Here is a 72,089-nt window from a genome sequence, read left to right on the forward strand (position 1 = left end):
GATGGATTTTCACACTGGAAAGAAGAAAAGACATTGTGAAAGTATGGTTTATTGGTACAAGAAAAAACAATACAATGTCCTAGTTTGTAGGTTAGATATAATATTCTGATAGAGCTAACGCCTGTATTAGTATAACATTTGTAATGTACTAATATACGAAGAAATCAAAATAGATTGAAATAGGTAAGACTAATGTGTTATTACTCTAATTAAACCAAATAGAGTTAAACAGGCGACATGGCTATAAGTAACACTACAAGGTCTTGTGTCATAAATGGCTTAAAATGCAACAGGATAAATAGAAATCTGTAAACAAATGTGTTAAAGTAGTTCAGAAACAAATCGCGTAGGGTGGGAAGAGCAGAAGGGAGGGAAAATATTCGCCTTCTGTCTTTAATAAAATTTAGATTATTCGGTCACGAAGCTAGAATAATACCTAATTTTATGGCAAGACAGGAGACTTCATATTTGATATTTTAAAGCTGAGAAATCATTGATAGAGAAGCATGGGACACATGTCTGAAATAGAAGGTCCTGAAAGTAGCTTCCCTAGACGAATCTGCCGAGGATAAGATGTCGGTCAGAGAACCTCCTGCGTCCAAGGCAGAAGATGCAGCCACACCTCTGACTGAATGAGCACCAAAAGAGGGGTCAATCCCTGCTAGAGTGAGTAGCCACCTAATCCAATGGGCAATAGTCGGGCAGGAGGCTGGTTTATGAAGTCAGATATATGACACGAATAGAGGACACAAGGGTGCTCTGAGTGGAGTCGTAAGAGAGATGAATTGGCGAACGCATCGAACCACGCAGAGGGAAGGTCTATCCGGAAAATTGGGATAGAAAACCGATGACAAACTAACTTTAGAAAGTCTCGTAATGGTAAAGTGTACCCCCTCCAGGGCAAAAGTAACTGAGTGGAAATCAAAAGCTCGAATGTCATAAACTTGACAAAAGGACACTAAACAGAAAAACAGTTCCACCTTAGTGGAAATCTGGCACAAGGAAAGTGCATTATTGGGGTGACAAGCTTCCAAAAAAGAAAAAACCTGTGCGACATCCCAATACTTGGAATATCCAGGGGCAGGGGGTCTGGCCAGAGGAATTCCTCTTAAAAGCCTGCAAATGGATGGGTGTTTGCCCACAGGTGAATTATTAATTGGGGCATGAGCGGCTGAATTGGTGGATCTGAAGACATTGATAGAGTGATAGGATTTGCCTTTATCATACAGGGATGAGAGGACATTCAAAATGTGTGTGAGAGATGCTGAAACTGGATCAGTGTTCCTTCCCACACACCAGCAGACCCAAATCTGCCAAGCGAAGATGTAGGCTTGTTGAAGAGAGATTGAGCCGTGTTCGACAAGTCCTGCGACATGCCAGGATCCCCTGAAATGGTACAGGCTATGAGCCGTAGATGACTCTGACGAGCGAGTGGATGGAATTCGTCTGCTGGATTCCGGAGTAGATCCTCATAACGAGGTAACAGCAGAGGGAGATCTATTGACATCTCCAGGAGGGTTGGGAACCATGACTGTGCTTGCCATAATGGTGTTATTAGAACTATCTAGACACCCTGAACTCGTAAAAGGTGGGGAGTACGTGGGATCATGGAAAAGCATAATTCCCCCGTCATCGGCCAGATTTGGAGAAATGCATCTACCGCAAGGGAGAATGGATCTGGTAGCCAACTTAACAAGTAGGCGACCATCTGATTCAGATGAGACATGAAGAGATCCATGTTGAGTGGTCCACGTAATAGATGAATGCTGTGGAAGATCTGTGGATTCAATTGCCAGTCACTTGCATCCCTCCAATGTCAGGAGAACCAGCGACTAGATTGTCGGGACCTGGAAGGTATTCTGCATGAATGGACAGAGATTCCCTGAGGTGGTTCACATAACGAGGAGATATTGTACATGTCTTTTGGGAAGCTGCAGATCGCAAAGGAGCCTGCGATAAGCTCCAAACAGTTGATATGGAGTGCTTGTTCCGCAGGGGACCAAAGGCCTCCAGTTGAAATTTTGGAGCATGTTGCTTCCCAGCCCAGAAGACTGGCATCTGACTCCAGAACAAAATCTGGTTGGGAGCCGAATATGGCTTTTCCGTTTCAGGTGTACATGTTGTGGAGCCAGCAATAAAGTTCCAGCCGTACTTTGTTAGTTAAATTAGTTGGTCATATGAGGTGGACCGATGTAGGTAAAAAGTCTTCAAGCGTTGCATTGCTCGATAATGCAGTGGTCCTGGATAGATGGCTTGTATGGAAGCCGAGAGGAGACTGATCATGTGTGTGAGATCTGATAAGTGAATGTGTTGAGAGGACAATAGTTTCCAAATGTCATTTTTTATGGCTCTGATCTTGCATGAAGGTAGTTGAAGGATAGCTTGTATGGAGTCTATCTGAAATCCAAGAAATTGCGGAGCGGAGTCTATAAAATTTATGATAAATCCTAGATTTTGGAGTAATGCGGAGGTCATGTCCGCTTGGTGGTGCAGAGTCTGCCAATCTAGAACCATAACTAGTTTCATCAACTTGGTGATACCCTAAGGGGTGGAACAAAGGCCGAAGGGGACACAGGTGAACTGCCAAATGCCTTCCATCTTGAAGTGCCGAAACATGATGTGTTGGTTCAGGTCCCTCAGATGACTGGACGGAAAACTCCCGTCTTCTTGCGGACCAGAAACATATTGCTGATGAATGTGTGTGGGGAGGACGATCGCTCAACAGCTCCTTTTTTTTCTTCTTTTTTTACAAGCAGTTTAGTTTGTCGTGGACATCCACAATGGGGTCCTTGGATTGGATAGGTTGTGAAACCTATTTTGAAACCTCTTACTGTGTTTAATATCCATGGGTCCACTGCTGTCGGGGGCGGAGCTAGCTGCAGACCAGCAAAGATGCATTATGTACAGCTCCGTACCAACGCAGGCAAAATACCCGATTTACCGGCGGAGATCGGGCACCTACCTCTCCCGAATCTAGCCCACGGGTAGGAGAAGTACAGATGGGTAAGAAAAACAAAAAACCGAGGCCAGACAAACCTCCTTTCAGCCATGATATCGGCGAACTCCTGAGGAACTCGCAGAAGGCCGCGTGGGAGAAAATGGCGCTGGGGAAGCTGAGTACTCCGACTCCTCAGAGGATTTCTCTCCGGACCTGGGAGAAGGTGCATTGGCAGCCCAGTCCACCGGACACACAACCAAAGCACCCCCAGCAGGGGAACCGGTCACCACAGCCCTGTTAACAAAAATGTTCACAGAACTCATGCAGGACTTAGCTGCCGACCGGGTAACCTTTAAAGAGGCTATGGAAAGGGCCAACACAAGGCTTACCTCTCTAGAGACCACCGCAAACGCCCAAGACGCACGACTAACTACTCTGGAACTGAGACTGTCAGACCTCCGCAAACAACAACTCCACACAGCAGAAAAAGTGGAAGCCTTGGAGGAACACAGACGGAGAAGCAACCTAAAGCTCAGAGGGGTGCCCGATGACATTGGGCTTGCCGACCTCCTGTCACGATTCCGGGAACCCAACACGCTAACAGACACACACACACAGAAAAGGTGCCGTACCGGACCTTAGAGTGGCCGGGCTAAGCACACACAGAATAGTCAGGAGACAAGCCGAGTAAGGGGAACCAGAAAACAGGATAACGATAAACAAGCCGAGGTCAAAGGGTAGGAGAAAGTCACAAAGTCAGATTAACAAGCCAGAGAGTACGTAACCAGAAATCACAAGTTCAGAATCAATACTATACAGCAAAGACCACAACAGGGCAGGGAGGAACAGGAAAGGTGAGTATAAATACCCTAGGTTAAATTCTGATTGGATAACTTCCAAACAGTATTAACAATCACACGTGGGAGATATCTAAGCCTCCCACTGTGATTGTGGTACTGTTGCTTTAACGCCGGGTCACTCATGTGACCCCGGCGTTTGCATAAATCAACGACCTTCCAGCGTGCAGCGTTATACATGCTGCCGCTGGGAGGCGTGACGGATGCGAGCGGCGGAGAGGAGACGCCGCTCGCCGACAGGTAGGAGGAGGGGAGACCGCGGGCGGCGATGGACTGAGGGTGAGTGCTGCGAGCTGCGAGCAGCCTCCCCTACTAGCCGCCCGCGGACCCCTGACATAACCCTCCCCTCGAGGACCGCCCAACGGGCGGGAAGCCGAAGGCTTCAAAGGAAACCGCGCATGAAAGGAGCGGACCAAAGAGGGCGCGTTCACGTCAGAGGCAGAAACCCAGGACCGCTCCTCAGGACCGTATCCCTTCCAGTCAATCAGATACTGCAAGCGACCCCGAGAAAAACGAGAATCAAGCAGGGCAGCCACGTCGTACACGTCACTAGAGGCTGCGCGGAGGGAAACTGGACACCTGAGAGGACCAGAGAATCGATTACAGAGCAGGGGCTTCAAAATGGAGGTGTGAAAGGTGTTAGGAATACGCATGGAAGGAGGTAAGGCCAGGGAGTAGGACACAGGATTGACCCTACGCAATACCTTGAAGGGGCCAAGGAACCTGGGTGCGAATTTCATTGAGGGGACCCTGAGGCAGAGATTCTTAGAGGACAACCAAACCCTATCACCCGGAACATAAGAAGGAGCAGCACCTCTACGGCGATCAGCAAATCTCTTCTGAGCAACAGCCACCCGAGAGAGTAGCATGGACCTGATCCCACATCTTCCGTAAGGAGGTTAGGTGCTCGTCCAAAGCGGGTATTCCCTTGTCGGAGAATACGCCGGGAAGGACAGAGGGTTGGAACCCATAAGCAACCAAAAAAGGACTTAAGCCAGTGGACGAATGAGTCACGGTGTTTCTGGCGAATTCAGCCCAGGGAAGGAGGTGAGACCAGTTGTCCTGGTGTGCATTCGGGAAGCAGCGTAAATACAACTCCACAGATTGATTCGCCCGTTCGGCAGCTCCATTGGATTGTGGATGATAGGAGGAGGTAAATGACAAGGAAATCCCCATCTCAGCACAAAAGTCCCTCCAAAACCGAGAGACAAACTGAGGACCCCTGTCGGATACGATATCCTGTGGTATACCATGCAAGCGGAAAACCTCATTGGCAAACACCCGAGCCAACTGAACCGCAGAAGGTAGTTTTTTGAGTGGAATAAAGTGTGCCATCTTAGAGAACCTATCAGTCACAGTCAAAATTACTGTCATTCCATCGGATGAAGGAAGATCAACAATAAAGTCCATGGATAGGTGGGTCCATGGTTTCTTGGGTACGGACAAAGGCATCAGGAGACCCTGGGGTTTAACAGTAGGGGACTTACACTGTGCACAAACACGACAAGCCTGCACATAATCCACTACGTAAGTGAAGGCCACCAGAATTGTTGAAGGAGACCCTTGTATGTTTTGGTAACCCCTGGGTGACCAGCCGTTTTGGCGGTGTGAAATAAAACCAACAATTTCTTTCTCTTTCTTTCACGTATAATCTATCAACAGGTGTCTCAGAGGGTGCTTGGGTTTGGTATGCCTTGATACCATCCAGGAAAAGGGACGAAATAACCAAACGGGTAGCGGCTATTATCTTAGACGTGGGTACAATGGGTTCAGGAGCGGGGGCAATAGACTCCAAAGGTTCGTATTGTCGGGAGATAGCATCAGCCTTGACATTACGGTACCCAGGCCTATATGTGATAATGAAGTGAAAGCGTGAAAGAAATAAGGACCATCTGGCTTGACGAGAGGACAATCTTTTAGCATCAGCTATATAGGAGAGATTCTTATGATCAGTTATAACCAGGATTTCGTGTCTGGCTCCTAATAAGTATCTCCACTCTTTAAAAGCCATCACAATAGCTAATAGTTCCCTGTTCCCGACGTCGTAATTTTTCTCCAAATCAGATAGTTTTTTAGAAAAGTAGCAACAGGGATGGAGGGGTTCGTTATAGGATAGTCTTTGTGATAATACAGCTCCCACACCTGATTCTGAAGCGTCTACTTCCATTACAAAGGGAAGGGAAGGATCGGGATGGTGTAACACAGGGGCAGTGGCAAATGCCTTTTTGAGAGTCTCAAAGGCTTTAATGGCTTCAGGAGTCCATACCCTGGGGTGCAAACCCTTTTTAGTCAGTTTAGTGATAGGAGCAATGACTGATGAAAAGTTTTTAATAAACCTGCGGTAATAATTGGCAAAACCTTTAAATCGCTGTATTGCTTTAAGGCCTTGAGGAAGAGGCCAAGACAACATGGCTTCTAATTTTGAAGGATCCATGCTGAACCCCTGTTCAGAAATGATGTATCCTAGGAATTGTACTGATTTTTGGTCGAATAAACATTTCTCCAATTTACAATAAAGACCATTTTGTAGCAATCTCTTAAGTACCTTCCTCACATGGGCATGATGAGACTCCAGATCAGGGGAAAACACAAGTATATCATCGAGATAGACCACGGCACAGACATGTAGTAAATCTCTAAGGACATCATTGATGAGGTCCTGAAAGACAGCAGGAGCATTACACAGTCCGAAAGGCATGACTAGATACTCGTAATGCCCACTGCGTGTATTGAACGCTGTCTTCCATTCATCGTTTTCTTTTATACGAACCAAGTTATAAGCCCCCCTGAGGTCTAGTTTGGTAAAAAATCTAGAACCTTTGACACGGTCAAACAACTCAGTAATGAGAGGGATAGGATAAGCATTTTTAACTGTTATATTATTCAGGCCTCTATAGTCTATACATGGCCTTAAATCGCCCTCTTTCTTGGCAACAAAAAAGAAACCAGCACCAGCCGGAGAGGAGGACCTTCTGATAAAACCTTTACGTAAGGATTCCTGTATGTACTCCTCCATGACCTGGTTTTCTTTCTCAGAAAGCGGGTAGACCTTGCCCCTAGGAGGCATCTTTCCAGGTAACAAGTTTATGGCACAATCATAATCCCGATGTGGGGGTAGTCTATCAGCTTCCCTTTTTTCAAAGACCAATGCGAGGTCTGCATAGACAAGGGGGACAGAAACAGAAAGGGGTTTAGCTGTAGGCACATTGAGTAAACAAACGGGACGTAAACGGACCATACAGTCTCGTTGACAGGATTCCCCCCAGGAGAGTATATCCAAACAACCCCAATCAAGTACCGGGTTATGCTTAACTAACCAGGGGAAGACCAGTATGATGGAAGCTGTAGGGGAGTCAATTATTTGGAAGGTTATCCTTTCTTTGTGTAAGGCACCCACGGCCATTACCATTTCTTGGGTCTCATGGGTCACCAGGGGTTTCTCAAGTGGTCTACCATCTATGGCCTCAACGGCCAAGGGTGTGGCCTATTGGATCAGATTCAAGGCTGCGGTTTTAGCAAAGTTCTCATCGATAAAGTTATCTGCAGCACCTGAATCGATAAAGGATTTAGTTGAAATCGTGGTTTGATTGACCAAAAGAGTAACCGTAATGAATGGTCTGGAGATGGACACATGAGGGGAAAAAACCATAACACCCGAGGCCGACCCCTCTCTAGGCCTTAGGTGCTGTAGTTTCCCTGCAAACTAGGACAGTTACTTCGGAGATGCCCCCTCTTACCACAATAAAGGCACAAGCCCTCCCTTCTGCGGTATGTCCTTTCAGCTTCAGATAAGCCTACAGCACCTAATTGCATGGGTTCGAGAGGTGGTTGAGTAGGGGGAGGTAACGCTAGTAGTGCAGTACTGGGTAAAGCAGGTAACCCCTGTGTATTCATTCTTCTTTGACTACGCCTCTCTCTTATACGGTTGTCAATTAGAATGATATAATCTATTAGATCATCCAGAAGAATAGGCAATTCCCTGGATGCTATTTCGTCTAATATGTAAGCGGCCAAACCCTCCTGAAAAGCTGTTACGAGAGAGTCGTTATTCCAAACCACTTCAGCTGCCAGAGTGCGGAATTCAATGGTATAATCCGCTACTGATCTACTGCCCTGTCGGATCCTGAGCAGAGCTTTGCCAGCAGAAGCAACCCGGCCGGGCTGATCAAACGTACGTTTGAAAGCTGTTAGAAAGTCTGCAAAGGACATTGGGGACGTGTTCTCCCACATGGGGTTGGCCCATGCTAGAGCTTTTCCTGACAAATGGTTGATCAGAAAAGCAATTTTGGCTCTGTCAGTGGGGTATGAGCGCGGATTCATCACCAAATGAATATCAATTTGGTTGAGGAAACCACGGCACGATGCTGGCTCACCGCTATAGCGCTGAAGTGGCGTCATGTGAACCACGTGAGCAGGAGCGGTTACCGGATCAGGGCTGGGTTCTGGCCCAGCAGCAACAACTTCTTGAACGGCAGGTTGCAAGTGGGCAGTACGAGCCAGTATGGTTTGTAAAGCCTGGGCAAACTGATCCATACGATGGTCTAAACCATCCATTCTAGCCTCCTGATTAACTAGGAGCTGTGGAATGTCAGCAGGTTCCATAATGGCCCTGTTGTAATGTCACGATTCCGGGAACCCAACACGCTAACAGACACACACACACAGAAAAGGTGCCGTACCGGACCTTAGAGTGGCCGGGCTAAGCACACACAGAATAGTCAGGAGACAAGCCGAGTAAGGGGAACCAGAAAACAGGATAACGATAAACAAGCCGAGGTCAAAGGGTAGGAGAAAGTCACAAAGTCAGATTAACAAGCCAGAGAGTACGTAACCAGAAATCACAAGTTCAGAATCAATACTATACAGCAAAGACCACAACAGGGCAGGGAGGAACAGGAAAGGTGAGTATAAATACCCTTGGTTAAATTCTGATTGGATAACTTCCAATCAGTATTAACAATCACACGTGGGAGATATCTAAGCCTCCCACTGTGATTGTGGTACTGTTGCTTTAACGCCGGGTCACTCACGTGACCCCGGCGTTTGCATAAATCAACGACCTTCCAGCGTGCAGCGTTATACATGCTGCCGCTGGGAGGCGTGACGGATGCGAGCGGCGGAGAGGAGACGCCGCTCGCCGACAGGTAGGAGGAGGGGAGACCGCGGGCGGCGATGGACTGAGGGTGAGTGCTGCGAGCTGCGAGCAGCCTCCCCTACTAGCCGCCCGCGGACCCCTGACACCTCCCACACTACGTAAGGCGCCTCTTGGCAACGCTACTGCAGCCTAAACAAGCTAAACTTGTGAAGCTAGACGGCCTGTTCTGCCTGCCCAAACCGGCAAATGCACCGCCAACCGCCACGGCTGACCTCATTCTGAAATTCCAAACCAACCAAGACAAGACCGCAGTCTTGGCTGCGACCCGAGGGAAAACCCCTCTATTATTTGAGAACTCTCAGTTAACATTGTTTCCTGACCTTACAAGGAGCACACTAAGTTGGCGCAAATCGTTTCAACCGAACCTACAACACCTGAGATCCAACAATATCCAGTACCGCTGGGGTGCACCGCGACTCATCACTTTCACCTTCCAAGGGACTGCATACCGGGCAAAGAATCTGCAGGAACTTGACACCCACTTGGCCCGGCTGGGCCTGACCGCCCTGCAAGACGAATCTACGACCACCCTGACCCGGCTAGACCCCACCACAGTACGGGAATTTATACCCAGATCGTCCCGGCACGCTACACCAGCAGGCAACACAACCTGAGGGAGTTACACAGAAAGGACGATTCTCCATCCCGTAGGATGCCATAGATCCCGCCGCCACACTCAGTGACTATACATACTATGTTATATTCGTTATTTTTATTTAACCTGCCGTACCCAGCCCAGCTAGAATGGGCCACTGTACCACCCCATTTACAGACTCCCTCTTTTATATTTGAGCCACACACAAAAGGGCCCGCACTAAGCACGGATATTAGACGGAGAATTTCAATATAACGCTGGCTCCGGTATTCCCCCCCCCCCCAACCAAGATGGTTCAGTTTACCTACTAATGTGAATCCCCGGAGGGGGCCACCCCCGCTCCCTGGAGCACCTAAGCTAACACTAGATAGCCCGACTTCTGAGTATACCTTATACTTGTGCTATGCTTGTTATTTCGTTGACTACCATGTTTTTCAGAAAAAAAAAAACCTCACTCAGCGTGGCACCATGTTCCAGCCATTAACAACACTATTATTATTGTATGTGAACTTTAAGGGTGATAGCCCACATATTGTATTGATGCTTTTTCACATGCTGAGTGACCAAAATAAAGAATTAAAAAAAAAAATATCCATGGGTCCAGAGAGAGCATTGTCCACAGTTGATAAAAATGGGTTAATCGGCTTATCTGTATGTGTGTCAGTGTGTGTATCTGTCTGTACATCTGTATGTGTGTCGGTGTGTGTTTCTGTTTGTACATCTGTATGTGTGTCGGTGTGTGTTTCTGTTTGTACATCTCTATGTGTCAGTGTGTGTATCTGTCTGTACATCTGTATGTGTGTCGGTGTCTATCTGTCTGTACATCTCTATGTGTCAGTGTGTGTATCTGTCTGTACATCTGTATGTGTGTCAGTGTGTATCTGTTTGTACATCTGTATGTGTGTCAGTGTGTGTATCTGTTTGTACATCTGTATGTGTGTCGCTGTGTGTATCTGTACATATGTGTGTGTGTATCTGTCTGTACATCTGTATGTGTTTCGGTCTGTACATCTTTATGTGTGTCAGTTGCTGTACCTGTCTGTACATCTGTATGCGTGTCGCTGAGTGTATCTGTACATCTGTGTGTGTGTATCTGTCTGTACATCTGTATGTGTGTCGGTGTGTGTATTACATAGTTACATAGCTGAAAAAAGACTTGCGTCCATATGCTTTTGCTGTTGATCCAAAAGAAGGCAAAAAACCCAGTCTGAAGCGCTTCCAATTTTGCAACAAACTAGGAAAAAATTCCTTCTTGACCCCAAAATAGCAGTCAGATGTCTCCTTGGATCAAGCAGCTATTTCCCCACTAATTAGAAATTATATCCCTGTATGTTATGTTTTTGCAAGTATTTATCCAATTGCAGTTAAAACATCTGTATAGACTCTGACAAAACCACCTCTTCAGGCAAAGAATTCCATATCCTTATTGCTCTTACTGTAAAAAAAACTTTTCTTTGCCTTATATGAAATCTCCTTTCTTCAAGCCTAAATGTGTGACCTCGTGTCCTATGTATAGGCCGGTTTATGAATAGATTTCCAGATAATGGTTTATACTGGCCCCGAATATATTTGTATTATGTTATCATATCCCCTCTCAGGCGCCGTTTTTTCAAACTAAAGAGATTTAAATTTTTTAACCTTTCTTCATAACTAAAATGCTCCATTCCTTTTATCAATTTTGTAGCTCGTCTCTGCACTTTTTCTAGTGCCATGATATCTTTCTTTAGAACAGGTGCCCAAAATTGCACAGCATATTCAAGGTGTGGTCTTACCAGCGATTTATAAAGAGGCAAAATCATATTTTCATCTTGAGCATTTATGCCCCTATTTATACATGACAAAACCTTACTGGCCTTAGCAACGGCAGATTGACATTGCATATTGCTGCCTAATTTGTTGTCTATAACAATTCCCAAATCCTTCTCGTGTGTGGTTATCCCTAGTTCACTACCATTTAGGGTGTAAATTGCTTGTGCATTCTTAACCCTGAAGTGCATAACTTTGCATTTTCTACGTTAAATTTCATCTGCCATTTTAGTGCCCAGTCCCCCAATCTATCAAAATCCCTCTGCAGCAAGGCAATATCCTGCTCACATTTCATTACTTTACAAAGTTTTTGTTTTTTTTAATTCTTTATTTTCGCTGTGCAGGTGGGTACAAGGAATCAACAGACGCCACAACAGCGTATTGCAAGATATACTTTGGTATAACAGTGGCATGAGAGTCTGCACATTTTTATAATTTTAACAAGCTTGGTTAAACAGTTGTGTCGTCAGCGTGAAATTAAATAAAATGCAGCAAGATAACTGTCGCTCAACAAGTCTAAATCGGCATTTGTGCTAGGCATACGTGTGAAAAACAAAATAGTGAGCTGATTTTTGTCATCAAGACATGAGTTAAGGTCAGGGCCGGACTGGGGATACAAAGCAGCCCTGGAAAAAAAAAATCTATGCCAGCCCCTTAAGTCATTGCGCCATATATTGTCGCATGTATTATGTAGGGCTATGTCTTGCCACCCCAGATGATTTATATATATATATATATATATATATTGCTTTTTCTTTTTTTTTTTTTAATTCTTTGTTTTTGCTGTGCAGAAAAAATAACATGAGCGTGCTAATAATGCCACAACAGCATAATCAGACAGTTTGAGCACACAGATTTGTTAACATTCAAGCAGCATTTAGAGGAAATGCACACATTTTTTTTTATAGTAATAAAACATGCTAGGTACAAACAGTAGAGCAGGATCACGTTTGAGTTTAAGATGGTAGCATATTACACATGTCATGGAGAGACAGATACAGAAGAAACATATGCGGGGAGCATGACTTGTGCATGAGAGCATACATAGAGTGTTAAGTGATAGGTCGTTCTGGGTACTAGTACATTAAAGAGTTAGGTGATTGTAAGCATGTATTTACGCTAAGCGATATATCATATCAGAAAGATTAGATGCTAAACACGCTGGAAAGAAATGACAGTCCACGAGTAGTAGGTAAATCACCCTGGCTGATTCAGAGTTCTTAGGATGAATAATGTTCCCGAGGTCTTGTTTGTGGTCGCAGGTCTGCGCTTATCCGATGCCCGTTCTACTATGAAGTTGTGACCAGGTGCCGGTGTCCGTCGGTGGTCGGGTAGTGCCGCTCCAGGGGTGTCTTCGTGCTTCTGGTAGGTGACCCATCGGCTGTCTCCCCAGCCAGCCAGGCGTGCCCCCTTTGGATGTCCGACTATGAGTGACCATTAGGGAGGACGCTTGGGAGCTGATCGGAGCGTCTGAGTGCTGGGGGGCCCTGTGGGATCCTCGTCCTGGCCGCTGTGCTCTATGCTGCGTGTAGGGCGGGTATGTGGTCAGCCCCGTCGCGGGAGTACCTCGTTTGGTGGTATGACCGACAGTCGCTGACTTGGGTGAGTGGTGTTCGGTATGCGCCAGTGCAGCAGCCATTATGGATCCGGGTAGGCCTCCGCCGTTGCCTATCCGAGGTATAGTTCGTGGGGAGGGCGGGTAGGAGGTTGCTCGCGGGGCTGTGGTGCTTGGCATGCTGGGCCTATGTTCTTCCTGCCCCCTGTATTCGGTTTTGGAGGCCTGGCTGGTCGGTCTGATCTCCCTTATGGAGTAGTTACCTCCGCTGGTCTGGGCACACACGGAATCCGCCATCTTGGGTGGGGCGGTCAGGCGCTCGGGCAGTGTGTCACCATCTTTGGGCCCTGGATGCATAGCCTTTGGGTGAGGACCGGGATCACCCCCACCGGTCCATAGGGGGGGGAACAGGGCCGAATCCGCCCGGGTCTCCGCTTCCATTTCGGCACCATTAGGCAGGATAGAGGGGCAGCGGCCGTCCGTCCCTCTCACCGCCGGCATAGGCCCCCACTCGATCGTCGAGGGCCTCGCTTCCAGGGGACTGTAGCACCAATAGCCAGCCTCTCCCTGGATCCGGTGTCTCTGTGGCTTTGAACACCCGTGCTGGTGGTTTATTATTAGGTATTTTTTCATGTTTTGGTTATATAATCGAGGATGTGTAGCAGGAGCTAAACTCGTGTGCGACCGTCCAGCTCGGCGGTTCGGCCCCGCCCCCCTACTTTACAAAGTTTTGTGTCATCTGCAAACACTGATACATGGCTTTCAATGCCCATTTCAAGATCATTTATAAATATGTTAAATAGAAGCGGTCCCAAAACAGAACCCTGAGGGACACCACTTACCACTTTTGTCCAGCTTGAAAATTTACCATTTATGACAACTCGTTATACTCTATTTCTAAGCCAATGTTCTACCCAAGAACAAGAATATTCATCTAGACCAATTTCTTTTAGTTTGAAGACAACCTATTGTGAGGAACCGTATCAAATGCCTTCCCAAAATCCAAGTAGATCACATCCACTGCAACACCCTGATCTATATTTCTACTTACTTCTTCGTAGAATGCAATTAGTTTAGTTTGACATGACCTATGTTTCATAAAACCATGCTGATTATTGCTAATAACACAGTTCTTCCCAATGAATTCCTGAATATTATCCCTTAATAGCCGTTCAAATAATTTCCCAGTCACAGAAGTTAAGCTCACAGGTCTATAATTTCCAGGCACGGATTCTGAACCCTTTTAAAACATAGGAACAAAATCTGCCTTTCTCCAATCCTCCGGTACAATACCTGAAACAAAAGAATCTTGAAAAATGAAATACAGAGGTTCACTTATTTCCCCACTTAGCTCTTTAAGTACTCGTGGGTGGATACCGTCAGGCCCCGGAGCTTTATCTGTCTGTACATCTGTATGTGTGTCAGTCAGTGTATCTGTATGTGTGTATCTGTCTGCACCTGTATGTGTATCAGTCTTTGCTTCTGTGTGTCTGTATCTGTGTCAGTGTTTGTATTAACGTGTCTGTGCTTCTGCATGCATGTCTGTGTTTGTATCTGTCAGTGTTTGCTTCTGTGTGTCTGTATCTGTGTCAGTGTTTGTATCAGTGTGTCTGTGCAACTGTGAGTCTGTGCTTCTGCATGTGTGTCTGTGTTTGTATCTATGTGTCTGTATCTGTATCTGTGTCCCTGTTTGTATCTCTGTGTCTGTATTTGTATGCGTCAGTGTTTGTATCTGTGTATCTATGTATCTGCATGTGTGTGTGTTTTTATGTGTATCTGTGAGAGTGTCATTGTTTGGATCTGTATGTCAATACATCTGTATGTATGTCAGTGTTTGTATCTGTATGCCTGCATCTGCATGGGTATCAGTGTTTGTTTTTGTGTTAGTGTTTGTATCTGTATCTTTGTATGATTTTGTGTGTCTGTATCTGTATCTATGTCATTGTTTGTATATGTGTCTCTGCATCCGCATGCATGTCAGTGTCTTTATCTGTATGTGTGTCAGTGTTTGTATCTCTGTATCTGCAGGTGTATCAGTGTATGTCTGCATGTCTATCTGTGGGAGCATGGAGAAGCAGGCCAAGAAGCTGGGGCAGACGAGTAACAGGGGAGCCTGGGCAGAGGAAAAACAAGGGGAGCTTGGTACAGAAAATGATCAGGTGGACCCTAGGGCAGATAAGGAGTAGGGAGAGCCTGGGGCAGAGATGGAGCAGGGGGAGCATGGGGCAGATGAGGAGCCTGGAGCAGAGCAGAAGCAGGGGGTGCCTGGTGCAGAGGTGAAGCAGGGGGTTGAATGGTGCAGAGGAGGAGTAAGGGAACCATGGAGCAGAGAGGGAGCTTGGTGCAGAGGAGGAGCAGGGGGATCCTGTTACAGAAGAGTAGTGGGGGAGGAGCAGGGGTAGCCTGGGGCAGAATAGGAGCAAGGGGAGCCTGTGGAAGAAAAGGAGCAGGGGGAGTCTGGAGAAGAAGAGGAGCAGGGGGGCTGGGGCAGAAGAGGAACATGGGGAGTCTGAGGCAGAGGAGGAGCAGGGGGAGCCTGGGGCATAAGAGGAGCAAGGGGAGCCTGTGGAAGAAGAGGAGCAGGGGGAGTCTGGAGAAGAAGAGGAGCAGGGGGGGCTGGGGCAGAAGAGGAACAGGGGGAGCCTGAGGCAGAGGAGGAGCAGGGGGAACCTGGTGGAGATAAGAAGCAGGAGGGGCCTGGTGCAGAGGGCAAGCAAGGAGAGCCTGGAGCAGAGGAGGAACAGATGGAGCTTGGAGCAGAGGAGAAGCAGGGAAAGTCTGGGGCAGAGAAGAAGCGGGGAGAGCCTGGGCAGAGGAAAAACAAGAGGAGCTTGGTACAGAAAGTGAGCAGGGGGACCCTATGGCAGAGGAGGAGAAGGGAGAGCCTGGGGCAGAGATGGAGCAGGGGGAGCATGGGGCAGATGAGGAGCCTGGAGCAGAGCAGAAGCAGGGGGTGCCTGGTGCAGAGGTGAAGCAGGGGGTTGAATGGTGCAGAGGAGGAGTAAGGGAACCATGGAGCAGAGAGGGAGCTTGGTGCAGAGGAGGAGCAGGGGGATCCTGTTACAGAAGAGTAGTGGGGGAGGAGCAGGGGTAGCCTGGGGCAGAATAGGAGCAAGGGGAGCCTGTGGAAGAAAAGGAGCAGGGGGAGTCTGGAGAAGAAGAGGAGCAGGGGGGCTGGGGCAGAAGAGGAACATGGGGAGTCTGAGGCAGAGGAGGAGCAGGGGGAGCCTGGGGCAGAAGAGGAGCAAGGGGAGCCTGTGGAAGAAGAGGAGCAGGGGGAGTCTGGAGAAGAAGAGGAGCAGGGGGGGCTGGGGCAGAAGAGGAACAGGGGGAGCCTGAGGCAGAGGAGGAGCAGGGGGAACCTGGTGGAGATAAGAAGCAGGAGGGGCCTGGTGCAGAGGGCAAGCAAGGAGAGCCTGGAGCAGAGGAGGAACAGATGGAGCTTGGAGCAGAGGAGAAGCAGGGAAAGTCTGGGGCAGAGAAGAAGCGGGGAGAGCCTGGGCAGAGGAAAAACAAGAGGAGCTTGGTACAGAAAGTGAGCAGGGGGACCCTATGGCAGAGGAGGAGAAGGGAGAGCCTGGGGCAGAGATGGAGCAGGTGGAGCCTGGGGAAGAGGAGGAACAGGTTGAGCCTAGGACATATGAGAAACAGGGGGAACTTGGTACAGAAAATGAGCAGTGGGACCCTGGGGCAGAGGAGGAGCATGGAGCAGAGTAGAAGCAGAGGGTGCCTGGTGCAGAAGAGGAGCAAGGGAACCATGGAGCAGAGAGGGAGCTTGTTGCAGAGGAGGAGCAGGAGGATCCTATGGCAGAAGAGTACTGGGCAAAGAGCGGGGAGCCTGTAGAAGAAGAGGAGCAGTGGGAGCCTGGGGAAGAAGAGGAGCAGGGGGAGCCTGGGGCAGATGAGAAGCATAGGGACCTTGGTGGAGAAGAGAAGCAGGAGGGGCCTGGTGCAGAGGAGAAGCAAGGGGAGCCTGGAGCAGAGTGGGAGTCTGGAGCAGAGGAGTAACAGAGGGAGCTTGGAGCAGAGGCGAAGCAGGTGGAGCCTGGAGCAGGAGGAGCAGGCTAGTCCTGGGGTAGAAGAGGAGAAGGGGGAGCATGGTGCAGAGGAGAAACAGGGGAGCCTGGGGTAGAAGATGAGCAGTGGGAGCCTGGGGCAGATGAGAAGCATAGGGACCTTGGTGGAGAAGAGAAGCAGGAGGGGCCTGGTGCAGAGGAGAAGCAAGGGGAGCCTGGAGCAGAGTGGGAGTCTGGAGCAGAGGAGTAATAGATGGAGCTTGGAGCAGAGGAGAAGCAGGGAGAGCCTGGGCAGAGGAAAAACAAGGGGAGCTTGGTACAGAGGAGAAGCAAGCGGACCCTGGGGAAGAGAGGGAGCCTGGAGCAGAGAGGGAGCATTGAGAAGAGGAGGAACAGAGGGAGCTTGGAGCAGAGGAGAAGCAGGTGGAGCCTGGAGCAGAAGAGGAGCAGGCTAGTCCTGGGGTAGAAGAGGAGAAGGGGGTGCGTGGTGCAGAGGAGAAACAGGGGAGCCTGGGGTAGAAGATGAGCAGGGGGGGCCGTGTGCAGAGGAGAAACAGTGGGAGCCTGGGGCAGAGGATGAGCAGGGGGAGCCTGGGGCAGAAGATGAGAAGGAGAAGCAGGGGGAGCCTGGGGCAGAGGAGAAGCAGGAGGGGCCTTGTGCAGAGGAGAAGCAAGGGGACCCTGGAGCAGAGTGGGAGCCTGGAGCAGAGTGGGAGCCTGGAGCAGAGTGGGAGCCTGGAGCAGAGGAGAAGCAGAGGGAGCCTGGAGCAGAGAAGAAGCAGAGGGAGCCTGGAGCAGAGAGGGAGCCTGGAGCAGAGAGGGAGCCAGGAGCAGAGGGGAAACAAGGAGAGCTTGGAGAAGAGGAGAAGCAGAAGATGAGAGGGGGAGCCTGGTGCAGAAGAGAAGTAGGAGGGGCCTGGTGCAGAGGAGAAGCAAGGGTCCCTGTAGCAAAGTTGTAGCCTGGAGCAAAGAGGGAGTCTGGAGCAGAGGATGAACAGGGGGAGTTTGGAGCAAAGGAGAAGCAGAGGGAGCAGGGAGCAAAAGAGAAGGGGGAGCCTAGTGCAGAGCAGAAAACGGGGGAGCCTGGGGTAGAAGAGGGGCAGGTGGACCCTGGTGCAGAGGGGAAGGAGGGAGAGCCTGGGGTAGAAGAGGGGCAGGTGGACCCTGGTGCAGAGGGGAAGGAGGGAGAGCCTTGGGGCAGAAGATGAGCAGGGGGAGCCTGGTGCAGAAAAGATGCAGGGGGATCTTGGAGCAGGGGGAACCTGGTCCAGAGGAGAAGCAAGGGGAACCTGGAGCAGAGATGGAGCTTGGAGCAGAGAGGGAGCCAGGAGCAGAGGAGGATCAAGGGGAGCTTGGAGCAGAAGAGAAGCAGAGGGAGCCTGGGGAGAAGAGGAGCAGGTCGAGTCGGGTGCAGAGGAGAAACAAGTAGAGTCTGGGGCAAAAAATGAGCAGGGGGAGCCTTGGGCAGAAGGGGAGCAGGAGAAGGCTTAGGCAGAAAAAAATGTATACGTTTGAAATAATAGCAATTATATTTTGCTAATATGAGGGGTACAATTTATGGAAATGGGCGGCCAGGGGGTACTCAACTAAAAAAAAGTTGGGCACCACTGCTCTAGAGGGTCTAAATTTTGTAACACAGGTGGTGCTAAAGATAACTTGACAGATTTAGCTGGTGCTTTACCTTTGCCCGCTAACACGCTGTCCCCTTTCCAAGGGCGCTTGCGCAGGGCTTCCTCATGATCTGACATATGAGAATTGTCTGAATCAGAATCTGCATGAGCAGGAGTTTGTGAGACACTTAAAGGTTGCTCACGATAGGCTGCTATAGCCTTAGGAATAGAATCCGCTATAGCGGAGTAGAGCTAAGCACGAAGCTCAGCGGAGATTGTAGGGTCAGTAATTCTATAATAAATGTATTAAAATAACTATGTACGGGGGCGTGGCCGACCAGCTACCGGACCAGACGTGTGCATGTTGAGCTCTGTTCCAACCCGGGACAAACCCGGCCCAAAAGAGCGATTCAGCTCCCTACTAGAGACCAAAACCACACTACCCCCCCCCCCCCCTCCAGAGACCAAATGGGGCGAAAAAATAAAAAAATTACACCTGCCAGATACGTCTAAATTAGCTGACATTCGGCTTTCATTTGAAAGGCCTGCACTGTGGGCTCAGACCAAAATGGCTCCGGGGGCGCACAGCAAGGAGGAGGCCTCAGTGAGCTCCTATGATGACAGGGAGAGCCTTACCTCACCGGCAGCGGAGGCCCACTAATGAGACTCGGAGTCAGAAGAGGACTCATCCCCAGTGACAAAGAGGGACATCAGAGACCTCCTGACTGAGATGAGGGAGAAAACCGAAAGGGACCTCAGAGAAAACCGAAAGGAGATGGGGGTCACAGCACTGGAAGCCAAAGTAGGCGACAGGGAGCAGACCCAGCAGACCGCTCAAGCCCAAACGAAGGAAGTCTAATAACAGGTCCAAAAGTTGAACCGGACCGTTACGACCAGGGCCGGCCTTAGGGGTGTGCGAGCTGTACGGCCGCACAGGGCGCCATGGTGCAGGGGGCGCCCTGCGGCCGCATAGCTCACATGGCATGTCTGTTAGCCGCAATGCTAACAAGGCATTTGCCTTGGGCGGCATTTTCCAGGGGGCGGCAAAAAAAGCCGCCCCCAAATGCCCAAGGCAAATGGCTGCTGGGCGGTCGGGCGGCGCTGGCGTGCGGCTGGCGAGGGAGCACTTCCTCTGAGCTGTATGCTCAGCTCCCTCGCGCGCCGCAGAGTGAGGCTGGGAGCCGGAATATGACGTCATATTCCGTCTCCCAGCCTCACTCTGCGGCGCGCGAGGGAGCTGAGCAAACAGCTCAGAGGAAGTGCTCCCTCGCCAGCCGCCCGCCAGCGCTGCCCGCCCAGCCCAGCAGCCACTGGACCACCAGGGAGGAAGAGACCCCCCCCAGCATTCCCAAAGGTAAGGAGGCTGGGGGGGGTGTCTAAATAAATTTTAAAAAAAAATGTGTTAATGTGGGTGAGTGTGTGTGTCTGTTAGTGTGTGTGTGTGTGTGTGTGTGTATGTTAGTGTGTGTCTGTGTATGTTAGTGTGTGTCTGTGTATGTTAGTGTGTGTGTGTCTGTTAGTGTGTGTCTGTCTGTTAGTGTGTGTCTGTGAGTGTGTTTGTCTGACTGTGTGTGTGTGTGGCTGTCTGCCTGTGTGTGTGTGACTGTTTGCCTATGTTTGTGTGTGTGTGTGTGTGTGTGTGTGAGACTGTATGCGCGTGTGTGTGTGACTGTCTGCGCGTGTGTGTGTGACTGTCTACGCGTGTGTGTGTGTGACTGTCTGCGTGTGTGTGTGTGTGACTGTCTGCGTGTGTGTGTGTGACTGTCTGCGTGTGTGTGTGTGTGTGTGACTGTCTGCCAGTGTGTGTGTGTGTGTGTCTGTCTGTGTGTGACTGTGTGTGTGTGGCTGTCTGACAGTGTGTGTGTGGCTGTCTGACAGTGTGTGTGTGGCTGTCTGACAGTGTGTGTTTGACTGTTTGTCTGTGTGTGTTTGACTGTTTGTCTGTGTGTTTGACTGTTTGCCTCTGTGTGTTTGGCTGTCTGCCTGTGTGTTTGTGTGTGGCTGTCTGCCTGTGTGTGTGTGTGGCTGTCTGCCTGTGTGTGTGTGTGTGTGTGTGTGACAGGGTGTGTGGGAAGGGGTAAGGAGTGGGGGAGGGGGGACGCTGTGAAGATTTTTTGCACAGGGCGCCCAAATGCCTAAGGCCGGCCCTGGTTACGACACTGGAAGCAAGACATAGGAGGAGGAATGTCCGCCTCAGAGGCATCCCTGAACGCATCGGCGGGGAAGACCTGTTGCCTCATATACAGAGGCTACTTACCACAATGGGTATCAAAGGCAGCACAGAACCAGTGACAGTACTTTCTGCATTCCGGATCCAGAAAGCTGCGGCTGCCCCAGACGACAAAAAATTAAAATATTACATAAATATGCACGTAGAATTTAAATATATATACATATTTATATATTTGAAGTCTACATGTATATTTATTAAATTATTTATATAATTATGTATATGGACATATGTATATTTCGGATTATTTTTATTTATTTATTTATACATAGATATATATATCATTTCATTCTAAGTGTATTTTTATATAAATATATATATATATATTAATATCAAAATACATATATAATTTTTTTTAATTGATAAAAATTATTTTTACATTTATTTTTATTTACATACTATTTATATCTTATAATAATGTATATATATAGTTATTATATATATATATTACATATATACGTGTGTATAAATATAAGTGTATTTATATATTAATATATGTATATATAAATATAAAAAATACACTTAGTATGACATTATATATATATGATAGATATACATATTATAAATAGACATAATACATTTATATAATATATATATATTTATTTATTTTTACACTGATTTTTTTTTACTTTATTTCTGATTTTCCACTTGCAGGGAGACTGCCTGTCAGCACAGACAGTCCCCTTGCAGGCAGATACACAGGCACCTATTGCGGCCATGTGATCAAGCGACCAAGTGGCCGCGGGGTCCTAATCTGTCTGGGCAGACAGGCAGTCCCCCCAGACTGGAAGAAACACTGATCGCCGCCAGTGGAACGACGGCGATCAGGTAAGTTCCCCAAGACTATTATGACGGTTCAGGGCCGTCATCGGTCCTCAAGGGGATGTTTCCGATGACGGTCCTGAACCGTCATCGGTCCTCAAGGGGTTAAGGAAAGTGGGGTCATCCACATCACTTGTATAGCATAGGTGGGGATCACCCACAAATATTGGTGTAATAAAGTGGATTGAACAGTCAAATTGATGCAGTGGGGTACACCCACAAAATATATTCCTGTTTAGGGAGTCTAGATATATATAAACAGGGGGTCACCCAATTGTAAGGCTCAAACAAATTAAAAATACAGGGGTCACCTGTATGAATTAAATAATAAATCAATTTCATATGTGGTGGACAGCCACAGAATTGTATAGTGTTCGTTTGGCAATAAAGAAAATATATAGCACTAAGAATACATGGAAATGTATATGAAATAAAAACTTACCTGATCGCTCGACAAGGAGCAGGCATTGGTTTTCAAATCCAGATAAAGTAAGTTTGAAGAATAGCGGGAATTGTCATAATCAGTCCAAGAATATAAAATAAAGAGAAGTAAATTAATATTATATGATCCAGGTAAATACAGGGGTGGTCACGACAGGAGACACATACCGATGTATTGGATCTAGTATATAAATGGGGCAAAAGAAAATCCCTCATTGAGTCCCTGGGGTTGAAGTGTCTTAAGTTTGTAGATCCATCTACATTCTCTCTGTCTCAGTATGGATACCCCTTTAAAACTGGTGTTAGAGGTGGCATGATATTGGTGTGGGAATTGAGTAACCTGGAAGTGATAAGGGTAATTCTTTCTAAAATGTGTTTCTTGGAGGCAAATAATGTCCCCTTTTAGTGTCTTAATCTCTCTGTACAGAGCATGTCTTTTAAGTGAAGCTTTCAGCCCCTTAACATTATGGGAGACCAATCGCATATTCAGTTGTGTAGGTTAAGCAATACAACAGATACCCCAAACATTTCTTCCCAAAAATACACATGAAATATAGTGATGTTCTCATCAAGGGGGAGGGAAAGGGCATAAAAGTAGGAAGGAAGAAAAGAGCAAGAAAGAATGAATATTAGCATAAGGGGAAACTAGTCTCTAAGGGACTAGAGTTGGTCGCCCTCCGGCTAACCTTTGTGGGATTCGGCTGTGCCGAGTAGGTCTCCTTAGCGCCTATGGGGAGCACAGATATGCCCTGCCGCTCTTGTGTGTCGCCAGGGCCCACTCCGCACAGGCAGATCGTTTAGGTATATACACAACATTTGTCATCACCCGGTGCTAGGGTGTTCAACACGTATTAATTTTAACCTGACAGTAGTCAGAACATAAAACAAGAACTTGAACGTATTAAAGAAAAATATGAACAAAAAGTTTGGTAACTCAGCCCCAAAGCCAGGTAGCCCCTTTCGGGGCTCCTGTGTCTAGCTGCTACCACAATTACCTATCTTGGTGGGCATCCGACTTAGTCCCCATCAGGCTCCGCAGAGACTGCCGAGCTCCCCAACTGAAACACAGGGAGACTCCGCATCCCCCCACTCCACTCCCCTCCCCCCCTCCCCCCCGCGTCCATAGATGTTCGGCCCAATTCTATAAAGACATTTCAGGTATTGCAGGCCTGGTGCCTCGAAACACTGCACAGTAAAACATGCTCACACCCGGATTTCAGTTTTCTTCTCAGCAGTGGATATGCTAGCTGGAGCTTGCAGCCTGTTGTATTGTCATGCGAGCGCAGTCTGAACGGAACACCACCACCACTGGTCGGCAGTACACAAAGAAAGACCAGTGACCTCCACCGTTTCGGGGAGTCCGTTCAGAACAAGCACCTTTCTCCAGGGGATGGAAAGAAATATTCACCTTAGCAATTCTTTAATTGTAATTCCGGCCTGTCTTGGATCACTGGTTGTAGCTTAATGGAGGCCTTTCGTTGAGGAACTTTATCGGGATGGCTGTAGATCTCAGTCCGGTAGTAGTCCTGGGTCTTATGGCAAACCAACATAGTAGTTCACCTCACATGGACCACCGAGAAAAATTGCACTACCTCAGTGCCTTAAAGATAGAAGAGTACAGTATTTCTATGTTTGTTGGTAAGGGGTATGGAGTGCTATTCAGGCCATTACAGAGCAAAGTTCCAAAGGTGTGTAGCTTGCAACCGTCCTGTAGTATTCTGCACTTTACAAATAGCAAAAAGGCAGGAAAGTGCAGCACGAGCGTAAGATGGCCGCCGCAAACAATAAAGGGCGGGAAAAGCCTTCGCCTCACAAAATGAAGCGTACACATGGGCTGGTTGGACTTCTGACAGCCTAATGTGATAGCTGCAGGGGTTAAGCCTGGAATGAGTGTAAAAAATGCCGCTGCTGACTAGCACGGCGGCAGTAGAGCTCCGGGGGGGGGGGGGGGGGGGGGGGAACAGGCACAATATGTAGAGTGCCAGAGCACAGCAGAGGATAGGGGAGCAGTATAACTGCCAAACAGTAAAAGTGTCTGGATAATAATTTAACAAGTACTTATAGGTAGTTAGTTGAAGGTGTATAAGGAAAAACAAATATAATATAATATAATAAAATATAAGAACACAAATAGATCATATATGACTAAAAGTCAAAATGTAGGAGACTATAATTAGAATAAACTCACCTGGGGAGGCAAGCAGCAAAGAAAGAGGAGTTGGGAGGATCCTGATCACAATACATACTACTGTCATGCTCTCTGATTGGTTGATTTTTATTTATCTTTTGTTAACTGTTTATTTGCTGCTGGAGGTTTCAGTGAAGAAAGATAAGCAAATATGAAGCCTCCTGTCTTGCCATAAAATTCCCTTGCCAGATCTAAAGTGGAACAGTCATTTGCGGCATTCTATTGCTGTCCATGGTGACTGCGTCACAGAACGTTCTCCCATAAGTGTTTGCTAAGGGAAGTTCCACTGCTTTCAGATATAGCTGTGTAGCATTCACATCCAATGTGGGGAGTTTACCCTGCATCATCCACGCTACATTTTCATTTTATTTTTTGTAATTTGCTTGTTGGTTTCAAATATTTTTAAAAAAATTGGACAAAGAAACGTGCAAATTTCTGATTGTACACTAATTAAATTGCATACATTAGAAAAGACCCACGTTTCTCTTTTTCAATGGGAGTCTCTCTCTAATGCTGCATTCAGCAGTAAAGTCAATAAAAGACATACGTACAGTAGCTATGTGTCCAATGTTGAAGAATTGTAAATGGAGCATATCGTGTGTCTGCCTGGGAGGAGCTGTGTGACCGCAGACAGCATTGCCCATGTGATCATAGCGAGGACTCTACATATACTGATATATAAAGCCAGGAGACGGCATCGCTTAGCTCTGTCGGCAGCTGCTCGTTCACTCTTTCTGTAACCATGGTGGACTGCTTTGTAGGAACCTGGAAGCTTGTGGATAGCAAGCAATTTGACGAGTACATGAAAGCTATTGGTATGTTTCCGGTTATACAATATAGTAACGCTATTATATAATGTGTTAAGAGATCGGGAGAAGGCGTTACATAGACAGACTGTAACATGGAACAAGAGTTACAGACATATGGAATGCTATGTTAGCTATATAGGTACTCAGTGAGAAGATCACCATGTGGTTATCGAAAACTGGGTAAATTAAGATGAGGTGGTCTGTGGTTGTAAAGGATGGATAAATTAAGATGAGGTGGTATGCGGTTGTTAAAGGATGGGTATATTAAGATGAGGTGGTATGCGGTTGTTAAAGGGTGAGTGAATTAAGATGAGTTGGTCTGTTGTCATGGAAAGATGGGAAAATTAAGATGAGGTGGTCTGTGGTTTGTAAGGGGTGGGTAAATTAAGATCCAGTGGGTCAGTCGGGGAAGGGCCGTGATCATGTGCATGGCGGGTATATTTAATAGATGGAGATGTTGGTGATTTCATTTTAGATGAATTAGTGCGTCTGGATCAGGGTTTGAGGCTGGGAATGAAAATAGGTGAAATAGGGTGTGCGTATCTGAAGTAGAAGCTGAAAATGCATATGAGTGAATAAGGGTATTTGGTTCAATCATGGGGGCTGTGAATGTACATGGGTGATTTAAGGTGTCTGGATGAGGAGTGGGGGCTTGCAGTGCATATGAGTGAATTAGCGTGTCTGGATGAGGAGTGGGGGCTTGCAGTGCATATGAGTGAATTAGCGTGTCTGGATGAGGAGTGGGGGCTGGGAATACGTTAGGAGCTGTAAACGTGCATGGTGAATTAGGGTGTTTGGATCAGGGGTGGGGGCTGAGAGTGCATATGATGGATATATTGGCGTAACATAGATCGGGGTGGAGGCTGGGAAATGCACATGGAGAAAGAGAGGAGGAGGGGTATCTGGATAAGGAGAGGACGAATTATTATTATGTTATTATTATTATATAATATAGGATGAATGCAACAATGCAATGACACTTTTGAGTAGAAGAAAACTAATCTATAATGATTTATTGTAATCTGTGCATTGTACTGCCTTTATTAAAGAAAATTACTTGGACAAAAATATTGTCACAAACAAGGCTTCTCATCTGGGGTATTCAAATAACAAATTTAACTATCTAAATATTCAGTAGATGTTTAACCCGTGCACAACCAGGTACTTTTTTGACTGGGGAAAAAAATACTAACATAACATTTATTTGAAGGGATGTATAGGTAGCATATACATATGTCATAGTTTAGTATTTTCTGTGTAGATTGCTTTGCAGACAAATTAAAAAAAAAAATCCAATTTGCACATTTATTATTTTTCACGTATGCATTCAGTCTTAATAAAACTATTTAGGAAATTAAAAGCTTTAGTCAGTATACTGTGTCCTTTATTTTACAATGTTTTGCACAGGGTCTGAAATGCATTACTAGTTAGTATAAAATAAAAAATGCTATTTTTCTCATATACATTAGATGTAACAAAATAAATAAAAATGGTCAAATATGTCACTAATAGGTATTCAAAAAGACATTTTAGGCATTAGTCATTTAGCTCATTAAAAATTGCAACAACATGTAGAAAGAATATCTGCATTTGAACATAATGCTCACATACAGTAAATACAGTGAAATCATATATTTCTAAAATACAGATATTTAAATTGCTATAGCAATCGTGTTCATTATTTGCACTGCAACAATTTAGGAATAATATGACCCATTGAAACTTCCTGTACTATTTAAAGCAGGGAGTGAGCTTACATAATTTCCAGGCATTAGTTCAGTGACCAGTGCAAATTACCTTAACCCCACGGTGCTTTGTGTATGGGTGTTTTGGAGTGTTCAAGTAAATTTGAAATTGTGCTGTAAATTGGTCAAAACCTCCATGGCTCTCTTTTCAGGTCAGATATTGTCACTTAAAATCTGAAATTTACAACAATCCACACTTTTGTGAATAACCCAGTTTTCTGTACCAGCCTGATCTTTTTTTTCTTTCAAAATGTAACCGTTGACAAGGTTAACAACACCCAACAACTCACACTGCCCTAGGCTGTTTCTATGCAGACAAAGAAGCAAATTGATGGGTCTTACACAGTAACCTATGCAAAAATGGTTGTAGTGTGTCTTTAACATTGCATTCTATATCTCCATAAGAAATGCAATGTGTATTTATTGTATATTTATAATTTACATGATCCACAGCTGATTTTACATGATCCACAGCTGATTTTAGTTGCAGCATAACATGTTACTAAAATCAAACTTGCATTCAAAAGCTGAATTATTGCATCCAGTGTATGAAATCTCTTGTCTACTGACCATTATTTCCCTTCCCTGGCTGTTCCTTGATAAATATAATTGCAGTCATTCATGTATGAGCTGTATATAGCAGTGATTTATTTGCAGTCAATAGGCCACTGTCTTTTACTCACCTGTGCAAACTGCCTCCAACTCCCAAGCTGTCTACCTTCATCTTGTTCCCCCCACCAAACCTTAAATACATTTTGTAAAAAAAACAAAACATAAACTTATCTCTTTTACAGTGCGGAGGCCAATTTCTCACCAGAGCATGCTCCTCTTTTACTGATGATACTCCTCCTAGCAGCTGGGAGAGGATTAGCTAAAGGGAGGACGTGGTGGATTTTATGGATTGTGCAGTAATGGATTGGTTATCAGAACTGGCAAATTTTTTTTATTCATAAACAATTGGATTGAAAGTCATTTTGTGGCAAGGGAGTGGATTGTCAACTAAATGGGGTAAACAATCTGAATATGCTGGAGTGGCAATTTTACCTGTGAATTGTGGGAGATGTAACATCTTGATCTGGTATGTTACAATTATTCAAGTTCTCCTCCACTGACGTCATTCTCATTCACTGCCAGGGGAGGACGTCGGTGGCAAGGCAGGGTGGAGGTTTTTGCCACTATCAGATGCCTGCTGCCAGATACCCAATATGCACAGAATTGAGAGTCTAGAACTCTAGTTTCTGGGCTGACTCTACACCAAATGATGATGCATGAAGTGGAGTTACACCTCTGCCAGCATAGAGGTTAAATTCTGTATGTGCAGCCTTTGATAGCAAACCATTGCACATGCAGACTCCAGGCACCATGACCACTTAAAATCACTAAAGTGGTCAAGGTGCTTGGAGTAACCCCTTAAATAAAATATCAAAAGACCAAAGAGATATTATATACTATGTAATATACTGTTTTCTTTTGTGATTATTCAGAACCAGAGCAGACAGGGGAGAGTATAGCACTTAGGTCTGTGGAGAACCCCGCGAGACACTTGGAATCTCCATACATCAATGCCTGAATCTTTAAGCCATCACTTGTGAAAAATCGATAGTGGTGCTTCATGTTTTGTCCACTTTGTCAACCTCAGGCTTGTCCATGAGACAAAGTAGTAACTTTTTTTTTGGGGGGGGGGGGTACATTTCGATGGCATTTTTTTAATTTCCAAAAAATTTATTTTATTTAGAAATGTTAAAGTTCCTTCATAGGGCACCATGATATTCTGTTTCAATTTTATTCTTTTTTTTGTAAAATATTTGACAGTGACTTTTTTTTGTAAAATATTTGACAGCATTCTCACTCATTAATATTTATCAGTGTTAAGAAAAGTGGTTTTGACAGAAATTTCCATTTCAGAAGACCACCAAATTTATACAGAAACATTCCAACACTTTTCTGACTAGAAAAGTAGCAGAAATATTTATAAATCTTTTATGTTGGTGCATAGTAAAAAAAGACAGGGCACAAATAAAGTAACATGAAAAAAACCTGATAGCTTTAATGAATAGCGCCAAAAATGAAACAGAGACATGTCAGCAATACTTTGATAGATCTCCCAGACTAAAGGTAGGGTTTAATGTAAACACTGACTTTTTAATCTGAAAAGTCAGTGTTTACATTGAAAAGCTTGCAGGGACAGTATATAGACTTCAAAACAACTACATTAAAGGAACACTATAGTCACCTAAATTACTTTAGCTAAATAAAGCAGTTTTAGTGTATAGATCATTCCTCTGCAATGTCACTGCTCAATTCACTGTCATTTAGGAGTTAAATCACTTTATTTCTGTTTATGCAGCCCTAGCCACACCTTCCCTGGCTATGATTGACAGAGCCTGCATGAAACAAAAACTGGTTTCACTTTCAAACAGATGTAATTTACCTTAAATAATTGTATCTCAATCTCTAAATTGAACTTTAATCACATACAGGAGGCTCTTGCAGGGTCTAGCACGCTATCAACATAGCAGGGGATAAGAAAATCTTAATTAAACAGAACTTGCAATTAAGAAAGCCTAAATAGTGCTCTCTTTACAGGAAGTGTTTATGGAAGGCTGTGCAAGTCACATGCAGAGAGGTGTGACTCCTAAATGGCAGAGGATTGAGCAGTGAGGCTGCAGGGGCATGTTCTATACACCAAAACTGCTTCATTGAGCTAAAGTTGTTCAGGTGACTATAGTGTCCCTTTAAGCTGTAGTGGTTCTGGTGACTATAGTGTCCCTTTTAAGAACTGTATTTTTGACGTTTAAAAATCTGGCTCCTAACTATTTTAGCTGGCTCCTAGATTTCAAGCAGATTTGCAAAGCCCTGCATTAGTGAAATCAATTAATAACCGCTCGGATGTCAGAATACATTCTGTGATCAGTTTGTAGATTTCACAGTAGATGCTTGGAGCTTATGGGTTCAACATACACTCTACATAGGCACTTTCAGGCTCTGCCTAAAAAAACTGCAGAATATTAGCTATTCACTCACAGAAACATGGCTGTCTAGCAACACTACTGAGGGCAGCAAGGTCACTACAGCTTCTGTTTATAGCTTTCAGTTGCCTCAGGCCTAATTGGTATGATTGCCTGTTACAACCAGTGGAGTGTGGAGACCCACTGACATAGCATGGGGGTTAGGTTTTAGGTCTCGGCTCCAGTTTTAAAATCCACTAATATACATATTAAATGTATTTATCTTCTATGTCTAATGACTTATATTATCAAGTATAGCCTTTTAATAGTATGGTAAGCCACAGTATGTAAAATAAAACTCCTGCTCAAAACATCCTTTGTTATCGGAGTCTAGCTAATTATATATACAAGCAAAGCTCAAGATATTAACCCCTTCATAGTTCAGGAAGATTTAACTGCTTTTACACTTTTTTATTTTTATTATTTTGTTTTGTCACTGAATCTGTACATTAGCATTTTGAACATGCATGTACGTAACTGTGCTTTCAGTTGACATATCCTTCATACCAGGAATGTAGGATAAAGCGTTGCCAGCAGTCACATGTACTAGCTGTGATAACATTAATTTCATCGGTCTTTTGACATTGTGAACAAGGTCATGACATAGATGATGAGGTCTAATGGAATCTACGTACCTTTGCACAGTTTAACCATTTTTCTTACTTTCTCGTGGTTTGGGGAGTCTAGCCATTTATAAATTCTGGGTTTTTTTTTTTGTTTTCTTAAGAATATAGTTACTATTTAAGACTATAGTTATAGTACACCTTAATCCCAGAAGGTACTGATCCCATGACCATGTCACTGGCATTAGTACATTTTAGTCCTAGAACTAGTCTGTTAAATATGTCACTGATATTATTGTACTTATGCGAAGGTATTTTAACTTACTGGGTTATTTACTAAAGCGTGAATTGCTGAAAGCAAATTCAAGCAAATGTAAAATTTTCAGCCAAGCTAAAAACAGCTGACTTGTTGATTTTTTTTTTATTTTTTTTTTCCAATTTGGCAACATTGGACTAAGTTTAAATTCACTTTGGATTCCCAATAATACACAATTAAATGAATAAGCTTAGAAATCCTAATAATGTCACTATCACTGTAACAAAGGCGATAAAGCAAAATTATATCTAAGATAATTAGGTATAACAAAATATTTAACCAATAGTGCAATTAGTATGTTTTCTTTCTTGCATGTTTGATGATAAATAAAATCACAATAATAGGCATTTTTTTTTTCAAGCCGACAACAGTAATGTTACAAGGTAGAAACATACATTGCTTTTTAAAGGGACTCTATGCACCCAGACATGTAATGTCAACAAAGTCCCCTTTGTTTTAACCCTGCAATGTAAAATACTACTATTCTGCAGGAAGGGTAATGTTTATATTGCAATATTTAAATGCCAAGGCCCTAGAGACACTTCCGCAGAAATTTCAGATGGTCCAGGACACCATAGCTTTAGGAATACAAATTGGAAATGGGTGCTGGGAAATAGAGAACACGGTGAGTTTAAGCTTTTCATTGTATGAACTGGCTGTTCATCTTAAATATGTGCTCTGTGTTTAGGTGTGGGATTTGCCACCAGGCAAATTGCAAATGTCACCAAACCCACAACTATAATTTCCAAGGAAGGGGACCTAATTGTGGTGCAGACACAAAGTACCTTCAAGAACACAGAGCTCAAATTCAAACTGGATGAAGAATTCGATGAAACCACTGCAGATGATAGAAAATGCAAGGTGAGACCTTTTTATTATTCCCCTCCCTTCTGCATTTTAGAATTGTTTCTGTGTTTTCCTGTTGACCAGAGGTACACTTTAGAGTCACTTTAAGGGGCTTTCGTAAATTTCATTTATATATTGATGTGGAAAATGCTAGCATGTGCAATATATTAAAGGGACACTATGGACACAATACAACTTTAGCTTAATGAAGCAGTTTTGGTGTATAGATTGTGCCCCTGCAGTCTCCATGCTCAATTCTCTGCTATTTAGGAGTTAATTCACTGTTTATATAGCTCTAGTCCCACCTCCTTGCATGTGACTTGCACTGCCTTCCTAAACATTTCCTCTAAAGAGAGATCTAATGTATAAATGTCCTTTATTGCACAGTCTCTTTATCTCCTGCTCTGTTAATAGCCTTCTAGAGCTTGCAGGTGCCTTGTGTGTGTGCTTAAAGCTTGAATTACAGAGCAGGAAATAAAAACATCTCAAGCAAGTTAAAATCTGATTGAAAATGAAACAATTTTTGTCATGCAGGCTGTGTTTGAGTCACAGCCATGGTAAGTATATCTAGGACTGCATGGACAGAAACAAAAGTGATTTAACTGAGACTTAATGAGAGAATTGAACAGTGTGAGTGCTTCATTAAGCTAAAGTTGTTTTGGTGACTATAGTGTCCCTTTGGGTTTGTATTATTTTTTGGCATTCTCCGTCTAAAAACATTATGTCCATGTGTGACTAATGTTTATGACCAACATCCTCCCCTTTCTCATTCAGAAATCCCTCAAATCCGGGCATATGAAATATCACATTGTGGACAGCATGTGTGGGTGGGACTATCTCTTTTTTTGTGATGAAAAAGGAGAGCTCGCAGCATTTTTATGGCTGATTTCCAACGGGGGTCAAATGCCCATTTACTGTAGTTCATTGTATGGCTATTAAATGTAGGTTGTCTGCAACTAAACAATCTAACCAATCAATTTGTGTATCTTAAAAAAGGCTGATAAATGAAGAAAAACATTATTGAGTTCACTGATCTACATAGAAGAAAAAGATTACTTCCTATTTAAAAGAAACCTGTGTAATCAAGTTATGAAACATTTAGGAGCCAAATCAATTTATTTTATGAGCTTTATTTTTTAGCAGCTGTAAACTAACACAATCAAATAGATAATAAAAGCTTAGCATAAATATTATATTTATGTAGTTGTACAATTTTAATTTTGTTGTACAACTCAGTTGCTATATGTGTAAAACAGAAAACAAAGGTTGGAATTATATTATGTTGGTCAGAGAAGATAGTGGGTAGAGCCAAAATTGAAGCAGCTATCATTCTCCACTCTAGCAGGAAGGAGTCTCCAGGCAGTCTGTGTAATTCAGAAGATAGTGCCAGGTGCCATCCGGTTCTGTATAATAGTGGAGGTCTTCGAAGGGACAGTCCCGAGTGCGCAGCCCAGATTCTACAATTATACAGATTCTGACGGCAACTGGCACTAGCTTCTGAATTACATAGAGCCCAGACTCCACTATTATGTAGAACCGGATGGCACCTGGCACTATCTGCTGATTTACATCGACTGCCTGGAGACTGCTTCCTGCTACAGTGGAGAGGGATAGCTGCTTCAAATTCGGCTCTACCCACTATCTACTCTGACCAACATAATATAATTCCAGCCTCCTGTATAGGACTGGGGTGAGATCCATCCATTTTTTTGTTTACTGAGATTCTTTCCTATTTTGAAAGATTGTTATATTCATTTTTCACTTGTTTTTTTTTTCTTCTTTTCTGTCTTTTTGTACTTTTTTCTATTTTTTCCCTTTGTTTCCATTTTTTATGTTTTTATATTTTCTATTATTTTTGGCACTTTTTTCCTAAAGATTGAAATAACATATACTATTTTGTCTGTACAGACTGCCAAACATTTACCACCTTTTTTCATTTTTGAGCAGGAGTCCCATGATCATACAATTCATCTATATTTGGTGGATGCACAGAACTGATTTTGCATTATTTAGATCACTGTAGATATGTATATAGGAGATGTATAAAATAGATGCAGAGTGTCAGAATCATATCTGGTATTAAATGTCAATCTCTTTTCGTGGTTCTATTATTATCATTATATAAATTCTTTACTTTTTGTACGGTTTTCATACAAAAAAATATATACACTGAATACATTTGGCAAACTTTTGAATATATAAAAAATGTATTTCTTTATTAGACACAATTATTGTGTCTGAGTGCGGTATTAGTACCCATTTTATTTTGTATATACATTGAGGTTTCTTTGGGAGTAACCTTTAATACCTGCACCATCCTGTAGAGAGTGCCAACACAATCTAGTAATTTGTACTAAAAGTGTGTTTTTTTTTTTTTTTTCAAAATCCTGTCTTAAATCTGTATGCAAATCGAACAGGAAAAAAACAGGCATCTCTGAATCTCTGCTGAACCTTTTCTTTCATTTAATCTTTTCCTCTTAGTTGTTAGGTGGCAGTTTTAGAACATTTACAGCTGCACTGGTTTAAACAGGCAGTTAATGACTACTACATTTACAAACCGTTTTTTTTTTTTTTTGTTTTTGTTTTTTTACTAAAGTGCAAACTGTCGGAACTTAAAATGAAAACTTTGTTAGAATTCATCATTTTGGTTTTTGGTAGAAGGTGTTGTCTGCACTTCATATGAGAAATATTCTACACCTCAGCAATAAAATCACATCAGAATGTGAGCACAGTAGGGAAGATATATTTTGCCTGGACAGATTTATCTCATGACATCAGGACCTGGCAGCAATACGCAGAGATGGATACTGCTGAGGTTTTGGAATGGAAACTATTTTGCATAGGAGTGGTAGAAGCTGAAAATTTGGTTGGTTGGCTCACAGTTTTGTATTTGGAAATCTAATTTTTTTTTTTTCGGGGCTCAAGTAACTTCTGATGGAAAGAATGTTAAAAATGGTCTACCTTATTTTTAATTCTCACTGACCTGACATGAACTTGTTTCATACAGTGAAATTATGTTTAATTTTCCTATCAGCTCCCAGTGTTAATATTGATAAATAATGATTAGATGTTACTTGGCATAGATCCCTGGACAAAATTATATTAATAATGGAATAATAGGTTAATTGTCCTTAATTTTTTTTAAACTACTAGCGATAGAATAAAACCAACTTTTTTTTTTTCAGTCCCTCGTGACGTTGGAAGATGGCAAACTGAAGCACGTTCAGAAATGGGATGGTAAAGAAAGTATTTTAGTTAGAGAAGTTGATGGTGACAAACTTGTCCTGGTGAGTAGTGTATTATTCAGAGTACATATATGTTGCACAGAATTGTCATGCAGAGTTTAAAGTTTGTGTTCCGTTGATGGATCGACCCTAAAAACAAATGCTCTTTAACTAGGATCGGAGATATTTTTCTCCACTGGGATTTTCTTTTACGTTCTGAAATACAAACCTTATTAAAAGGGACATACATCACTTGAAATGTTTAATTTTTTTAAACCAACACACAAACACTTTTAAACAAATATACAAACCAAAATAAAGGAAGAAAAACATTGAAAAGTATGTGAAAGATGTTTGTAAATGTACAATAAACTTGGTCAGATTGCGTCATTGAGCACACTAGGGCTAGGTATTTTCAGCATTCCCGCTCTTGCTTACTCACACATGTCAGTATCAGACCAATCTATTAATGAAAGAAACAGGGCATCATTGTGCCAGAGCTAGAAACCCAACACTTGAGCCTGCTCTGCATTCCTAGGGAAAGGACACCCACCTAGAGTGGGTGTGGAAGGCATAAGAAAGAAGAAGCAGAACCATGAAATAAAAATCACATTTATTTCAGCCTACAGAGTGGGACAACTGCCCCATTCAAAGCTAAAGGTTATGAATGAGACACTTGTTTCAAAGTGATGCATGTCCCTTTACTTAAAACATTGTTTTATTTGAAGATCTACATGAAATTAAAAAGACTGGTCCACCTCCTGATAATGCTTGGAAGCAACGCTCTACCAATGCATCTAGATCAATAGTACCCAACCATGTCATCAAGACACACACATTGCAAGATCTAAGCATTTAAAAATCTGTTCCAGTAGGGATTCTGACAAAACCTGAATCTTGAAAATTCCAACACAATCAAAGGATATCTTAGAACAAAGTAAGGGACTCTTTTGTCTTAACCCCTTAAGGACCAAACTTCTGGAATAAAAGGGAATTATGACATGTCACACATGTCATGTGTCCTTAAGGGGTTAAAGGCAAACTCTAGGATGACAGAAGGCGGAGCTTCCTCTGTTAATTTTTGTCAATTCCCATATATGCAGCTAGTGACAGAAGTGGATAATGGGCATATAATTGCCCATCATGCAAGATGGTGTGTAGAGAATGCCAAGATCTTCCATAGACCTCTGTGTTGTAATGTTGCTCATGCGCAAGGATATATGGCTCCTGGCGAACAAAGTGCCAGGAGCTGAATAAAGAACATGGCTGCGTCCACAAGAGATATTTTCAGGTAAGTATACCTAACTTGCTAACAAATGTGGCAAGGATGTTTTTTTCCTGTTGATACTTTAACATATAAGATAGTATTAAAAGATTGGTAGAGTATACTGAATGGAAAAGCATCAATTCTCCCCCACATGGATAGACAGGCATCCTGTTTTTCTGACCTCCACTCCTGACCTTGTATTAAAGTTGAGAGAATGTTCCATTTACTTAAAACAATTGCTCACGTGTGTTTACATAGCTATCTTGTTTGAACTACTTCACGCTGCTTAATTCTGTCTCTAAATGCTTAACCCTTGTGCATCAAAGAAAAAATGCATAAGTTCAACATGTACCCATTGTACCATATAAATGGGTGGGTATATGGTTCTGACTGAAATCTGAAATGAATTATACACTGTTAAATACCAACATTTTATGTACAAATTGATGTGTGTAAAGGGACATAAGTGGTATACCCGTGGGTGACCTCATCATGAATGTCACTCTTTTTATACATTCCTACAAAAAACAGTTATTTTTTACTATGTAAAATTTTATCGATAATAGATACTTTATACTTTTTTGAAGCTTCATGTATAAACACATGTATACAATGTATAGGAAAAGTTACATTATTCTGCTTCATCTTTGTCTCTACAACAAATATTTGTAAGTTTTCAAATGTTACATGCATGAAGGATACGGCACAGAAGTTGACTATATGGGGAAAAAAAAGAATTATAAAGAGATTCATTGATGCACATAATTCAATTATATATGGGGGGGGAGTCTCGGGTACACATATTAAAGAAACACAAGAATGAGACAAATGAAACTGTTTGTTGTTCACTTATTTATGTATTTTTAATTAACATTTTTCCACAAAAAAATAATTAGTATCTTTCATCTGCATAGTAAAAACAAAGAGAACGTTACCTGGGCTCTGGCCTAAATCCCCATGTGCATTTAAACAAAATGGAGGCTCTTTAGTATTATTCCAATGGCCATTTGAATATATAAGCTCACCAGCCACGTCAAGGCAAGCCTCAATAGGCGAGTTCCTACACTAGCCATTAGATATGCTGATATCAGCCAAGAATCTCCAGTGAGACAGGAAGGGGTATTTTATAAACCCTTTAACATTTAACCCTTTATAGGGCTTCTACACATACAATAAGCTTTCCTGATATCAGACAAAGTGAGACAGAAAGGGGTATTTTATAAACCCTTTAACATTTAACCCTTTATAGGGCTTCTACACATTCAATAAACTTTGCTGGTATCAGACAAAGTTTAAACGTCTCTAATGAGACATGAAGGGGTGTTTTATAAACCCCTACATACTTTACCCTGAATAGGGCTATAAAATCAGCTAAAAGGCAAATTTCTCTAATGAGACAGGAAGGGGTGCTGCCCCTACATACTTATAAAGTCTTAATAAGACAAACGTGGGGAGCCTGGCAGCAATGTAACATAGCTGTGTGATACAAAATTCATATACAAACACAAAGATAAAGCACCGCGCTTACAGCAGCAGTAGCTTAGTATCCAACAGCTCAAAATACATAGTAAAAACAAAGAGAACGTTACCTGCGCTCTGGCCTAAATCCCCATGTGCATTTAAACAAAATGGAGGCTCTTTAGTATTATTCCAATAGCCATTTGAATATATAAGCTCACCAGCCACGTCATCTTTCATCTGCACACTACCTGTCTTCGTCCCTCAGTGTCTGCAGCTTTTCTTTTTTTTTCTCACTGCAATATGTTATTATGAGTATAATCTCAGTCTTAGCTTTCTGTGAGTAAGCTTATACAATAGGAACATGCACAGAAGCTATTACTTAAAAGAATACTCAAAGCACCAAAACAACTTTAGCTTAACTAAGCCGTTTTGATGTATAGATCATACCCCTTCAGTCTCACTGCTCAATTCTCTGCCATTTAGCAGTTAAATCATCTTTGTTTCTGTGCATGCAGTAATAGCCATACCTCCCCTGGCTGTGAGAGCTTATTTTAAGCAGTACAGTGTGTTCACTTTAGAGGATTTTATCTCGTGCTCTGTAAATTTGACTTAAATCACACTCTTAAACTGAACGGGGGATCTATTCCCAAACCCCCGGGCCCTTACCCCTGAGCGGCAGGTAGGGGCCTTACATGACAATGGGGGGAGAGGGGAACCTATCGTCCAGCCCCCACCCCTAAGTGGTGGGTGGGGGCCCTAAATTATAATAAGGGGGGGACCTATCGTCCTCCCCCCAGCCTCCACCCCTGAGCGGCAGGTGGGGGCCCTAAATAACAATAAGGGGGAACTTTTGTCTTCTTCCCCACCCATGAGCGTCGGGTGGGGGCCCTAAATGAAAATAGGGGAGAGGACCTATTGTCCTGCCCCCACCCATGGGCGACGGGTGGGGGCTAAGTGTAAATACCCCCCAAGCCCCTAGTCACCCACATTTTTGTTAATAAAGATCTACCTACCCCCCACACCCTAAAAATAGTGAGGGGGGAACAATAAAATTTACTTCCTGTAAATAAAAAATAACTTACCATTTGATGTCTTCTTTTTTCTAAAATCTTCTTATTTCAGCCCCCAAAAAGGGCAAATAAAAATCCATAATTTCCGTTGGGAAATTTCATTTAGGTCCCCCACCCGCCGCTCATGGGTGAAGGCCAAGGGGGACCCTATGTCCCCCGATTGCTTTTAAAGCCCCTACTCAAGGGGGGACACTATGTCCCCCATGCAAGATAATAGATGCTCCACCATGGGGGCTCTTTTCTTTTTTACAACAGTGATTTAGTAGACATGCCGTGAGTAGGGGCATTCGGGAGATTTTTTATTGACCCACATAGAGTGAGGGAGGACATGGGGGGCTTAGGAAGTGGCAGGGAGCACTGCTCCCTGCTGCTTCTATTTTTACATATTACAAGGAGGGAGCTGTGCGTCGGTAGCTTCTTCACTGTAATAAACCGAACGAACGAAGAGGTCTTCCTTCATGCGTTTGAAATTTCTATTCATTTATTTGTCTTTCTAAAGAATGAATGAATAGATGAAATTCCTGTTCGCATGCCCAATTGTTGAACTGGGCATGCGCGAGAATGACACAGCGCTATCTAGTGTGGGCAGATGACGTGTCCCACAGGGACTTCATCTACCCACACAAAGATGACGGCGCCCAGGACCTAGGTCTGGGCACAAAATAAAGATGCAAAAATAGGTAATATGTGGGACTTTTGAGGGTGACAATTAGATGTAGTGTCTGGAGGGGGTTAAAAAAACAAAACGAGATTCGGCCATGACAGTGCCGGTTTAATGTGATTTTTGCTGCTATATACATGCTGAACATTTGTCAAAACTTGATTCATACTCCGTTAGTTTGAGCAACACATGCAGCACTCAATTCGTCTGTTTCTGGTATCAGATTTGATATAATTCAATAGCTCACAAGTATATCTCAAACAATATACAGAAAATTAATAATATAAAAAGCAATGGTACTTAGCTTATAAAGATGTATGACAGCCTCCCTAGGTCGCTACCCAAACAAGCAACCTATATCATATATAGTGTTGACCAGAAACAAAGAAGATTCGGGATATGGCTATATAAATCTACAGAGAAAACATAAAACAAAACATAGTGTGATATTGTTATAAAACACAATATTTCATGCGCAGCAATCTTTGCACTCACAGGATGTAAACAATAAAAGCGCTCTTAGGGTGCCTCTCCCGATGTGATGGGGGGCTAACCGGTATTTCTGATCACCTCTGGATCCTTGTTTCACCAAAAGACATCCACAGGTCAGGGTTCAGTAGTAAAACTATTTTTTTTTATTCAAATAAAAGGTGTAGTCACCATTTCAGCATAGGATATAAGTAACAAAAAAGTTGTCCTACGCGTTTCGTTCTATAAGAACTTCCTCAGGGACCACAATTAAAAACAATAACCATCGATCAATATTCAATACATAAATGAACATATGTATTGTTCATTTATGTATTGTATATTGATACATGGTTATTGTTTTTAATTGTGGTCCCTGAGGAAGTTCTTATAGAACGAAAGGACAACTTTTTTGTTACTTATATCCTATGCTGAAATGGTGACTACACCTTTTATTTGAATAAAAAAATTTTTTTACTACTGAACCCTGACCTGTGGATGTCTTTTGGTGAAACAAGGATCCAGAGGTGATCAGAAATACCGGTTAGCCCCCCATCACATCGGGAGAGGAACCCTAAGAGCGCTTTTATTGTTTACATCTTGTGAGTGCAAAGATTGCTGCGCATGAAATATTGTGTTTTATAACAATATCACACTATGTTTTGTTTTATGTTTTCTCTGTAGATTTATATAGCCATATCCCGAATCTTCTTTGTTTCTGGTCAACACTTGATATAATTCAAAGCTGAAAACAGCTGCTCACAAGCATAAGATGACCCAAACAAAGAAAGAAGAGCAATTCCAAGTACTTTCATTGACTTAAAATTATTTGGCAGATAATTCCATACTTTAGGATTTCATTTTCAGAACTACCAACTGTGCTGTCCTTTGTCATCCCTCCACATTCTATCTTCTCAAGTGTGGCACGCAGGGCATAGAATAATTTTTTCCAGATAGAGCTTTCTTGAAATTTTAATAGCCTCATTTCCAGATTTCCTAATTGTAACCAGTGCAAGCTGGAAATATCAAGCTCTTCATATTTGGCTTTATCTGGAGAAGTAAGAAAATACAGAGTTGTCTCCATTTTCCGGAATTGCAAGAATCTGTTACTAAAATTCTCCTTAGCAGCTGCTGCAATGCTAGAAAGTTCCTTGTGGATTTCCTGATGGCTTGGAGGATTGTCTGTAAATATTGTAGAATTTTCTAAATGTATTTTTAGATTTGGAAAGTATTTCAGCTGCCCACTTTCAAGGTCTCTTTCAAAAACCTGCAGCTTAATCAAATGTTCTGATATCACAAAACATACTTTCTGCTCTTTTCCTTACACCTTGCAGTGTATTGTTCAGTACATTGAAGTGTGCTGTAACATCTGTAAAAAAAAAAACAAGAGGTTGGTAAGCCAGGCCGTATTAGTGAGCTGGGGATATTCTTGTCCCTTTTCACTCATAAACAGCCTCATTTCATTCAAGCAAGCTCCAAATCTCTCCAGGACTCGTCCTCTGCTCAGCCACCATTATTGTAAACAAGTAAAGTATTATACTGTGCCTGTACCTCATCGAGAAGTGCTTGAAACTGTCAAAAATGAAGAGCATGAGCCATGATGTAATTCACCTTTGTGACATCTTTGAGGATATCTTCGATTATTTTTTGCTGCTGTCCCTGGCACAAAGAGCTTCTTGGTGTATAATACAATGAAACTGACTGGATGTTTTGCTTCTTTAACCCCTTAAGTCCGGAGGACGTAATATTACGTCCTGCAGGAACCGGCTCTAAACGCCGGCGGGCGTAATATTACGTCCTCGCCATAATGGCCGCCCACGTGGCCGGCGCTAATCGCCCGCTGCAGATCGCGGTCGGGGGGATGCCTGGCCCCCCAGGCAACCCCCCCTGTGGCCGGTGACCGCGATCTGCAGTCTCTGATCGCAGTGACAGGCTGTCACTGCGACCAGTATTAAGCATGTGTCAGCCGATTTCACATGCGGCCGGCGGCGTTCCCCTTCTGCAGATCGCGGTCGGGGGACTTACCTGGCCCCCCAGGCAGTCCCCCTGGGGTCAGTGACCGCGATCTGCGAAGTCTGAGATCGCAGTGACAGGCTGTCACTGCGATCTCAGAGCTCTCTGATCGCAGTGACAGCCTGTCACTGCGATCAGTGTTACATGTGTCAGCCTATTGGCTGACACATGTAACTGGCACAGTGATCCCCCTGCAGATTGGAAGGGGGGAGTGCTTGTACCACCCAGGCACTCCCCCCTGTGGTCAATTACCCAATCTGCAGGAGGTGATCACAGTGACAGGCAGTCACTGTGATCACTGATCCTGTGTCAGCCAGTGATGTGAAATCACTGGCTGACACTGTCATTGCCCCCCTGTCCTAAAATAAAATAAAATAAAATATTAGTTAAAAAAATTACAGTTACAAATAAGATATACTTAGATCATATATATTATATATATATGATCTAAGTATATATATATATATATACACACACACACACACACATTTACACATACACGACGTGTATTTAAATATTAATATATATATATATATTAATATCAAATTACACGTAGACTGATACTGATCAAATATATATATAATTATTGTTATATATATATTTATATATAATATAAAAAAAATATGTAAATACGTAAAAAAATAAAATTAAAAAAATATTTAAAAATAAATAATTCAAAAATATATAGATGTGTTATTTCGTTCTAACTGTATTGTGATATTAATATATATATTTATATCAAAATACACGTAGAACAAAATAATATATATATCATAATATATATATATCTATATACATAAATATATACGTATATATCACTATATATATACCTATATATAAATAAAAATATTTTAAAAAAATTATATATATATACGTATATATACACATATGTATATATATACATATATTAATTCTACACATATATTTATGTAATAATTTTACATAATTAGGTATCCTAATTAATTACAATTAGCGGGACCTGCCTGACAACCCATGCCGAAAGTATAGGGAATTTAATTTGCTAGCACTATATTTAACCCTATAACTTTCCAAGACACCATAAAACCTGTACATGGGGGGTACTGTTTTACTCGGGAGACTTTGCTGAACAAAGATATTAGTGTAAAATGTATTACAACGATGATATCGCCAGTAAAAGTAACGTTTTCTGCATTTTTCACGCACAAACAGCACTTACACGGACGATATTATTGCTGCAATACTTTTTACTGTTTTGAAATACAAATATTTGTGTTGAGCGAAGTCTCCCGAGTACAACAGTACCCCACATGTACAGGTTTTATGGTGTTTTCAAAAGTTACAGCGTCAAATATAAGGCTTGTGTTTCATTTTTTCACATTAAAATTCGCCAGATTGCTTACGTTGCCTTTGTGACCCTATGGTAGCCCAAGAATGAAAATTACCCCTATGATGGCATGCCATTTGCAATAGTAGACAACCCAAGGTATTGCAAATGGGGTTTGTCCAGACTTTTTTAGTAGCCACTTAGTCACAAACACTGGCCAAAATTGCCGTTTTTTGTATTTTTCACACACAAACAAATACTAAAGCTAACTTTGGCCAGTGTTTGTGACCAAATGGCTACTAAAAAAGACTGGACATACCCCATTTGCAATACCTTGGGTTGTCTACTATTGCAAATGGTATGCCATTATGGGTGTAAATTTAATTCCTGGGCTACTATACAGTCTCAAAGGCAACGTAACCAATCTGGCGAATTTCAATTTCAAATGTAACACGCTATATTTGACCCTGTAACTTCCCAAAACACCATAAAACCTGTACATAGGGGGTACTGTTTTACACGTGAGACATCGCTGAATACAAATATGTGTATTGTATTGCAGTAAAAGCAAACAGTATTTTGACATCCACAGTTAAAATGTCACATAGAACAAAAAAAATTTAAAAATTCTTTTTTTCTCCCATTTTTTTATAAATTTTTTATATTAAATGATGTTCAATACCTAAATATTTGATGTTAAATGAAAGCCCTGTTTCCCCTGAATAAAATGATATATAATAAGGGGGGGTGCATTTAATATGAAAGAGGTGAATTACGGTTGGACAGACATATAGCGTAAATGCCAGGTTTTGTTTACGTTTTGTTCTGTTCACAACTTGTACATTTGGCTGCGGTGTTAAGGGGTTAACAAAGAACTGTATGAAACCAGATGTTGCCCCCACCATGCAAGGTGCTCCGTCACTAGTAAATTGAAACCACTTTTTCTGGTCTTATTTCTTGTGCCAAAAAAGCCTCCATCACAGCATTGTGAATAGCTATTCCTTGTGGTCTTCTAGGCAAGGACAACAGTTTCAACAGCTCTTCTCTTATGATGTCACCAACAGCATAACGCAAAATTACTGCTAGCCTTACATGATTATTTATATCTGTGCTTTCATCCAAGCACATGGAGTAACAGGCTGCCTTTTGTAAGTCCGTGGAGAGCTGCTGACTAACATCACTTCCCGTGCGCAGGACTCGATCTTTAACAGTATTTCTGCTAACTCAGAGATGCGTTGCATCATTTTAGATTTGATTGGGAAATCATGAAAGCGGGAACTACTCCCAGCCAACATGGCCATTTTGATAAAAATCCCCATCAGAGAGAGGCTTACCATGTTTTGCTATGCACAGTGAAATTTGAAAGCTGGCAACTGTCGGATGATTTGATCTAGAAAGATAGTTGGAAAAACTACGCTACTGGGAGTCATATTTCCTCAATTTCTCCTTAAGAAACTCTTTCCTTTCAGATTCTCCGAATTCGGCAACACTTTTGTGGTACTTGTCATTTATTACCACACTGCAAGGTTTGACAGTCGTAGCGTGCTCGTGAGTGGCATGTACCCTCACAGTGAGGTAATAAGTGATATGTCTCTTTGTGTTTGACGAAGTTAGATGCAGAGAGAGGGCACCGGAAGCTTCATTTTGGCGGCTCGTACAGGTTAGGGTTTTTTCTGGACTGCTTCTTATGTGGGGCTTATCACTAAGGCTGCAAAAATTGGCATGTGACAGTGACTCTTTAATAACAGCAGACAGAGGTAGCTTGTATCAAGGCCATTTTAATCATTCTTTTTTTTAAATATTTAATCTGGGTTGGATACATACCAGATTCAACCTCTGCAAAAAAGTGTCCTGAGTCTTTTAACGTATGGGAGAAATTTAGCTTAAATGCTGCAAAAAAATAAATCAAATAATCAAAACAATCAGCCAATTAATTATGAAAATCATTCGCTGCAGCACTGTATCCCTGTACCAGCCAGCCCCCATCAGAATCACTGAATAAAAATGAATAAACTGAATAAAAATGATAAATGGATTCAAGGGGGGCTGATCTACTAAGCGTAGCACAAAACAGGTATTACCATACAAAAAACTTCCTAAGCAGAAAAAACATAAAAGAACACAATAAATGCTAAAAGCAATTAATAGTGAAATACCTGGAGCTAGAACTGGAATAAAATTACAAGGGGGGGTGACTGAAGCGATTAAAACAATCTAGGAGAGAGAATCATATAGTAAAAAAAGCGTAATATATTATACGTCATTTCCGGTCTCCTGGTGGCATCAGCCGATGGATGCAGTGCTGAAACAGCACTTAAGTGCTCCCCCGCAGCCCTCCATCCCACCCACCCATCAGCGATACGAAAGCAGAGTAGGCGCCTGTCGTTTTGGGCAGGCAGGTGCCTACTCTGCATTGCCGCCGGGGGTCCTAAGGCTGCCGACCAGCGCCAGTGGCGCCCCCCGGTGACCTATGGCTGCCTGCCCACAGAAAGGGTTCGCCATCGCTGTACATATGCGTCTGCATTCATAAACACACTGGACATTCATCTAAACGTATATTTCTGCATTTGTAAACACACCGACACTCTGCATACATACACCTCTGCCTTCACATACTGACATACCAAACTGGAAACATACCATAATGAAAACATAAATGCTATGGAAGCTCATTTGGTGTAATGAGTGCAAGTTTTAACTTTGAGCCATGATATAAACTTATAATGATTCTGTGTTATTATTTATTTATTTGTAAACTTTTACATTGAGCTTGTACACTTCTCTTTTTCAGACTCTAACCTTTGGAGAGGTGGTCAGCACACGTCACTATGATAGAGCCTAAGGACCAGACACAAGCTTTTTACAACTATTCTTTGTTATACAATTGTTTGGATTCAGGTTCTTTTTCTCAAACATGCCAAAAATAATCTCCCTATCGTGCCACACTTCTTCCTCCAATACTCATACAGGTTATACCATCAGTATTAAACCTTACTATCATGGGCTGTGCCTTTTGCTGTGACCGTAAAACCTTTTTTTTTTTACTCGGCTGTGTCAAACATGGCTGCTTCCTGTTAAGCTCAGGGAGCACTATAAACATTGATAGACAAGATGTCAACTCTTGGATGCATGTGTTGATTTTTACAATTGTCTTTGGCAAAGCAGTACATATTTTAAAATTAGCACAGATATCCTCACTAGATTGTGCAGACAATTATTGCTACCTTGGTGTTGAAGGATATTTTTATAATTCAGCCATGAGTATTTAGATCATGGTTGCTATGCTTTGAGTGCCACACAATGATGTACAACACGTTTGGGAATTTCAATCAATGATTGAAAGGCAAAAAACTATTCTGTATGATGTAAACCTGACATGTTGATATTTGCTGAATTACAAAACACAGCCAGTAGTGCATTAAATATGCATAGTTTAATTTGTTTAATGCTTAAAATTATCCCATTACAATGTTGTCATGTGTGGCCATTTTTATACCCCTGTGATATCAGAGGTGATATGCACTGAATGTGAGATCTACATTTTTTGGCATGATTTGCATTATTCCAGGAGGAAAGGGATTATGGGACATTCAGTCAATTGGTTAATACTGACTTGTTCCTGTTTTGTTTAGTTTGTAAAGATGTCTGTTAAATAAAACTTAAGTGTGATAGAACATTTTACAGTGTTTTGTGTGTTTCATGTTTTTTTTGTTTTCTATGCCAACAACACAAATATGGACGCAGATCATTCAAACTTTGCATTGGCATGTTAAAAGTGACACTATGCTGCCCAAATACAAAAAAAAATTTTTTTTAATCACTGTTTAGTAGATATATCCCAAATGAAAACTTACATGCATTCAATTATGCATTTTTTAAATCTAAAAACCTGCAGTTTTCTTGTCTGCTGCCCACGCAAGTCCAGACTTTTTGTGGCTGTCCAATCACATACCTCCCAGTGCAGGACAATGCTGTCTCTTCAGTTTAGCTCAACTAAGCTAACCAAACCAGGAAATAACAGGACCTGTTGTCTGACTGACAGCCAGGGGGGTGTAACAAGGTTAATTTATGAAAGTGTAAATTTCTATTGCAATCTGCACTGAAAAAATAGGATACACTGTTCACGCATGAAGCACTACAGCAAGATGTTTTAGCATCCTTCAGCCAGCAGTTATTTAGTGCAGCCATGAATACACAATTGGTATAAGTGTACCCATTTAGAGGACTACGTCCATTCTAGGTCACAATATCAGGATTTTTTTACAACATCAATGATATCATCAAAACAGCAGGATTTTCATCAGTATATGAAAGACTAAAATAAATTGATCTAGATTAATTTTCTTGTTCTTGGGTAGAACATTGGCTTAAAGTGAACCTATAGTGCCAGGAAAACAAAGCCGTTTCCCTGGCACTATAGGGTTAGTACCGTGTTTCTCCGAAAATAAGACCGGGTCTTATATTAATTTTAGTCACAAAAAACACACTAGGGCTTATTTTCAGGGTAGGGCTTATTTATTTACGGTACCGGTATGTACATTGAACAAAATTTAAACAACATTTAAACAACTTTTCTTCAAATACCGGTACAGTCATCTTCATTTTCCTTTGAACCATTGGTCCTAATCTCTCATTTACAGCAATATATGGTACAGTAGCTCTCCCTACCGTAAACAACATTTATTCAATTACAATCATGTCATCTTCTTCTGGAATGTCATCATAACTCTCCAAACCCTGATTGCCAGCCTGAATTTCTTGCATCTCCATTTCCTTTTGAACCATTGGGCCTAATCTCTCATGTAAAGCAATATAGCTCTCCTTAAACGAGTACTTCTTGTCCATGTAGCCTGCTCGTAGTGCTTTGGCAACACCGCTGTCAGTGATTTTATCCCATGAATTCTTCACCCATGTCACGACCTCTACCAGTTTAGGCTTCACAAAGTTTCCACGCTGATTTCTGACCAATCTATTTTCAGTGTATTCATTGATTTCCGTGCGCAAATGGTCCTTGAATGGTTTGTTTATTGCAATATCAAGAGTTTGGAGATAAGCAGTCATTCCTGCGGGAATCATTACTTGATCTATTCTTCTCTCTGCAAGGAAGTTCTTCATGTCTTTTGCGCGGTGAGTGCTGGCTGAATCCCAGACTAGCAGACCTCTTTGGCCACCTCTCAGAACAAGTGGCAGCAATAAATCGATCCACTTTCTTATAACTGCTTGTGTGCACCAGGCTTTTTCTGTTTCAAGAACATAAATGCCTGAAACGCGTTAAATCTTATCTTTCTTGCCCTTTGCGATAATTAGAGGTGTGGCTTTTGTTCCATCCAGACGAATTGCCAAAACACGTGCACTTTCATAACCAGTGGAGGGAACGTAGATTGAGGAGGCTCCCCTCTGATCAATTGTCGTTTGAGATGCTTGGCCCATATACACTGCAGTTTCATCCATCGCAATCATGTTGGAGAGTTGGTATTTAGAAAAGTCTATGCCATCAATGAAGAACTTGAATGCAAGTGCACGTTTAACAACTTCATTATCTTCCAGCTTGAACAGTGTTGTCGATCTTCTTAGAGACAGTTCATATCGCTTAACCCCTTAAGGACACATGACATGTGTGACATGTCATGATTCCCTTTTATTCCAGAAGTTTGGTCCTTAAGGGGTTAAGGAAGCCATCCAGCCAGTGGTGTGATGCTTTGAAATCTTCTGTGGATATGTCGAATCGTGGTGCCATTTCAAGGGCAAATGCTTGAATATCAGCCCTGCGCACAACCAAAGCCTTTGCTCAGTTGTCAGCAATCCATTCACAGATGACATCTTCCAGCTCAAGATATAATGGCTGGCGACCTGATCCACACTTGCGCTTCTTAGCATTTCCCTCGTCCACCTTTTGACTGAGGTTACTATACTCTGCTCGCCATTTTCGGATCATTCGGAGATCTAACTTCATCTCTTTGCAGAAAGTGGTCCGATTCTTGCCGTGGGAGTCCTCCACGATTCCTTTCTTGTACTCGACAGAATAGCTCTTTCTCTTTGCACTCATCTTGTCTGGGGATCAAAATACCGTACTGTCTAATTAATCCACCCCCTCTAATTAATCCACCCCCTCTTTAATTAATCCACCCCCCTTTAATTAATCCACCCCCCTCTTTAATCCACCCCCCTTTAATAAATCCACCCCCTCTAATTAATCCACCCCCTTTAATTAATCCACAGCCCCTTCTTTAATAAATCCACCCCCTTTAATTAATCCACCCCCCTTTAATTAATCCACCCCCCCTCTTTAATAAATCCACCCCCTTTAATAAATCCACCCCCTCTAATTAATCCACCCTTTTTAATTAATCCACACCCCCTCTAATTAATCCACCCCCCTCTAATTAATCCACCCCCTCTAATTAATCCACCCCTTTTAATTAATCCACACCCCCTCTAATTAATCCACCCCCCTCTAATTAATCCACCCCCCTTTAATTAACCCACCCCCTTTAATTAATCCACCCCCCTCTAATTAATCCACGCCCCCCTCTAATTAATCCACCCCCCTTTCATTAATCCACCCCCCTTCTTTAATAAATCCACCCCCTTTAATTAATCCACCTCCCTCTAATTAATCCACAGGCTGGAAGAGATTTAGTCTAAGGCAAAGAAAAGTGTTTTGTTTTTTTACAGTAAGAACTATAAGGATGTGGAATTCTCTGCCTGAAGAGGCGGTTTTATCAGAGTCCATACAGATGTTTAAACAGAAATTGGATAAATACTTGCAAAAACATAACATACAGGGATATAATTTCTAATTAGTGGGGTAGTAGCTGCTTGATCCAAGGAGACATCTGACTGCCATTTTGGGGTCAAGAAGGAATTTTTCCTAGTTTGTTGCAAAATTGGAAGCACTTCAGACTGGGTGTTTTGCCTTCTTTTGGATCAACAGGAAAAACTTATGTGAGGAAGGCTGAACTTGATGGACACAAGTCTCTTTTCAGCTATTTAACTATGTAACTGGTGTACAAAATTATATCCTTCAAATTTCATACATACGTGAAAGTGCACATTTTTAAAAAATAAAGACCAAAAGAACACAGTGCTTGTAGATTGTAACTAAAGAAAATAAACTAAAATAAAGCATGATCTATGAACTGGTTGCAAAAACAGGAATTATTTATTTATAAAATATTTTGCCAGGAAGGATACATTGAGATTTCTCTTGTTTTCAAGTATGTCCTGGTGAATTGAACATGAAAAGACTAACTGCCTGTGTTTGCTAACAAGCTAACAGTAAATAATAATGCCACTAGGTACTAATCGTGAATTAAAAGCAGAACAGCTGCTCATTATAAACTGAAAAGCAAAATATAGGCTCTACTGCTGAAAAAGAAGCTCAGCCAATACCCATCAAGTAATATTATCTCAAATAAATTATAAATAAGTTCTAAAAAGTGCGGCCCCACCAGCCCCAGACATAAGTACAATCTACCTAATTTTTCTAACAGGTCCAATTACACTCAGCAACGAGAGCAAGATCTCAGGATTTCCCCCCCCCCCCCAGAATGCACTCATCTGTGTAGATTGTGGGGCTCCCGAAGACGTGAGTTGTGCCCAGGGAAATTTCCCCGTCCGGGTTGTGGGCCGGTAAGTGTTGACTAAAACTGGGCCCTCTGTACTGCTACAGCTTCTTTTTCCATCTCCTTACATGGCAATGCCATGGAAGGGCCACTTAGAGCAGGCTGTAGTTTGTAGCTTTTTACAGGAGTGGTAGGCTGGGAACCTCCAGTCAATTTAGTTCTCTTCACTTGTTGGCGTAGGCTCAAAGGCCTAATGTGCTCCTCGTAGGCCATCTTAAAAAGTAGGCCTCGGCGATAATTTGTTAGCAAGGTCTCTCAGCAGAGATTAGGTCATCACTCCAGTGGAGACCAGAATATCCCCCACCGGTCCAGATGTGTGTGGGTGGGAACAGGGCCCAAAGACATGCTAGAACTATTCAAGATTAAGGATCAGCCGCTCTTTTCAATATGACAGAGTATAACCCTAACACACAGAGTTTAGGATAGCAAGGAATGGACAAATTAAATATAAACATCTTACCGGGCCTTAGAATGGCCGGACTAAACGTTAGAAAGAGAAAATCGTAGTCGAAATACGAGCCAAGGTCAGGGTAACGGAGAGACAGCAAAAACAAGAACTAGCCAGAGTCAGATACATGGTAATAATCAGGCAAGGGTTAAAGAGAAAACTCAGAGTCAGGAAACAAAGCCAAGGTCAATACCAGAATACAATACTATATCACAAGGAACACACTAAAGGGTACTGGGAACAGAAACCACAATAGGGCACAGAATCTAGGGCCAGGTAAGTTTAAATAATTGTATTTTTAATTTGATTGGTCCACGTCATGCCTGTGCCCCAAAACGTGTGTGAATGGGGGCGCCAGAATGGTGTGGGCCAATGGGAGCCGACTGCAAGGTTAGGCTCCCATTTTCCCTTTAAGAAAGTGCTTGCGATGCGAGAAGCATTTCCAATACTATACGGGCCGCACGCCCGATCAGACTGTTTGGCGAGCATGGTCCGCCAGGAGTTTTCGAGCCGTACGAGGCTCACCTGAAGGCACCCAGACCAGATAAGTACTGTTACATCCACCTCAAATGTGTCTACAGGCCACCCAGACAATCAGTGCTGGCAAAGTGCATCATATCTTCCTAAAACTGTCCAGATTGCTAGTATAGCATTTTTAATAGAGAAGGCAGGTTTACTGACAAAAAGAGGGTATGGGTATTGTACCAAATCAAAATATTCAGAGCACAGGCTATATGCATCCATCCCAGTCAGCTGTCAGGCCCCGTCTGTAATGACATGAAGGGGTGCTGCCCTGGAACAGCACTGTCACTTTAAATGTGGGAACCAATACAGCAAATAAATAAATAGGGTAAATCAAGAGATATATGTATATTTACAGAGAACCAAAGGAGAAAATAAAACAATATATATATATATATATATATATATATAAAAACATACATACATACATATACACACACACACACAATGCCACAAAATATATACAATAAATCAGAATAAGCACTAATCGTGCAGGCAACATATAATGAAACAGTCCTTTGGTATAAGGGCAGGATTGTGCAGTTACCACGAGTAGCAGGTAGGGCACAGATCCAGAGTTACAAGACTAATATAGTGACACCAGGAAGCAAGATCAGAAGCAGAATAAATTAACAAGGCTGCAGGGTCAGGGTCACTGGTAATAAAGCAGATACCATGGAACCAGAACACAGGATCGGAGGACACAGCTACGAAGGACCAGGAGGACACAGCAACGCAGGATCAGAAGGACACAGGAACAAAGACCAGGAGAACACAGGAACAAAGACCAGGAGGACACAGGAACAAATAGTCATTCTAGAACCACTCACCAATTTCAGTATGGTACTCTCATACAAGAACAAAAATTAAGTGTAGAAAAACAAATTTTTACTTACTGCAAATTTATTTTTACCTGCTGAGAGAGGTAGTACCCTAAACCACCCCTCCTTTATCCTAACCACTTCTAATGTTATAGGAGAATTCTGAAGAAATCCCATCACATTCCCCCCTTTGATGCTTCTGATACTGAGTACTCCACATGCATCACTTACCATACTTTGCCAATACCACTCAGGTAATTACATAACAGGAGAGACCATGTAAGCATTCTAGCTGAATCTTATAAATTCTCAGAACTCATCGACCTGATTACAAATTATTTCTCTTTGGGCTAGAGGTTCATATCTCCAGATGGCCGTTATGCAAGCTGCTGTCTTCCTTTCTATAGTGCTCTCAATAACACTACGTATGGACCAAATTATTAATGGAATCAAGCAGGGTAGTAAGAGGCATAAGATAATAATAAATACCACTCCTCCTACCGATGCTTTTAACCCTCCAAACTGTTCGTACCAGCTTCCAAACCAACTACCTGGATTGTATCCGTTCCAGATTTCAGTATGTACGTGCGTTAATTTAACCATGTGGCTAGTAAGGTCAACCACAGCTTGCCCTTCGTCATCTATATGCAGACAGCAATTACTGAGATTACACTTTCCGAACACACCTACTTCTACCGCTAATAGTCAAGGGCCAGGGCCAGATTAAGAGCCCAGTGGGCCTGGTGCTGACAATTATGATGGGGCCTAATTACAGAATCTTATCGACAAAAAACACTAAAACAGTCATACCTCTCAAGCGTCATGTATCTGATGGAGATGGTGCTGGAGGGAAACGATGCAGCTATAAGAAAACACATACTCTATGCTAATCTCTTTATCTAATGCATGCTTTCATCTTTCAAGTAAATCCATAACCTCTAACAGCAGTGTCCAGTGAAGCAGGAAGTCAATGGGCGGGGTAAAAGGGTGGGCTACTGACACGAATCACGTGACCAAAACTGCCAAAAAGGGGGCATGTCTGTCCAAAGAATTGCAAGGCCAGCCTGGCATCAGTGTCCCTATGTATCACAGTGTCAGTGTCCCCATGTCGCCCAGTCCCCTAGTCTCCCAGTGTCTGTGTCCCCATGTCTCAGTGTGTCCAGTGTCAATAGGATATTAGGGGACACTCAGAGCCATGGGGACACAGACACTTGGGGACACTGGGAGACATGGAGGCATTTGTGAATACAGACATGGGGACACTGGGAGACATGGGGACACAGAGACATTTGGGGACACTGGGAGAAATGGTGTCACAGACACTAGGGAAACAGACATGAGGACACAGCCACTGGGAGACTTGGGGACACAGACCGTTGAGGAAACTAAGACACTAGGGACACTGAGGGACATAGGAACACAGACACTGGGAGACTAGGGGACACTGGGAGACATGGGGACACAGACACTAGGGACACTGGCTGGGAGGCATGGGGACACAGACACTTGGGGACACTGGGAGACATGGGTGCACTTATGGACATAGATATGAGAACACAGACATTTTGGGACACAAACACTGGCAGATTAGGGGACACTGGGAGCCATGGGGACACTGGCTGGGAGACATCGAGACACTGTGTCCCTAGTGTCTCCATGTCCCAATGTGTCTCCCTATGTCTCACATAGTGTTCTCATGTCTCACAGTGTCCCCTAGTGTCTGTGTCCCCATGTCTCCCTGCTGCCCATCCTTCACATACCTGAGCTGTAGTCTGTCTCTGCAGGCTGGGCGCTCCTGTCTGGGCTCTCTGTGCTGTGTAGCTTCTCCCCCGCGGATCAGTGAGTAGAGAGAGGCAGAGAGATACTGTAACTTCCTATCCCTGCCTCTCTCCATACACAGTGACCCCTACTGGCCGGTGCTGGTATTGCAGAGTAATCTCTGTTTATACTGAGAAAAATATTTGCTTTTGTATTGCTGGTATTACTGCAATACCGTCACGGCCAGGCAGCCTCAAATACTGGCTGTGCCTTAAAATACCAGTCAGGTGGCAAACCTAAGAGTAGAAGAGTAGTGTGTAAAAAGTAAAAAAAAAATGTTTTTATTTTTTTAAAAAATGGGCCTATTCCATGGGCCTGGAGCTGCAGCTCCATCAGCCCCTATGTTAATCCGGCCCTGTCAAGGGCCAGTGTATTTTGGTAACTGGCTGGAAGTTAAGTACTTCAGCTGTCTCATTGGTTATGATCTCAACCACCACCTGTAATCTTTTGATGCGGTTGAGCATGTATATGGGGGTTTGATACCAAAAATTAAAACACAGAGACACAATTCTATTAAATAGCCAGGTGCAAACCATATGAACACTCCCTTAAATGTTTGAATATCCAAATTATTTATTTATTTATTTATTAAAAATTCTTAAGAAACGCAGTCTTATTACCCATAGGGTCTCGATGCGCATACCAGCAATCAAAAACAAGCAAAACAATATCCAGCACACAACAGCATTATAATCACATGCATTTGAACCAGGTTAAAAATTTCATGTCATCCCGTATGCCTGAGCAAATAAAACAGTTTTTAAGCTCCGGCGGAACTTCAGTAGATCATTCTCAAGTCTTAATGTCAGAGGCAGGGAGTTCCAAAATTGCGCTCCCTGAACATCACTCGTCCTCCCTCCGCACTTTTTCTTTTTAAAATTTGGAATCTTCAATAAGGCTAAATCAGCCGATCTCAAGGATCGACTGGGAGCATAGCGTGTGAATTTATCCTTCAGATAGTCTGGTCCCATACCGTGGATTGCCTTATATACCAAACAACCATTTTTAAACAGAACCCGTTCACGAACGGGCAGCCAGTGCAGGGCTTTTAAAGATGGAGTGATATGGTCATTGCGGGCCACACCCGTAAGTAGCCTTGCAGCTGCGTTCTGTATCAACTGTAGCTTGTGTATGATGTTCTGAGGCAGTCCAAGGTACAGGACATTGCAGTAGTCCAATCGGCTACCGATGATGGCGTTGACCACCGAGATTTGATCGGAGGGGGCAATAAATCTAAAAATAGACCTCAGAAGCTTCAAATATCTATATAATATCTATATAATATAGAATGCACACTATGACAACTTCAAACAGTCAATACAATCTGACTTTATTATGTACAAAAAGTACTATATTGAAAAATAAGACAAAAAATAAACACAATAACAGAAGCAAAAGAAATACAATAATACACTGGTACAATACCAAGAAATCTTACAAGCCACAAGACAGAAACACGAGTCACCAACCCCCCCAACATTTCGGCACCAACTGGCTGCCTTTATCAAGGGTACCTGTATCCATGTTCCAATGTGTCTGTTTATAAAGCCCTCTTACAGCTGATGGCCACCAGCATAATATTGTTACCACCTCTGGAAGTGACATCATCACCTCAGGTGCTGGTACAATGTCTTAATAGAAACATAGCAATATTGTATAAAAGACAAACGTGTATACGGAAAATGTTCATTGAATATCAATGCTTACATTATATAAAAGATAATTAGAATAGGTACTTAGCTAGCGAACTGCTAGACTATTCACAGGTAATTCACGCACGCGCGCTCTATCTGGCTTCTACAATTGCCATTGTGCTTATTGGCAATCAAATGCCTGTAACAGCATACCTCGCAAGAGCTATAACTGCCATTGCGCATGTGTGCAACGATATATCGAGCATGTGTTCTACAGCTGGTGTCGCGCATGTGCGTAACGGCACCAAACTCACGCATGCGCACAATGGCATAAAGTCAGCGCAAGAGCAATGCATTGTTTGAAAAAGCCGTCCGCTCGCAACATACGTTTTATACCTGTTAGCGCGCATGCGCGCAACGGTGCCAGACCAACGCATGCGCAAAATGGTACCAAGCTCACGTTAGAGTACTGTATCGTTTGAAAAAGGCGCCTGCTCACAGCGAACGATTACTCAACTCATAAGGCCAGGGCCACCATCAGGGCATGACAACCATAACGGTTGTCATGGGCCCGGCGGTCCTGGGGGACCCGGACTGCTCAGGTCGTCCCAGGCCCCACATTAGCTATGTGCACACATATATAGCGATTAACGCTATATATGTGTGCACTGCGGGCCCCCCGCTACCTGTATTCTGCAGGGGGCCCAGCACACTTGAAATATAGTGCCCAGCTACTCTGCTCTGTTGAAGTCTCGCGAGCGACGCGATCGTCAGAGCATTGCCACAGGTTACCATGGCAACGCACCGCACGGCTCGCAAGACTTCTACAGAGCAGAGTAGCTGGGCAGTATATTTCAAGTGTGCTGGGCCCCCTGCAGAATACAGGTTGGGGGGGGGGGGGGGGCTGGACCATGCCTCAGGACCTCTGGCTCCAGGGCTCCAGCCAATGTGATCTCCCCCTCCATGGCCACAAGTGAGATACAGGGAGGGGGAATAAAACATTACTATTAATGGATGGTGCAAGCACCGGGGGACCCAGACCTTGAGCTGTGTCAGGGGCCCCAAAATTTCTGATGGCAGCCCTGCATAGGGCAATTAAACTAACACTCTAGCCCCTTGTGTATTCACAGAAACCAACCACCATACCATTCCATAAATTACACAAATATGTTCTATAAATATCAGTATACACCATACAAGTCTAAACACTGTTTACAAAGTATGAATTTAACATGTATAGAGGGTTAAAAAATAAAATTATAATCAACATAATCATAAAAGACCAGATACTACTAAATTCACCTTACAATTTACACCCTGTTCCAAATTATTATGCACATGATATTTTTCTCATTTACCTAAATAATTGATGTAAATAACAGTCGGCATAATTCTCATGTTATCAACTATTAAGAGTACAATTCAAACTTTATTGAACAAACCTCCTAATAACAGTATTTTTTTTAAACAAATTATTACGCACAGTAAGTTTCAAAACACTTTATAGGTTGTAAAGAACTGAAAATTGTAGATTATGCTAGCTTTAGTGTACCTATAATCTTAATTTTATTAATGACAGGAGGCGAGTATTTGCTTAAGTCTCTATTTACTAGAACTCCACAGCAGCACAGAAAACAACCAATCAGAAAAAAGTTAGGTACTATAAAACTCCTCTCCCCATGCATCATTTCCTCTTTCAAGCTGCGACAAAACAGAACAAAAGGCAGAAAACATAATGGGGAAGAAACAAAGTCCTAGATACAATGAATGCAGCAATGTCCACCATCCGGGAAGAACTGCCACACCAGATAGCGTTGATGGACTGTAAACTGAAACGAGAGAAAAACAGAATCTAACAGGTTGATTATCCAATGAAATGTACTCCGAATAAACATGTAGGTACCCAATGTAGCAACCAACATTACCTTAAACTGTAGATATCCCAACCCTACTTATGAAAAACAGATATAAGAACAGGTGACAGGTAGCAGAGACAACAAGCAGAGTTGCATACGTACCTGATTAATCCAAACTATTAAATTTAAACAATGGAGGGATAAGAACGGGTGGGAAATACTCGCCTCCTGTCATTAATAAAATTAAGATTATAGGTACACTAAAGCTAGCATAATCTACAATGTATAACATGACAGGAGGCTTCGTATTTGCTGTTTTAACGCTCAGTCAATAAATCCAACGTTGTTTGTGTCGCTGGTACCTATTCCGGGAGATATCAGAGTAATCCTAAATGGACTTTACAACTGCGATAACTGATAGTAGTCAGATCGATATAGATGCCAGCTGATGAAGCATCCCAAATACGGAAAAAACACCATCTGTTGATAGATCCATTGTACGTGGGGTTGCGACCTGTTTCCTCACAGCCGGTCCAGGAGCTGCCAAGTTGACCTATTAGTCATTTTCCTGTAGTTGTAAAATGTTGAAGGTCGTTTGCGGACTTAGGGTTGCGAGAAGAAACTGCCACCATGTCTCAACTCTTGATGTGTAAGGTGGCTCCTCCGATCGTGTCAGGGTCACCCGGTGACGTGGCCTTGCAGGTAGATCTCCCATCTCAAGGAATGCGCCTAAGTCCACCACCAATTCCATAATAGAACTGAGTAGGATCTTCTGTTCCCTCATGGCCTACCTGGTGAGATGTCTCATCAGAGAATAAATTAATTATGTAGGCAAGAGTGTGGTCAAACTAGCCGTATCCTAAGTGGTTCCCAATGGACTGTGTAATCCTCGGCTGCATTAGAGAAAGGACTCCAAAAGGGCGCCCCATCAGGGTCCCAAACTCAACTTGCGTGGTGGAACGGTGGTCGACTTGTACTAGATTCTTTTATGCAAACAAATAAGTTTGAATGACTATCTGTTCCTGTCCAAATTAAAAATAATAAAGTTGCGTGTACGCAGAAGTAAATTCACACTGAGACACAGGGTTCAGGTAATGAAAGAACTTCAGAAAATTTAATGGCTTGCTTAAAAAGTGGGTGCGCAGACCCTTATAAAGGCATTATTACATCACTAAAGAATTCAAGATAACAACAAGTAAACATTACTAATTGGTTTAGGTGTTAAGTGGTTAGTTAAATGCCCTCCCATCAAGAGGTGGTGACATCATTGACACGGGAGTGGACACAAGATGCAGGCGCCATCTTGTTAGCATGAGGTGTTCACTCGATGGGAGGGGTGCTTTGGCAGCCATTTTGAGTAGTTGGCACTGTTAGTTGCAAGGTTAGTTTTCAAGGCTTTTAGTAAATACACATTTTATGAAGACCAACATGTAGGCTAGCTGCTACAATGTTTCATTCAACAGGAATCTAATGTTCCGCTGACGCACATTTCCTTCTAACAAAGCATTCTTTTAAGACAATTTTTATGAGGCCTAATAATTCTACAACAGTCCCCCCCCAAAATGTTAGTTACTAAAAGATAACTTTTTATTTGTTAATATCAGAAGACTTGTTAGCCCAAGACATAGAAACCCCATGGCCGCTAGCTTGGTGTTATTGCAAAGTGCATGTCTATCCCTATCTGACCCTAACAGGCTGCAGCTCATCCGTCAGTACGGCCCTCGAACACTTCACTCCGTGGGTATCCCGCGGTGGCTAGTCCACCACATCTCCCACGGTAGACTAACCCATACAAACGGACGTTGTCCCTAGTTAGTTCCCTTCCTAAAACTTCTGCACTTCATCAGCATAAGGGAGAGTTTGTAGCGGAATCTTGATCATCAATTGCCAGATGAGTAAAAGTTGGTGTTGCTTGGTCTGCAGTCTTCTATAAGAATTTTCTAAGGCATGGGAGGACACAACAAACGAGAAGAGCGAGAACAAAAAGGAAAATTAGTAGCGCCATACCAATATGAACTAAAGCTTTCTGCCATCCGGTCATCCAACCAAACCACCTTTCCCAGGGATCTGTTACCCCAGAATTCCTTTTTAACTCTTCTGAGAGTTTATTTAACTTCTCTATGGCCATAGTGACTTTACCATTTGGACCTGTGTTTTCTGGAATGTAAGTACAACAAGTCATGGTGTCAGGTAGTATTTTGCATACACCCCCCTTTTCAGCTAGAATCATATCTAAGGCCAATCTATTCTGGAAGGTCATCTGGGATGTGGCCTGTAACTGTTCGGCCAGGCCCTGGAGGGCATCCCTGGTGTAATTAACAAAACGCTGTTGGTTGTAATAGATGTAATTGATCCAGTTAAGATTTTTGTTGGCAGTGACTATGGTAAAAAGTGATTCAAACCCTGCAGCAACTTCATCTCTAGCTTTAAATTAATTAGGTACCCCCCTAGGGACCCCAATGGCATCAATGTAAATGTGGGGGTCAAAATTGCCTTTTACTGGGGCTTCGCGCTTGGCTCTGGTTGGTGTATGTGTGTCAGGATGATTATCAGAAATGATATGAATGGGCATGATAACTTTAGCTAGGGCACACTCACCCCACCATTCAGTTTCTAGCCTGGATCTTAACTGCAAATCCCCACATAACCAAAAAATATCCCCCAATGACCTGGTATGGTGTTGTAACAGGTGTATAGGAACAGTTCTGTAGGTGGCACAATAACCATTGGAAAAGTTACCCATGAATTTACCAATCCCGTCATAGTTGGTATAACAAGTGTAATTACCCTTGTAAATCGTGATTCCATCTGGGGGTTTGACATTTCCAACTAAGAGGGGATACTCTGCCGTCCATGCTTCGCAGAGGGACCTGTTAAAATCATAGTGGTAGGCAAAAAGACTTAGGAAGCAATTCTCTATCTCCAAAGGCAGAGTTAGAGGAACGGTGCCAAGATGGGGTCGAGCACCACCGCACACATAGCATGCGGTTCTATTATGTTTATTAGCATTATATTTCATCCACTCTAACCATAGATTGATATCATTAAAACCAGTTTCAGCGGCCATGGTATCTTCGAAGGTGGGGTTAGCAATGGCCATCATGTCCTTAAAAGACAGGATATGTGGTTTCAGTGGATTCGGGACCATATGAACAGCCCCTTGCCACTCTGGAGAGTGACACATATCTTTAAGATAGAAATGACCTAACTTATTATAGGAACCTCTTTTCCAATACATTCCCATTACATATTGGTCAGCATCCTTTGGGCCAGGATGTTCAATATTTAACATTAATTTCATAGGTGTACCTCCTCCGGGCTTTCTTAAGGTTATTCTTTGAAGGAGGGATCTACCATGGTCATCTACCTTAGATAAGGCACTTTTGGGTTTGTAACCCCAGGCAGGCCCAGCATTCCATCCTGCAGCCCCCCAATGGTTACAGTTGTGCCCCCATTGCTTGTCAACTACACAAACATAGGGGTCTTTTGCATGTGGTATATCTTTATAAATGGTTTGAATCTGTGACTTGGGAAATGGGCAATCTACAATGTCACAGTAATCAAAGGTGAATGTGGCTACGCGGGTACATGATGAATTATACCAGAAGGTGTACCCACTAGCATCTTTAGTAATGGCCACTTGTTGGGCCTCAAGGAGACTAATCAAGGGGATGATGTACCAGAGGTACATGGTTGTGCGGAGTCTGCTTCCTCTGGGGCAGGAACCTTCTTGCAATGGGAGGCGTGGATCCAGTTGCCTTTTCCAGCCAACTTGACAGAGGTGGAGGTGATCAGTAGAACTTGAAATGGTCCGTCAAATCTTGGTTCCAAGGTGTGTTTCCGCACAAATTTCTTGACTAGGACCCAATCACCGGGGAGCAGACTGTGGTTGCCTGTGTCAGAATCAGGATCTGGAATTGAAGAGAAAACTTGGGCATGGATTTTGTTTAAAGCACTTGCAAGTTCAGTTACATAACCTACTAAAACATCAGTTTGAAGTTGTAGTTGTTGGGGAAAGTAGCAACCTAGCCTGGGTGCAGTCCCAAATAGAATCTCATATGGAGATAATGAGGGCTTTCCTCTGGGTGTATGTCTGACACTGAATAGAGCTATTGACAAGCTTTCTGGCCAGGGCATCTTTGTTTCTTGTGACATTTTTAACATTCTAGCTTTTAGGGTACCATTCATACGTTCCACTTTACCACTGCTTTGTGGATGATAAGGTGTGTGGAAAGCAAGGGTCACTCCTAAAGCAGCCCAAATCTTTTTGGTTACTGATGCTGTGAAGGCTGGGCCTTGGTCGCTTTCAATAACTTCTGGGAGTCCAAATCTACATACAATTTCCGTGAGTAGACGCCGTGCTGTTGTCTTGGCAGTAATGTTAATTACTGGATAGGCTTCTGGCCAGCCTGAGAACATGTCCACTATTACTAGTGCATATTCATAGTGACCACTCTTTGGCATCTGGATGTGGTCGATCTGAATTCTCTGGAATGGATACATGGGTTTAGCCAGGTGTTTTGGAGGGACTTTGGCTGTTTTTCCTGGATTGCATTTAGCACAAATGACACAGGCCTTGCAGTAGTTATTGGTGAGTGTAGTAATTCCAGGTGCTTCGTGGTACTTCTGTACAAGAGCATTCATCAGATCTTTTGATAAATGTGCAGGTCCATGTGCCCATTGAACGACTGCTGGGTACACATTCTTAGGGAGGCAGAATCTGAGGTTATTGGAGTACACTCCATCCTTTAGAACTGCCCCTTTCTGTTTCCATTTTTGTATTTCCTCAGGGGCAACTGCAGCCTGTTGTTCCCGTAGGATTCTTAAATCGGTTGGAAGAGTCTGCAAGGTGAATATGGGAGTTTCTTCATTTCCGGACACTCTTCTTTCCACTTCCTGTGGTTCTCTTGCAGCTTGCTTTGCAGCCTGCTCAGCCAGACGGTTGCCTCTTGCTTCATCCGAATCCAACTTCCCATGTGCCTTTATCTTCAAAATGGCCACTTCTTCTGGGAGTAGGAGGGCATCCATCAGCTCCTTGATTGCAGAGCTGTGCTTGACTGGTGTACCGGCAGTGGTAAGAAATCCTCTTGTTTTCCAAATTAATCCGAAGTCATGAGCCACGCCCAGTGCATATATTGAATCTGTGTAGATATTGGCGCGCTTCCCTTCAGAGTTCTTGCATGCTGAAGTTAGGGCTTGTAATTCAGCTTCTTGTGCAGACATTGCTGATGGTAAAGATGATGACTTGATAACTTCATCTGTTGTGGTGACGGCATATCCTGTGTGATATTTCCCCTCTTCTTCAGCATACCTTGAGCCATCCACAAACAGGGTGAAGTCAGGATCTATTAGTGGATCCTCATGCACGGTTGGTAGATGTGTTGTTTCCATTTTCATCTGTTCAAAACAGTCATGGGGCGTTTCTGGATCATAGTCGTGCTTTATGACCAGATCTTCAAATTCCTCTTCCAGGAAATAATGTGGCCACGCTTTTACATCTTCAGTTGTTGAGTATTTGACAACGCCTCTTTCCTGGAGCTGTACTTCATCCATGGTGGCCCATAGTTTTGCCATGGGTCCGAGAACACCCCATGACTTCATCTTTGATTTGGTAACAGGGACATGTGGAATGGCTGTGTCCCAATGGTGATACAGGTGTTCAAGTCCAAGTGGTAATTGGACCAAAATCATACTGTTGCTTTCAGTATCGCAGTAAAAATCTTGTAGAGTGAGCTTTACCTCAACCAATTGATAAAGTTCATCTTCATAATGAGGCTCAGGGTTAATGGTTGGTTTGTACCACTTGGTGCAGAAAGCATATTCTGGTCCATCACAGAATGGTAAATTGGGGTGCATTCTTTTAGTAGTGTGGGCAAGGAGTAGGACATATCCATCATCCATGATAAATCCATAGTAGCTACCCCCCTCAGGGAGTGGCAGAAGAGTGGACGGATTCAGAACCTGACATCTTTGAAGGGTGACATTGTCAGGTAAGAGGAGACGGCATTGGAGACAAAGGTGTCTGGCAGCGGTGACATGCTTGATTTGGACTTGGTTAATTATTGCAGAAATATCATGAGGTGCCAAAACAGTGAGAGAGTGGCCAAGAACCAGGTCCCCAGTGCTTTCAATAAGTTCTTGAGCAGCAAAGAGAGCTCGAAGACAAGAGGGAGTTCCTCTAGCCACGATGTCCAGTTGGCTGGAGAAGAAGCCAATAGGCCTTTGGCGTCCACCGGGACCATGTGCTTGAGTGAGGACTCCTGTAGCGTGGCCTTGTCTTTCGGACACAAATAATTTGAAAGGTTTGGTGTAGTCAGGTAGGCCAAGGGCGGGAGCAGAGGCAATAGCACGTTGAAGAGTGTAGAAGTTATCATGTGCTTCAGAGGATAGACAGAACGGATCTGATTTGAGAGCATCATACAAGGGTTGCATGAGTAAGGAGGCCTCTGGAATCCACGCTCGGCAGTAGGAAATTAGGCCTAGAAAGGCGTGGAGGGATTTTGGAGTTCTTGGAGGCGGAATGGCCAACACTGCTCTGACCCGATCACGGGTGAGATGTCTAGTGCCATGGGACAGGCAATGGCCTAGAAAAATGACATTTGGTTGACAAAACTGTAGCTTGACAAGAGATGCCTTACACCCCTGATCTGCAAGATAACAGAGGAGATCCAGAGAAAAGTTTTCTGTTGTGGGGATGTCATCTCCACAAAGGAGCAGGTCATCAACATATTGGAGCAGGACAACCTCGGGGTGGTCAGATTGCCATGGATCAAGGATGGAAGACATTGCCTTTGCAAATGGACTTGGTGAATTTTGTGCCGCCTGGGGCATAACAGTCCATGTGTACTGTTGTTTTTCGTGTGTGAAGGCAAACAGGTATTGACAGGTGGGGTCCAGAGGGACACTGAAAAAGGCATTGGCCAAGTCAATCACTGTGAAGTATCTGGCAGAGGGTGGAATGCCTGAGAGTAGCGTGTGTGGGTTGGGCACAATTGGGGTGTCCAAAACTGTGGCCTCATTTACTGCTCGAAGATCCTGGACCATTCTGTACTTCTCGGGTTCACCCTTAGGTGTCTTCTTCTTCACAGGGAATAATGGGGTGTTACATGGTGATTCGCATGGGAGGTGGGAGGTACGTAGGAAGTGGCTGGATAGGGCGGATTTGCGGGATAAGGGTAAGGGAATGGCCAGGCCATTTGGGCAGGAGCCAGGGCGGAGCACGGGTAGGGCAAAAGAGGTGGGTAGGGATTAGGAAGGGAGGAAGGATATACAGGATATAGGTATGGTGGTGGGGAAACGGAGGAATGAGTAGCGGGTGGAGTAGGAGGAGGAGAGGGTGGAGTAGGAGGGACAGGAGGAGTAGGAGGAGGAGAAGGTGGAGTAGGAAGGACAGAGAATGAGGGAGGAGGAGAGGAGGGAGCAGTAGGAGGTGAGACAGGGGAGGGATTAGTGGGAGGAGCAAGAGGAGGTGAGTAGGTAGGTGATATAGCAATGGGGGACGGGCGGAAGGGAGGAAGATCGGACGGGGGAAATGGCTTGGAGAGGGAGGGTGGTGAAGGGAAGGACGTGGGTGACGAGATCTGTAGGATTGATGGGGGGAGAATAAGGATCCATCAGCATTCAAGACCGGGCAGACAGGGGCGGTGGTAGAGCGGGGACCAGGGGTGGGGACCATGGTCAGCTGCATTTCGGTCATTGCTGACGTAATGTTGGGAGTGGTCACCTCATGGGCACCATAATAGGGCGCTGGCTGGGAGAACTTCCCAGCAACACAATTCTTATAATAGACAAACAATCTTAAACCTTTGTGATCAATTTCTTCCTCGACCCATCCCTCTTGCTGAATAGCTCTTGCTACTCTGTACCAGGCTTCTGCTGTACGGACCAAATCATGGTCCGACAGCTTCCCTTTTTTTTCTGTCAGTAACTTACGCCAGCTTTCTGGCTGCAATCTGCCGCACAGAGGTACGGCAATTCCACATACTTTAGCAATTTTATCAACCTTCTTAACCATCTCTTCTCCTTCTCTATCTTCTACCAAATCACATGCTAACCAACCCTTATTGGGTTTATCTAACTTCTGTCCCATCCTCCCTATATAATGCGTCCCAGATATAGAGAAAGAGAGAAAAGAAGGTCTACAGTGCTCGACTGCTACGTAAGAGTGGGTTCCTACGTACATCTTCCCAAAACGTAGACTAGTCACTAATTCCGCCTACCCGAGGTAGCCGCGGATTGGAGCGTGGCGAGAAGGGTGTGACCAATCACTTCTCTCAACAAAGAGAAATAGGAGGGGAAAGTGTAAATAACACAGAATGTAAGATTAGAGTAAGCACAGGAATCTGTGTGACAGACAATTAAGACAACATTTCAAATAAAATACAGTGCATGCATCACAGTTAAAATAAAATCAACAGTAATCCCTTTCCTTTACTCGTGTGGCCGAAGCCACCTCCCTCAACCTCGTAGTGTCCCCGCTCGGGGAATTACCACAAATAGATCTCACTACCTGGAGGCGACGGAAAACAGCAAACACCGGCCCGAGTCCCGTACGCCTCCCTAGTTACAGTGGTTCGTAACCACCTCTTCCCTCACTCCCGTAGTGCCCCTGCAGACCCACCCGCAAGTCTCACTACCACGTGGTGATGGAGACAGCAATGCCTGCCCGAATCCACACGCCACAAAAAAAAAATGAAACACTACCGGCATCAGCGCTCGAGGCTGAAGTGTCCCACCCTCTGCAAGCTGAGTAATGTGCACAATGAGGCTAGCCAGGCACTCAAAGTGACACCATGAACCCTCAGGAAGTAGTGAGTCTACACAGACTTCCCCCAGGTCCCCAACCCTTTTTCCTATCTGCTACAGCCACTTAGCACCTAAAAGAGGTAAACAGGCAAATGAGGATCTTTAGAAAGTAGCGAGTCCACGCAAACCTCCACCAGATTCCCCCCCCCCTTTTTCCTTACTGCCAGAGCCACTTGGCACCTAAAAGGGGTAAACAGGCACTCACTCTCCCCGGGGACTAAGCTAAATACAAACACACCCAGGCAACAGATAGTCAACATGCAGGTAAACTAGGTATCAATAAAAATACAAGGTCTCTGGGCAAGTTATTACCTGACTTTGATGTCCTCTCGGCAGCAGTCACAGACACTGGGACAGGTCAATCACAGGGGCAGGAATATACCGGCTAGGTGCTGCAGCAATCTCTACCATGTACTCAGAGGTGATCAGGCTCTTTTCCTTCCCCCAGGATTCATCCCCCCAGCGTCTTCTTGGACGGCTGTCCGGGCAGGGCATAACCCAGAGCCCCACGTTGGGCGCCAAATTGTACTAGATTCTTTTATGCAAACAAATAAGTTTGAATGACTATCTGTTCCTGTCCAAATTAAAAATAATAAAGTTGCGTGAACGCAGAAGTAAATTCACACTGAGACACAGGGTTCAGGTTAATGAAAGAACTTCGGAAAATTTAATGGCTTGCTTAAAAAGTGGGTGCGCAGACCCTTATAAAGGCATTATTACATCACTAAAGAATTCAAGATAACAACAAGTAAACATTACTAATTGGTTTAGGTGTTAAGTGGTTAGTTAAATGCCCTCCCATCAAGAGGTGGTGACATCATTGACACGGGAGTGGACACAAGATGCAGGCGCCATCTTGTTAGCACGAGGTGTTCACTCGATGGGAGGGGTGCTTTGGCAGCCATTTTGAGTAGTTGGCACTGTTAGTTTCAAGGTTAGTTTTCAAGGCTTTTAGTAAATACACATTTTATGAAGACCAACATGTAGGCTAGCTGCTACAATGTTTCATTCCACAGGAATCTAATGTTCCGCTGACGCACATTTCCTTCTAACAAAGCATTCTTTTAAGACAATTTTTATGAGGCCTAATAATTCTACAACAGACTATCCTGGGAATAGTGAGTCCCGGAAATATTCAAAGGAACGTAAAACGTAAACCGGAGTTGAGATTTTCAGATATGTCATCGTCTAAGAGTGATAAGATGTACGGATCCAATGGTGATTGGAACCTGTCTAACAACAAAGAGTTCTCACATGCTGTAGTGAGGGAGTGAAATAATCCGATAACCCGTAGTACGAACCTGTTCCATGCCTGGCCAGTCAAAATTCGTGTAGGGGTTCCAGGTCTACACGCCACCTACGAGATAGGGTATAATATGGTGAGACCCCTAGATCCCTGTACCCCTGACTGTTCGGACATGTGTCTCCCAGAGTAGGCCCTAGGTCAAGGGACCCAGGAATGTGAGTTCGATAACCGAAGTCAAAGTCCCCTTATAGAGGAATACCTCCCTCCTTAGTTTGGAGTCCCGTGAATACAAAGCGTTCTCCAATACGCAAGCAAGGCATAAAGTCCCTTCGCTCACGACAGGTGACTCCAGAGCAGATAAAACGAAAAAACAAGAGTCTAGCTTCAACCTTGTCCGCTTGGGTGTCGGGGCACCCCAGGTTTCCCCATAGAGTCTCGCAGATCTCCTTAAGGGTAGTTGAAAAGGTGGGTTAGCGAGAACCCCAAGCCAAGACGGCTCCCATGAGGGAAATAGAGTATAGACGGAGGGCCCTCCATCTCTGAACCATGTTCTCCAGATTTGTGTTCAGAGGAGTAGGGGCAGTCCTGTGATCTTATCCCAAGATTGTAATGACCAGGGAACTCAAGTCAACGGGGTTCCCGGTCTTTCCATGCGATCTATGCGTACGGTGTACCTGCAGACCGGGTAGTGGGCCTGCCCTAGTCTTGTTACCCGAGCAAGGCAGTGCCCGTTTGCTCCATGAAGGTCTCAGTATCTCATGTCATCTTGATATGGAAAAAACTGTCTGCGCAGTTAATTCGCAAAGGATATCTAAAACAGAATGCAATTGTCTGTTTTATAAAGCGCAAAATATACCAAAACCTGCACACTTGTAATACCTGAGGCCCAGCCGTACCGTCTCCAGGAGTGTGTGCAAATAAGCGGGAGTCTCCCCCCGTTATACCTCTGTGAGTATTTCTTGCGTGTGTTGCACAGTGGTCTGGATCCAGCAGATCCATTACAGGAGGTGAAATAGAGGGATCCAGTCTAAATATGTATATCCTGCCTAAACAGGCAGCCCTCTATAACGAAATCGGTATAGCACGGTCGTTAGATCTAATTAAATTGAGGGAGGGCCGCGCCCTCTAATAACAAATCAGTGTCCAGTCCTGTATATGAGAGGGGTTCGCTCTCTGTTCGTGAAAATTAAATATCATTCTCGGATCGAGGTGATGGAGGGCCGCACCCTCCTGTAATCCAAACTAGAGTCCCTTACAGACTCAGGGTGACCAACTGTAGGGGTACACCATTTACTAATATCAGCATAAGACTGAGATCCGGGGGTGGGTCTCTCTCTGACCACGAGACCTCTCTGACTCGCTCACCTGAGATGGAATCAACTAGTAATAAACCAAACCGATGGCAGATGGAATAGTATACAACCTTGTGCCGTGTCCATCCTTAATAACAGAAAGGGATGGTGCGAAAATGCAACCTTCAGAAACAATGATGGAAACTACCAACTGACTGCCCGGATCCCGTGCGCGCGCGCGGGGTCCAAGATGACCATTGGTAGCCGGAGGAAAGCTGGAGACTTTCTCCGCAATCCACGAGAGCCCGGGAGGTCGGAGGAGGTCAGGTCAAGCCTCTCGACGACCCGAGCGATAGGACAATTGGAAGGCTCGACAATCAAGAAAACGAAAAATAATGTAGAAAATTTAAAATACATAGCTTGGAAAGAAGGTAAATAGCAGATTGGAACAGCAAGTAAATAGCAGATTGGAACAGCAACTGTACCAGTTTGAAACCCAACTGAAAGGGCAGGAGCTAAACATGACATAGAACTAACTACCAATACCTAAGATGGATACCGGGAAGGTAGCTAAATGGCTAGTTGCTGAAGGCAAGGCAACCATGCTCCCCTGTTGGCGTCTGAGCACTGGTCCCTGCTTGTTGCGAAATTCTCTTTGGAGATGTGCCGCCCCCGGGTCGGTGTAAACCGTGGTGGTGCGCCCAGGGATCCTCATAAAAAACCTTGCCCCTCTGGGCATGAGGTTTAGGGCCTTCACCCTTCCAATCATATTGAGGTGCCCGTATACTGGTGTACTCTTGGATAGTAAGGCAGCAGTGCTTGTCTGGACACTCATCTATCTCCATATCAATAGTGGTTACTGGACTTTTCTCAGTGATATCCTTCCAGGCCTGCGGCCAAAAGGGGTTTTTGGGCCCAGATAGCTCAAGCCGAACAAAGGGCACAGATAGAGCAGGCCAGTCAGAAGGGCACGGACATAGCAGGCCAATCAATGGGGCACAGACATAGCAGGCCAATCAATGGGGCACAGACATGGCAGGCCAATCAATGGGGCACAGACATGGCAGGCCAATCAATGGGCACAGACGTAGCAGGCCAATCCTGGGTTGCACATAAAATGAGTAATGGGGACCCCTGAGTTTGGGCAGAGTCCCCTAAATATCTATAAATCCTCAGGGTATCTTGAGACCTAGGATCCCTAGACACCAACCTTTTTAGACAGCGTAATACAGTGTGAATAACCTGAACCGGGACTGGCAGTCCTTAAATGCCCAGCAGGCAAAATAGTGGCATTCCAGCTGTATTGGACATAAGCCGAAGTTGTTACTGTGATTATAGTGTCCATAAAATCAAGATATACTGACCGATATCTTCTTTAAACAGTGAATTGGTATGCACATGTACATACAGATCAGTTTGAGAATTCTTCTCTTAATTATAGAGCATCATACCACCTGAAGGGTATTGTACCAATGGTCTTTCGGGAGTAGGGCTAAACCATAGCCAACTCAATGAGTCTCCCCATAGAACCTGATAAAATAGAATAATATCAGCGTAGACTGGTCTCCCATACCAGTTTGAGCCAGGTCCAAGTCTGCTGGCTTTAAATACCTGCCATGGACAGTGAAATCATACCAGAGTAGTCTTATCTGGGACTCCATAGCTGGGCCAGACAAAAAATATATATACTGTGAAGCACATCCATCCTAGAGCTAACTAGCAAATTGGCTCTGTATACACCCTGTACAGAGCCTGTGCACTGAGATTCGAAATACATGTAACTCCCAGATTGAGATATACACTGCCAGTAAACTCCCAGAAATCTGTGATATATACTGCCATAAAGCACACAGAATCAGTGATATATACTGCCATAAAGCACACAGAATCAGTGATATATATTGCCATAAAGCACACAGAATCTGTGATATCTACTGCCATAAAGCACACAGAATCTGTGATATATACTGCCATAAAGCACACAGAATCTGTGATATATACTGCCATAAAGCACACAGAATCTGTGATATATACTGCCATAAAGCATACAGAATCTGTGATATATACTGCCATAAAGCACACAGAATCTGTGAGATATACCCTGTCATAAAATTCACAGTAATCTGTGATATATACAGTTATAACACTCACAGCAAGTTGTGAGATATGCCCTGTCATACAAACCACAGTAAATTGTGATAGGTCATATCAGTAGGTAAAACTACGGAAATATGTAGAGATGAGCCGGAGAATCCCAGCAGGGCAACAATAGCCGAGATCCGACCACCGTGGAAGCAGGAGGGGCCCCTTCTCAAGCCGGTCGGATGCACGTGGCTCTATGAAGAAGACGGCCGCGGTGAGGCGGCTATGTGTATGAGCTCACACCAGAGCTCGGGGAGTCAGAGGAGGCAGCCAAGCGGCTAGTCTCCCGACACCCCGAGTGGAGCGGCGTAGCCCGCAGGGGGGACTAATAGAATGGTGCTAGGGAGTGGGGTGGGAGGGGGGAACAAACCGACAGGAATCCCCAGGACCCCCCCTAAAATCGCCATATGAAGAAAAACATCCCTAAGAACAGGGGAAGCAGGAGTAAAAAACGGGTAGTAATCCCGAGATCGCCACGGCGGGTGAACACATGCGCGGTTCGATCCGCCCCCTATTTGTCATCATTGAGGAAACTTTGACCCTGTGCCTCACGGTCAGCAGACACATTCCAGCAAATTAGCAGCAGACCCTCCCTTCCAGACCCTCCCACCTCCTGTACAGCATCCATTTTAGATTCATTAGATGAATTTGCAGAATTGCTTCTGGCGTTTTCCTGTTTCTGAGGTTTTGGTGTTTTCAAAACCTCGGAATAGGTCCTCTTTTTCTGTTGGGTTTCTAAACCTAACTGAATTTTAGTCTCTGACACCATTTTATCACCAGGTTTCTTAACCTTTGGCTGATTTTCGTCATGTGCATGGTGTATAGTATACAATTTCATGCACTGACTAACTAGCCATTCTAACGGTAAATTACAATCGTAATCTCTTGCGAGATTAATTTGTATGTTTAC

At 43.5% G+C, this 72,089-nt stretch overlaps 1 protein-coding gene across 1 annotated transcript; it reads left to right on the plus strand.

The window, feature by feature from the left end:
• The first annotated feature begins 24,864 nt into the window (after nucleotides 1-24,864).
• On the plus strand, nucleotides 24,865-46,071 carry LOC134591322 (fatty acid-binding protein, heart-like). The gene is made up of 4 exons (XM_063444455.1): nucleotides 24,865-25,028; nucleotides 31,343-31,515; nucleotides 34,686-34,787; nucleotides 45,762-46,071. The coding sequence occupies exons 1-4, from the start codon at nucleotides 24,956-24,958 to the stop codon at nucleotides 45,810-45,812; spliced, it is 399 nt and encodes a 132-aa protein (XP_063300525.1). The 5' UTR covers nucleotides 24,865-24,955; the 3' UTR covers nucleotides 45,813-46,071.
• The last annotated feature ends 26,018 nt before the right edge of the window (nucleotides 46,072-72,089 follow it).

The sequence above is a fragment of the Pelobates fuscus genome, chromosome 1, assembly GCF_036172605.1.
Source record: "Pelobates fuscus isolate aPelFus1 chromosome 1, aPelFus1.pri, whole genome shotgun sequence".
NCBI lineage: Eukaryota > Metazoa > Chordata > Amphibia > Anura > Pelobatidae > Pelobates > Pelobates fuscus.

What these genes read in the sequence shown, in the direction of transcription:
- LOC134591322 (XM_063444455.1), top strand. Translation starts at nt 24,956, where the DNA reads ATGGTGGACTGCTTTGTAGGAACCTGGAAGCTTGTGGATAGCAAGCAA. An exon ending in CGAGTACATGAAAGCTATTG is followed by an intron (nt 25,029 to 31,342) that starts GTATGTTTCCGG and finishes CTCTGTGTTTAG; the next exon opens with GTGTGGGATTTGCCACCAGG. An exon ending in CAGATGATAGAAAATGCAAG is followed by an intron (nt 31,516 to 34,685) that starts GTGAGACCTTTT and finishes TTTTTTTTTCAG; the next exon opens with TCCCTCGTGACGTTGGAAGA.